General features: G+C 40.5%; 7 protein-coding genes across 9 annotated transcripts; 3 read left to right on the top strand and 4 right to left on the bottom strand.

The window, feature by feature from the left end:
- The first annotated feature begins 9,124 nt into the window (after positions 1–9,124).
- hopx (HOP homeobox) lies at positions 9,125–15,685 on the top strand. Its single transcript, XM_079351635.1, has 2 exons — positions 9,125–9,485; positions 15,418–15,685. Exons 1-2 carry the CDS (start codon positions 9,339–9,341, stop codon positions 15,493–15,495), a joined length of 225 nt encoding a protein of 74 aa, XP_079207761.1. The 5' UTR covers positions 9,125–9,338; the 3' UTR covers positions 15,496–15,685.
- Positions 15,686–22,012: 6,327 nt separating this feature from the next.
- On the bottom strand, positions 22,013–29,729 carry spmap2l (sperm microtubule associated protein 2 like). 2 transcript variants are annotated; one of them, XM_079352871.1, is made up of 8 exons: positions 28,423–29,729; positions 28,310–28,334; positions 27,365–27,421; positions 26,826–26,960; positions 25,257–25,382; positions 23,445–23,586; positions 22,567–22,701; positions 22,013–22,252 (listed from the first exon to the last, which is right to left on the bottom strand). In XM_079352871.1, the coding sequence occupies exons 1-8, from the start codon at positions 28,439–28,441 to the stop codon at positions 22,121–22,123; spliced, it is 771 nt and encodes a 256-aa protein (XP_079208997.1). In that variant the 5' UTR covers positions 28,442–29,729; the 3' UTR covers positions 22,013–22,120. The 2 variants fall into 2 exon arrangements, with proteins under 2 accessions (XP_079208997.1, XP_079208998.1); XM_079352872.1 differs by having other exon boundaries at positions 25,257–25,379.
- A 148-nt stretch (positions 29,730–29,877) lies between these two features.
- arl9 (ADP-ribosylation factor-like 9) lies at positions 29,878–32,491 on the bottom strand. Its single transcript, XM_079352870.1, has 4 exons — positions 31,983–32,491; positions 30,996–31,173; positions 30,680–30,855; positions 29,878–30,133 (listed from the first exon to the last, which is right to left on the bottom strand). Exons 1-4 carry the CDS (start codon positions 32,238–32,240, stop codon positions 29,957–29,959), a joined length of 789 nt encoding a protein of 262 aa, XP_079208996.1. The 5' UTR covers positions 32,241–32,491; the 3' UTR covers positions 29,878–29,956.
- A 443-nt stretch (positions 32,492–32,934) lies between these two features.
- LOC306829723 (snRNA-activating protein complex subunit 1-like) lies at positions 32,935–34,279 on the bottom strand. The gene has a single exon (XM_079352869.1). The coding sequence runs from the start codon at positions 34,165–34,167 to the stop codon at positions 33,085–33,087; it is 1,083 nt and encodes a 360-aa protein (XP_079208995.1). The 5' UTR covers positions 34,168–34,279; the 3' UTR covers positions 32,935–33,084.
- Positions 34,280–35,236: 957 nt separating this feature from the next.
- srp72 (signal recognition particle 72) lies at positions 35,237–42,909 on the bottom strand. The gene is made up of 19 exons (XM_079352972.1): positions 42,766–42,909; positions 42,229–42,349; positions 42,005–42,125; positions 41,491–41,634; positions 41,119–41,230; positions 41,007–41,038; positions 40,508–40,632; positions 40,345–40,402; positions 40,085–40,216; positions 39,853–39,981; positions 39,516–39,588; positions 39,340–39,404; positions 39,130–39,225; positions 38,475–38,578; positions 38,098–38,175; positions 37,469–37,606; positions 37,331–37,368; positions 36,778–36,937; positions 35,237–36,202 (listed from the first exon to the last, which is right to left on the bottom strand). The coding sequence occupies exons 1-19, from the start codon at positions 42,863–42,865 to the stop codon at positions 36,022–36,024; spliced, it is 2,007 nt and encodes a 668-aa protein (XP_079209098.1). The 5' UTR covers positions 42,866–42,909; the 3' UTR covers positions 35,237–36,021.
- A 1,604-nt stretch (positions 42,910–44,513) lies between these two features.
- Positions 44,514–50,792, top strand: LOC306828933 (leptin receptor overlapping transcript-like 1). Its single transcript, XM_079351684.1, has 4 exons — positions 44,514–44,645; positions 45,321–45,396; positions 46,463–46,649; positions 48,380–50,792. Exons 1-4 carry the CDS (start codon positions 44,630–44,632, stop codon positions 48,494–48,496), a joined length of 396 nt encoding a protein of 131 aa, XP_079207810.1. The 5' UTR covers positions 44,514–44,629; the 3' UTR covers positions 48,497–50,792.
- Positions 50,793–52,471: 1,679 nt separating this feature from the next.
- On the top strand, positions 52,472–63,350 carry LOC306828932 (uncharacterized protein). Of its 2 annotated transcripts, none has more exons than XM_079351682.1 (8): positions 52,472–53,183; positions 54,444–54,601; positions 55,999–56,255; positions 56,382–56,469; positions 57,966–58,078; positions 58,514–58,666; positions 58,774–58,864; positions 63,061–63,350. In XM_079351682.1, the coding sequence occupies exons 1-8, from the start codon at positions 53,093–53,095 to the stop codon at positions 63,097–63,099; spliced, it is 990 nt and encodes a 329-aa protein (XP_079207808.1). In that variant the 5' UTR covers positions 52,472–53,092; the 3' UTR covers positions 63,100–63,350. The 2 variants fall into 2 exon arrangements, with proteins under 2 accessions (XP_079207808.1, XP_079207809.1); XM_079351683.1 differs by having other exon boundaries at positions 52,476–53,183; positions 58,777–58,864.
- Positions 63,351–69,470: the final 6,120 nt, after the last annotated feature.

The raw sequence follows: 69,470 nt of genomic DNA, 5'->3' as shown, positions 1-69,470 counted from the left end.
TGTCTGAAAGGCTTCAAGGTGTGTTAATAAACAGAATATATTTATGTTTCTGAGGTTGCTGGATCTTCTTGTAGAAAGTAGCCAGATGAGTTCAATGAGGCGTCTAATTTCACACTGTAAGAAATGTCCAGCTTTAAGAGAACCCCAATGCAGAGCCAGCGCATACTGGAGCAAACACAAATCCCACTTGGATTGGGAATGCAACAGGGTTGTTAGTTGAGATAAATGTTAAAGTTAAAGCTTTGAATGTCCTTCTCCAGTAAACTGGCTTAATGTAGACTTCATTCTGACTAATGTGCAGAAAATGACCATGGCTACCATTCCAATGGTTTTTCTCTCTATTGAAAGTACAAAAACATCCTTTTCAATACATGCATGCCATTGTTGGTGTTGGTGTATAATGGCCTTTTGATCTTTGGTTTGTGTATGTTGCCCTGCACTTCACTTCTCCTGTCAAGGAACAATAAACATGTGACGCATTCCTCCAACCGTTGGATTTTAACCCCACCTTGAAGTTTGATTGTTACAACAATTTGAGCAGTAAGAACTTATCATTGAGTCAAAAAAAACCCCTCATGAGTAATACAGTCGTTGTTCCTTGTATCAGTTACAACTGTGCCATGTTGAGGCCCCTGATAAGCTTTTACACATTTCCTGTCCTAGTTTTTTCTCCAGCACAAACGGATGGCTGAATCTGAAATACTCAAACGTTTTTCACCACAGACTGCACAAGCATTCCCAGCTCCCCTTTTCCGGATGTTTCTGTCATGATATGATATTTCTCCCAGAAGTGCTCCTATGATGAAGGTCTGCGATGAAAATAAATGTTGCTTTTGGCTAAATTTTATGCGCTTCAGATTATTATCTAATGTCATTTACTTGTTTTTAGTCTTTTTGGTTTTGGTTTCTCCTGGTTCTGAATCCCAGTATTTAAATCTGAAAAGCAAAAGTTTTAGTCCTATTTTCTTAGATTTCATTCATCCACAGGAGTATTTGCCGCCAATATCCTCCAGACTGCACATGTCAGTGTCTTTCAGCGGTCTATTGTAGGTCCTTAATAAAGCAGCAGCCTTGTTTCCGCCTCTCCCAGGCCAATGTGAATTAGAATCTTTATTGCCAGATGTTTTTGTTTGAAGAAGGAGTGGGTGGGCAGCTGGGAGCTCAGCCTTATGTAACGGCCATGTGCCGACCTCGAACCCCGGCCAGTAATGAATTCTGTCTTCCAGGCGTTTGTATCTGACTCGCTGCCTCTCTTTAATGAAAACAAGCCTCTGTGAATTACGAGGGTTAAACGGTTAAAATGGAGGACGTGGCCGGTGAGACGACCAGAAATGTGTTTTCTCAGTTTCCCACAGGAGCCACAGTTTTATTAATAGTAACCTCCTGTGCGTATCTGATTCTCCATGGATTGACTGTCTCATGAGGAGGATCAGGCTCCTTTTCTGAACACTGAACCTCAGTGTTTGTCTTGGATTTCCTCTCCTTACAGTGGTTAGGACGTAGCTTAAACCTCCCCCTGTACTCTGTGGCCTTATTTTGTCAAAGAGAACAATTCAGATGATTAACTGTGCAGATATTTTGCCAAAACAGATTTTCAAAACTTTAACAATGAAACACTTTTACCCCCTCAAAATATTCTCAGCACGGTTGCATTTATTATAAAGCAAAGTGGCACGAACATGGCTTTCCTGCTCTCCTGAAGTAATTATCATTAATGTTTTGTTTTGTTTGTTTCATTATTTCACATTAAATTAAACAAGTGCTAACGTCAATAAGTTAAAATCAGAGACGTCTGGTTGTTTCAGTGTAATATTACTCTGTCTTTATTTGTGTTTAAAGTTATTTTGTCTTTGTTTTTCTGGTGAGTTGTATACTTGTTTATAGGTCGATCTACACTAACGTGTTGCTTAAATTGTGTTCACACATCATCTCCCCCTGATTTGACATGAGGGGATGATGATGAGGCTTGTAAAAAAAAAAACCCTGGGTAAAGTTTAGGAACAAAAATCCTCTGTGCACCCTCAAAAATGCAGCTTTCAAATGATGTACAGATGAAGCATTAGTGAAAACAATCATTGGCTGTGATAAGTTTAACCTCAAATATATGAATGTGAATGTTGAAAGAAATACAGTTCTGTGTAGCTTTATGAACTTTCAGGCAAACATGCATGTGGATTGGTGTTTCTACAGAGCTCAGAGAAAAGTAAGACAAGACCTTATCTTGTAGGATCATACACATGTACATGTTCTTGACTTTAGCTGATGAACTTACAGCATGAGTGTACTTACATCATGATCTCAGCGTGTGACTCAGCAGTCACAGCTGGATAAGTGACTGAGCTTCTGCACTCATGTCGCTCTGTGAGAAGTCACAGGAGCTTGAGACGTGAGAAGCGTTCGTGACGAGACTTTGACACTTGTACCTGTAATTATGTGTAAAAACAACACTTCGCTACATGCTCGTATGGTGCAATAATCCCACCTCTGGTGCAGCCGTGTGAGGAGGTGATCCCGTGTCTCGCTGCAGGAACGACACATCATGAGTCAGACTCTATCACGAGCGTGATTACCTCAGGGTGGTTTTGTCTTCCCGACAGATTCACATCCTGAGGGGCTGCTTTGATTTAGATCACCACACTCACAGTCAGGTCTTTTATGTTTTTATACAAGGTGGCTAATGTTGGTCTTATGAGCGCATGAACGGGACAGTGTCCCATCGCTATTTTTATAAAAAGCACTAAACAATTTTTCTTCTTCATGTAATCCAATCTACACTATATAGATAAAGTCAACGTTGGAAAAACAACGTTTTTTAGGCAACATTTCAGTTTTTGGAATGATGAAAATGAAGGTTTCTTGTATTTTGAATGAATTCTGTTTTTAAAAAAACGTTACAGAAACAAGTAATATGTTGTTAAAAAATCAAGTAGCAAGAATAAACAAACAGAACAGGTCAGATAAAGCACCAGGAATGAATAAAAATTCCTTTGTGATGTGTGCTCACATTTCGTCCCACATCATAAAAGTTTTTTTTGTACTTTCTGTAGATGTTTTACCATCAACATTTTATTTACAGTTTTCTGACACGTGAACAGCACCTTGATTTCCTTAATGAGTTTAATTTAATTTTTTAAGAAGACGTCATAGTGAAAACTGCCAGACTGCCTTCTGTTCTGTCCCTGTTACTGTCACTGTCATTTCCCACACGTCGACTATCTTTACTCACTTCACTTGTTATGACAAAACATGTACTGAATAGGTGGGACACAGCTGATGTCTCCAATGAACAGAAAATAGAGGCGACGTGAGGAGAAGAAATCTCTTATTACCCCTCAGAGTCAGAGGAGTCAAGTGTAGAAAAGTGTAGAGTTGTAGTTGAGAAAGATGCAGATAAAAAAGAATAAAACACACTCAAACTACCAAGTGTTTCTTATCTTCAGCAGAGTGAGTGGAGATGGACTGGAGTAAAAACAGTACTGAGGGTTTCATTCTTATCTGGACACTTTGTGAATGACAGTTCTTGCTCTGAACTCGTCAGGCAGAAAGAGATTTTGTTGAAAAGATTCACAGAGACACTGTAATGTTTCATACGTTTATTTATTATGTAATTGTATTATTCCATTGCTGTCAATAATTTCCCCACCTCTTGTTATCCATTAAAGTAGCTATATATATATATATATATATACATAACCCTAACCCTATATATATGTGTGTAAAGGAAAGGTTTAAAAGTGTTTCTGCCACGTCTTTAATTAATTTATTAATGAAACTGTTTTGTTTTTTTAATTTAGAAAATTATAAATTGTAAGCTTTTGGTAATTTTTCAGTAAATTTAATAGGTTTCTTTTTCTCTCCTTGTTACATCTGTTTTGTAATCTATGTGTCATAATTGATGTCGGTCTTGTTGGCTGCAAATAAATCTACTACGGGTACGAATAAACTCCCCGAAATCCAACTGTATTATTGGCTATTTGGCTAATGAGAGGCGGGACTGAAGATTATATCAACTGTTCTGGTTGATTTGAACAGACGTAAAAATAACTAATTTTAAGTATTTTAAATTGTGGATTTGCAAATAAATGTTTTCAAGTCCCTGAAGAATCATGCTGAGAAGATTTATATTTTTATTCAAGATAAATTATCATTAGTTTGGATAGAGAAGGTAAAGGGTAAATACTTGGATTAACTTGCTTGTATGTCCTCAAACTCCATGCCTTCCCTACAAACGTCCGTACCATGTGGGCCTCAAATAAAAGTCTAAACACAGCCTTGGCTCTGATTAAAACATGACTTGCTGGAGTTGAAATGTAACATTCAGAATCCCAACATTAAGATAGCTTATCTCACTCGTCAGCATGTTTTTCCACTGGCGTACGTGTCGCAGGTCTTTGTAATGACTTCATGTTGAAGCATAATTACAGCCTGACACATGCAGAGAAGCGCGACTCATGAAATGCTCTGATAAATTCACGGATGTTTCTCGAACATATCTCGAGGTTGTTGACCGTCAGCACGGAGAAACATGGCTCCAAGCTGATAATACTATCATGTCCTGCAGTGGATGGAAACACAGGGTCGTGACCTGGGATATTCTCGCTCTCATATCCAGACCCGTTGTCAGACCTTAGTCTTAGGGGGGGCATATGAAATGCATGGGGGGGGCACAATTATTAATAATAATTATTTTAATAATCCTATACTGTAATATAGCAATATGAATAAATGATTCTGTAGTCATGTACACTTAACTTAATGTACCTGATAAAATGTATTCAGTATAAATGCCTCCTTGATTTTGTGGCTATCTATCTATCTATCTATCTATCTATCTATCTATCTATCTATCTATCTATCTATCTATCTATCTATCTATCTATCTATCTATCTATCTATCTATCTATCAATATTCTTAAATAGGTACAATATAAACATTAAGACTTAAAGAGATAAAGACAACCTAAGCTTAGAGCGATGAATTATTATAAATTAATATAACTGATGTGCTTAAGTGAAGCCTATTGTAACAGTCCTCCCTACGTGTTTAATATACATAGTTTGATAGTCAGCCAACATTCATTCAATAGTGAGTGATTCAGGTGGTTAGTTGTTCTTTGATTTATTCACCAGATTGAATAAGGAGCGAAAACTACAAGACAAAAGAAAATGCACAGATTACTGTCATAAAAAAAGGTTGATATAAAAAATATTAGAGGTGGGACTTGATTAAAAAAAAATGTAACTAATTAACTCAGGGATTTCTAATTAATTAATCGAAATGAATCGCATTTTAAGTGCATCACAATATTTGCCCTAAAAAGCATTTATGCGGGCGGGCCCGGCCCCCTATGGCCCGCCAATAGCGTGTGCTCATATCCAACATGGACTCTCAGACACTCAGTGTTATCTGTCTCTCTATTTCAGGCTCTTTTTAGATCTGTTATTCCCACCTGCAGAACAAGGACCTGTTCCCTGAGTCAGCAGTATATCAGATAACTGTTTATTTATCACAACATTCAGAGTTTTTGCACAAAACATGAACCCTCTGTAGCTGGAGGAGGCTGAGCCATGGACATATAAACCTCTCCTGATTGGTTTAAAGGGCTAAAATTCTTGTTTTTCTTATTTTTGGTTTAAGAGAAAGTGATGGAATATGTACACGAACAAAGCAGCTTTTCTAAGCTTGTTTTTGCAAATCCAAATGTATTTTTAAAATGATTTATTGTACAAGTACTCCACATGATTGTTAAATAATAAGACTGAAACATATCCAACTGTAGCTTTCGGGAAAAAAAAAAAACCTTTGTACAGTTAAATGAATTAGTTATATCTTACTTGGTATTTTATTGATATTTAATTTCTTCATTTAAAATTAAACCAATAAAATAATGGTCATAAAATCAGGGAGAGAGAGAGGAGAAAGGAGAAAGAGGTTGGATTTGAACCCTGTCCTGTGTTTAGATGTTTAAGCAGTGGCGGTTGAAGAGTGTGGTGGGGCCGAGGTAAAAATCAATTGGGCGCCCCTTCAACCGGCGTACATCACCAACATGTCTGTCAGTGGTTCGACGCATACTCTTTTTTTCCCTCCTATAGACGGATCATTCCTCGTCATTTTTCTTTGTTCCCATCATGAACACTTTTTTGTTTTTCACAGCAATGATGCATGCAACGCTGAGCGGGACAGTGAGAGTGAGTGTTGTCAGATGGTGCACCCTTTAGGGAGCTTTCCTGCGTCGTTACTGCTTTGGTTTAAGTTCGTGAGCATGAAGGGGCCCCCTATACTGGTCTGGGGCCCCAACCAGTCGCCTGCCATGCCAGCACTTAATTTTTAAGTTTAGTTTCTTATATTCCAGCTTTTAGCTGAAATAGAATCACATTTAATCTTTTTCAGTATTATGTTTTTAAACATGCACCGTAAAAAAGCAGCTTTCTGTGCAGTGTAATTCTAGTACTTGATACAGCAGGCAGTACAGACTAGTGTGATCTGCTCAGACTGCACTTTGGATCTCTCAGATAGGATTTACCTTTCTTATCATTACAGCATAACCTAAAGGATCTGCAGCATCCAATCAGCTGTGGCAGCTGCAGTCGTGTAATATATAGGATGTTTTACAGTGTGCTCCTCTGAACTGTTAAACGTTTGTTAGTCATAAACCGACAGCTTGTTATCAACAAAGGCAGCAGATGTTTTTTTATGGTCCTCTGCTTTTAAAAACTGCTAACACACGTCTGTGAAGCTAAATGCTTGATGGAACCTTTCCGAACCACAATGCAATCAATCGATTTGTTTCTGAGGTTAAACCAGAAGTGGTGGTTGGAAAAGCATCAGCTGGTATCATCTGTGTCAATTTTTAGGTGCACCTTAAGAATACATTTAAGTCAGTGTTAAAAGTCCAACATCTCATGCACCTTCTTGCTACAACACAGCTTTTGTTTATGTATTAAAAATACGAGCGATACATACAGATCGATAATCAGGCATGAGGACTGTGGCATGCTAGTTTTCTCTTCCTGTTGTATTTGTACCTTGTTTGTATTTTTGGAAACAGACACTTGAGGTTTATTTTGTCAGAAATATGAATGTAAAAACCGACTGATCTTTGTGGAGCAATTAGTTAAACTTGGTGCATTTAACAAAGAAAAAGTTGTCTGACATTGTGTATGTTCCACTTTCTGCCAAACATCGCATCACAAAAATGTTTGGAATTTTTTAGCTCCCTAAAACATGACTTCATATGTCGTTATTGTTAACTTTTCATTTTTTTTCTAAGCACTGTGTTTGTTAACATACGTCTCACTGAACTCAGTCAATTCAGCTCAGCTCTCTTCTTCTGTGGTGTCCACTCTATTTGGTTTGTCTGGAAGTTCTCGGACTGGAGGTCTGTTATCAGATAGCAACATCCGTCTTTTATTTTTACCCACAACACTTTGTATTTTGGGGTCATTTCCTCAAGTTGGCTCGAGTTACGTTTTCGCTGCAAATGAAAAAACGCCGCCATCCTGTTGAGAGGAGCATTTTTGCTAATTCTTAAGGGATTTCTTTCATGTGAAGTCAAGAAAAATTAAAGGGAAAACTGCTGAGTATAGAGCAGATATTTGTAAAAGTCAGAGCTTGCATGTCAAAGCTCACATCCTGAACAATACTGAAAATATGACTGCATAAAAGATTAATAAAACATCAGAAAAGGGTTGTCTTGTTCGGACTAGTTTAAGCTTAGAGATTTCTGTGGGGATTTGTGTAGGCGTGACATTATTTGCCACCAAAATCCAGGCAAGAGGAAATCGCCAAGAAAGCTTTGCAGGCGATTAAGTTGAACTTTGAGTGAGAGTGCCACATAATTACAGTATGGGTCTAATCACAACCTAAAGATAGCATCAAAAGGAGCTCAGAGAAGAAGCCATGGCAGCATTCATCAGTCTGTATTTACTGTGAAATCCAACAAAGCTTGGTCAGGGTGTTTCCATTAGTGCAGAGTCACCACCACATTCGGATCCTATCTGATCAAAGTGTAGGAGTACTGTAAATAATCCACTCACTACTGCACGGCGCAAATTGCATAATGGCGTTCAGCCAGGAGAAAAGCATTTCAAGGGTGGAGTGTGTATGAACAGGTGCCTATAGCTTTGTGCTCTCCATTAGTCAGTCAGTTATTCAGAAATGATTAAAGAACATAAAGAGAGGCAGATTAGGGTCGGTGTAAGACTTTTCTTTCTTTCAGTCCTGGAGACATTAAGGTAGATCTGATCATCCTGATCTGTCACAACAAGACCATCTGTGCAATCTAAAATATCAGCTCTATAAATTGTACTTTTACAAAGCTTTTTATTGACATGGCCAGAAAGGTGATGATCCTGCTTTATAGTTAGTATTTATGGTTAGTGGGATGATTTTGATCGCAATGATTTTGTGGTCGCCCACCTGAGACGAGACAAACGAAGACAATAAAGGACTGCTGTTAATTGCTCACTACAACTTATGTTCACATTTACGATGGTTAAACTGAAAAACTCCAGGCTAAAATGATAAAGTTTGCAGTCCCGGTTCACCCTGTATATTTTATGTTCAACTCGTACACAACTACAAGAGTTTCCATCAAGTGATGCAACCAGCCAGCAGGAGGTGCTCCAAGTATTTTAGCTTCACTTCTATAAGCAGCCGTCTCTCTGTCCATCATTGTAATGTAGTTGAAATTTAATGATTCATCCAGAATACACTGTGTGGATTATCTGAGGTCATTAACACCGTTTGATGGGTCGCATCCATTTAAATACACTTTCCTTCGAAATATAAAACAACAAAAAGATAAAAATCAAATTGTATCCACAAAGTCAATAAAACACTTGACACTCCAAGGTAGCAGTAAAAAATAAAACTATAGCTGTTCAGTTTTATTTTTTGTCTAGAGATTTTTTGTATTTTTTATTGACTGTAAAGTTGGCCCATGATGTCTCTTGTACGTGTATGCTTTGTATATCACTACAAGCAGATTTGTTCCAGAGTGTTTTCTTGATGTGCCATGATGATCACCCTTTAATTCCCACATTGTGCCTTTTAGGGGGGCGTGTTTGGAGGAGGGGTTTACTGATGGGAACGGCCTCGTGACGTTTCCTCTGTTGACAGTAGTAAAAGCTCCACACGCAAACACACACATCATCTACTTTGTTCACACGCTCCCTCCGAGCTGCCAGAGAGTCTCCACCTCCCGCTCTGCGCTTCTCCATCACCGCGTCTCTGCTCCGCGCGTCCGCCGCCTGTGCGCACTTCCACCCCTGCCCGATCCGGACCTGAATTTGAACTGAAGCAACCATTTGGACTTGACACAAGGATAAAGTACGACATGTCTTGTAAAAGCATGGAGAGTATGAAGCTGTCGGACGATCAGGTCCAAGTACTGGAGGAGAGTTTTAAAGTCCAAAGGTATCCGGACGGGACATCGCTCATGTTGATCGCTGCGGAGTGCGGACTGACAGAGGAGGAAACACTAGTGAGTAATGTCAAAGAAATGTCTTTAAATGTCTCTGTGGGAGAAGAAACTGACCCTTATTCTCTTTAGTTTTGCTTAATATTGTGTTGTAATAACTTTGCAGCCTGTTCAGAAATAATGACATATATATATCATCCATATGTCCCTGAGATATTATTACATTTGTTTGGTAACTGATAGTTACATGTAATGTAATTTTGTAGTGAACTGTGATTTCCAATGGAAATTTTTTGGGGCCATTTAAGAACTCAAAGTGGTTATTATTTTAGTTGATATTTGAGGATTATTTTTTTGCTCCTAAGGAATTGAACATAAAGGATCCTTTTTCTATTTATTCTGTGTGCCATCTGTGCTTCATTAAGCACACGCCCATTTGATAAATGACATATTCCCTATCAATCATGACCCTAAAATAGTTAGAATAGTCCTTAGAATTAAAGACATGCCTGTCAATGTGTTAAATCATTGATTAATAGGACATCTGAAAAGTGCATTTTCATCTTTAATGGAGAATACTGCTCTGAGCTCTGGCTATAAGAGCCAAAAGTGTTTTGAACTGCTATTCTCAAGCACATTTACTTGATAAATGAGGACACTAAACGTGGAGACTTTATCACACAAGTCATCAAAGGAATTGACAAATCATCATTGATGTTTGACTTCTTCTGGGACATAAATATGTAAATGTTCACTCAGGTCTGCAGGAGAAGGGGATTCTAAAACCAAAACAAGACTTTAAATCTGTCAATCCTGGTCCTCCTCCACTGCCAGTGAAAAGACTCAAACGAGCCCGGCTCTGGAGTGATCCTGCACAATCGATCAATCTTTTAAATTGTCACAGTGTGATGAAATAATCCTCATTAAAGTGTAAACTCTGACCGCAGAGGAGTCACATTGATCGTGACTGGAGCAGGTCCTGGACGGTTTGTCACTTTAACAGTGAGGGTGTTGTCTCTACTGCTGCTTGTGTCCTCTTGAACGTGGTTGGATGTGTTTTACCTGACGGAGTGCCACAAACTCAACGTCATCGCTTGACTTGTTATTGTTTTGATTGAGAGCCCGCTATCGGCGGATTTATGTAGGCTACTGTGTTTAAAAAAAACATTGCTTTTCCTATCTGTTCACTTTTTTTCTTTAAACTATCTCAGCATGAACATAATCTGCCATGTTTAATTGAAATCACTTCAGAGTTTCAAGAAAACAAAACACAAAATAATTGATGAGTTATTTATTTATTTATGGCAATAAAAGACGAAGAACCGAACATCAGGGGTCATAATTTATTATTTTCTCAACTAACTCCACAACTAAAATACCTGATAGACATGTCATTGGTGACTACATTGCATCTCCAATTAAGTTTGAGAGAAGTCAGAAATCAAAAATATGTGTTCACACAAAAAGCGGCAGATTTTACCGAGCTTTACACTGTTGGATGTTTCCCTCCAAAAATAACTAAACAATTAGAGATTCATGCACATTCTCTCTCTCTATTAACTAATTTGATGGTTGCAGCTATAGAGCTCCTGAATGAACATATCGTTGTTCAAACCAGAAACTCAACTTGTGCTCCAGCAGGAAAGAGCCAGCAGGCAGCGGTTGTGTATCAAAGCCTAGTTAAGCCCGTGGATATAGTGGTGAAGTGAAGCAGAAAAACTGCCAATTACATGAAACATCACATTAGTACTTAGGTATTTAATCTCTAGCAGCCCCCTCTCCCACATGTAAACACTCCCACCATGCCGCTATCTGAGGAATGTCTTCGTCTTACTGTAAGGTCTGAGCATCCGTCACATCAGGAGCCAGATGTGGAGCTTCAGAGCAACGATAATAACCGGCATGTTGAGAGCGCTCTGAAGTTCTGCGGGCATCTCTGGAAGCATAAATCTTTATAAAAGCACTCAGCCTACATCCATAATGACACCAAATGTCAGTTGGCATTCCTCTTCAGGATATGGCAGGCGAACAACAAACCTATTTGCTCAGCTGTACACACAAGAAGGTAAAACCCTACATGTAAATTCTGCCCTTGAGTTGACGTAACATCAGGTTCCTCGCATAGGCAAATTTCTGCTCCCGTTTGTGCTCATGGGGCGGACACGTTGGAGGGGAGAAAGAGTTCTCACGTGGCGTGGAAAATGTGTGTCCTTTTCATAATTAGCTCAACGTTTCAGCAGTTATCAAGCCATGAATGTCACGCACAAACTTGTCGCTGGTTTTTCCACTTCTTGGACTCCACAAACCAGTTACTCTGGATTTTTCAGAGCTGAAGTAACACGGGCATAAAACAAACGTGCACATCCTCAGGTGTGAACAGGTTCCATAAACAGAGTACTTGGTGTATTTTTAAGTGGAGGTGAGGCTTCTATTGACGCCTTGATGACGCCAGTTGTCTAGCAAGATGGTTTGGTGGTGCGGCAGCGCTCACGGTTCAAAACAATCACTGTTGTCACGCATGTTGGAGGAAAATAGTTGAAAACTAAAAAACATACTTTGTGTTGCAGACACTTGCATAACGACTGAGTGAAACACAAGCTGCTCTGTGTACTCAGATGTTCTGATTTCAAGAAGAATTTTACAACACAGACATGATTTCACATTTTTTTTAACAGTTAAATAAGTGAACAGTCAAAGGAGTTTCTGATTTCTCTGAAAGATTGCTTTGACTTTGAAACAGACTTTAAGAGCCGTGCTTTAGGGCAGATGTTTTCAATTAAAGCATCTCCAGTTAAAAACATTTTTCACAGACATGCTCACATTGATATTTTTACTACATCAGGGATAGACTTTTAGTCAAGATAAGATGCTATTTTTCAAAACCACCAGACTCTGTTCACAAAGTCATTTTACCTTGCATTACACAGACGTTTCTGACCTACAGCAGCCTAGATTTGATATTTACTGTATTAGTGTTCTGCGACGGCAGTGTTTAAAAAGCAAGCTCGGATTAAACCCAACACTTTAACACAAAGAAAGTAAATGTGTGAACACAGGATTAACAAGGTAGGATTCGTTGCGAGGGAACAAATTATTATGAAAAATCTGAAAAAGACCAGCAGACCAGCGTGACGACCTGAACTGATTATTACTTTGATCTCTTAAAATATCTGTTACCCTTCCAAAATGCCTCAAACCCTCACGAGTGTTCATCCATGTGCAACCTCCCCCAGAAAAAACTTGTTTAGTTTTGAAGCTTTAATGTACAATAAGCACCTTTCAGAGTAGTCTTTAGCATCAGTCTCTAAAACCAAAACAAAGCTGTCCCTTCAGCGCACCACCTTTTCTCCACCCTCACTGCTCCCTCTGAGTGCAGCCATTCAGTATTCAAATGCTTTTACAGATGCTGTAGTTTTCATCATGACATTGGATATCTATGTGCAATATTTCGAGTGTATAAAGGACTAAAAAAATAAAAACCCGCTAAACCTGCGACTCACATTCCCAGTGTACGCCTCATGGGCGCCTTCATGAAAGAACAGGCTCTGCTTAGACTAAACACACATTGTTCCTGTGTTTCTTCCAGATGAAAAACCTACATTTAACTTTCCGGATGGATCCCACCGCTGTGGTTCCTTTTTGAAAACGTGTGAATGTAATACAAGACGAGACTTTTAAAGATACTTTTGATTTCGTTAGCTATCACTTCCATAAAGCCCCGTAAGCAGCTTCACTGAAAAAGCAAATGTGCTTCATTATTTTGCTCCATAAATTTTTTGCGTCCAGAGAGGCGATGAAAACCTCCTAACTCCTCTTGCAGCATTAGTGACTGTTTCCATTCATTGTATACAAAAGGCGGGAGAAGCCGATCCAGGGTGAGGTAAAGGTCTGGCCGACAATCAAAAGACCTGACTTCATTTCCAACTGATGTGGATTTTCTTCCTGCTACTCCTCCTTTCAAGCGTGTTGCTTTTCTTAACAAAGCTCTCATTGGAGGAGGTGTCACCACTCCCCGTTTCACATTAACAACATTTACAATGTGCTCCGGCCTCTGCGTACGCGGCATGTTTGAGCTCCTTTCATTGACTGTTTTATTTGTTTTCAAGGCTGCAAAGTCACTGGCAGAAAGGTAAAGTCAAGTTTCAAAGACCTCGTTATGTAATCCGGTGCTGGTCAAAGGGAACAAATGACACAAGCCCCATTGTACGGGTCAGCAGGATTATAAATCTTAACACTTCTGCTCTGAAGTGGCATGTGTGCAATGCTTAAGAGATATTCAAACAAATGTTAGACTCTGAAAAAGAACCAGGAACAAGAACAAGTAAAACAAGTATAAGACTACTCCTTCCATTCAAAACCTCAGAGAGAGAAAAAACATTTTTAAGACTAGACGTTTACAATCTTTTTCAGCTGAGAAATATCTGACTTTTCCCCTGTTTTTTGTCCCAAATCCCAAAACACAGTGCGTCACGAGCAGCCAATTCTTGATTTGATTAGGTCTCTGCAATTTTTTTTTTTGTTCAAACCCAGACGACTCCAAATGGAAATCTCATGTGTTTCCAGTATAAAATGTTGAAACCATCCGGGCGTATGTCTTGTTTTTTAAGGCCAGTGTTCCCTCTCTCTCATCAGCGTTATCGAGATGATGTCAGCATTGTTGTGAAACCCATGACAACATAAAAACAGCAGTGCGACGGGTCACGGGTGTGTGTCAGGGCGCTCAGCGCGCAGTCGTCATCTGGTCAGAGTTTCAGCAGCATAGTTGTTGGTGTGGCGTTCACGGTGCAGAGAACCGGATCGAGAGAAAAAAAAAAAAGACCAATTTCGGGTCTGCACTCTCTGTTATAATTGGATGGAAACATTCTTCTTCTGCGGTTTCTTTAATACAACGTAGCCTCAGGGTCACTGCGGTGTCTGTGTGAGTCAGTGACCACATTTACATGCACTGAGAAATGACCGTAATGTGATTATAAAAGTCAGGAAGGACCAAAGTCTCTCTTTGGATCATAGATTTCATGTTTGGGACTTTTTTTGACGACAGTTACAGAAAGAAACTTCAGAACAAAATTTAAACAGCTGGTATGAAGATTTGTACAAGATCTGTATCAACCCATCCATCAAATATGTTGTAAGTTGAAAGCTTTGGTCAGTCGTTGCTCTTTAGGCGATATTAGAGGAGCAGCCAGCTGTCGTCAAAAAAAACCACAAACTATTCAAAGTGTCTCAAAAGTAATCAATCAAACATCATTAAGAACTTGACAGGATGCTCCACGCTCCTCGTTCGGACACACAGGTGGCGGGCTGCTCTTCAGGCAACACTCTCCAAAATAACACAAAGGAAAAACACATTCAAAAATGATGACTTTATCTTCCTACAACTTTATGTGTATATGTTCAACATCCTCAAAGCTTATAACAGACAATCACTGCTGTTCTGTATGTCAATGCAGACTTGTATTTATTTTGTTATGTTAAATGTATGCTTTAAGTTCCTGCAGGAGACGCTGTTATGAAAAGAGATTTCTGAAAACAAGCGAGCCAATTAGTGACGTTAAAATGCTCAAATCACAGCAAAGTAAACTCTTTATACTGCTCACAGGTGTTTAAGTTGCACAGTCTAGTACCACTGATAGTTCTTTTCATGTATTGGGTGTTTTGCCCGCATAATCACATAAACCCGACACAGCAGTACGAGGTTAGTTCGCAGTGTGGAGACAATTGTTGTGTAGGTAAATATGACCAGTGCCCTGAGGATGAGGAAAGACTGACAAAGAATCTGGAGAGCTGAGTTATTTGTACAAATCATTCTTGACGATACAAAAACTCCACCTGTGTATCTCCTCAGGATTATTCATGTCAGCCAGACGCATCACGTCACCGCTCTCCTGTTTCACTCTCTGGATCCCATTGTGCCAGCTGTTCTTCTTAATTCCAAACGAGAAAAAACTGCTGCTCATTTTTAACACCTCCCTCTGTTTTTCTCCCCCATCCTCAGAAATGGTTTAAGCTGCGAAACGCCCTGTGGAGGCAGGCGGAGGGTCTGCCAGCCGACCTGGGGAAGGTGTTCGACTGAAGAATCTGCTGGATCCCTCCTGACGCTCTGCCCTCACGTCGCTTTCTCTCTTGGACAAGCTGCCCCTTCCTCATCTGTCTTTTTGTATCTATAAAGCTATTTTAACTTACTGTACGTAATGTGAAGGTGTTTGTGTGTTGTTGCCAATATAACCGCCATGTTTACAGAAATAAAGATATAATTATTATGAGTTGAGTGACCTTGAGTCTTCTTTAAAGGTAAGGTAAGGTAAGAATTTCAGGCGGCTGAATTCAGTGAGGGAGCAGAGTTAGCCAATGGTTGTTGAAGTGTAACAGGGCTGGGTGGGTGTTCTGGTGGGGGTTTGGGGACAGTGTGCTTTTGTTTTCAGGCTTTGTTTACATGTGTGTCAGTCAGCAGGGAGCAGAGAGCTGGACGCCCGAGCTGCTCGCGGGACATAAAAGATGTCAGGAAGCGTCGAGAGTACAATAGATGCTCCTGGAATCAGCTGAGGCTGTTCACGGACAAATCTGGAACATTTCCACGGCACAGGGTGGAGGGAGAGAGGGAGGGGGAGGGGGGGGGGTCGGACATGTGAGCCGGCTGAGCTGAATGGCATCATGGGCTAAACAAATGACAGGTGATGTCATGTCATTGTCCCATGTTGACCCTAAATGTGAAGAGGATGTGATCTCAGCCGGTTCAAAAAGGCTCTGTTTTTTTTTCTTTACCATTCAATAAAGACATAAACATTGATTAACTGACCTCACAAGCAGGTGTCGCTTTTTATTTTATCCATCATTTTACATGGATGCGTTCAAAAACTAATCAATCCCATCCATACAGTCCTGCCTCCTCATATAGTCCATAAAACAAGAGACACGAAAGAGAACAGAAAGTGCCAGTCTCATTTTACAGGACAGAATAGAAATCCTGACCCCTCTGTTTGTGTTTGAGACTGAAGGAGGAGAGAGAGAGAGAGAGAGAGAGAGAGAGAGAGAGGATGAGGTTTCCTGCCAAACAGCAGGGAGTGAAAACGCTCTGATTGTGGGAACCGTCTGCACAACGAGCTCAACAGAAACCGACACCTACCCAACTCAGGTAGTTCAAGCGCTCATAAAACACACGGCTGCTTTTTACAGGCTGCAGGGACATACTGTTTACACTGGCATCACACACACACACACACACACACACACACACACACACACACACACACACACACACACACACACCATACACATACACTTTCAAGTTTACCTCTGAATCCTGAATCTGAATGTAATTATACTTCAAATCTTCACTATGGAGAAGGAAATTTGTCTAATGGATTATTCAGAAAAACAAATCCACATTAATAACAAAAAAACAGAATACGCACAAACACACACGTACACACATACACGCACACACAAGCACACGCACACACATACACGCACACACAAGCACACGCACACACTGTGGTGTCTGTTTCCTGAGCCCGGGGGTGTTTTCCCATGTTCGGCTTAAAAAACAGGCGTATTTGTTTATAGTGTGCACACACAGCACACACTGTCTGTCAAGCTGAAAACACACATTATATACCAGACCCTGCTCATAAATCACCACTTTATCTCACATGTTGGTTCATTTTTCTTTAACTGCCATATCACAGTGTAGAAGACAAATACAACTAACTAAACTATTGAAATATTTATTTGTTGTGTATCATTTCAGCTACCCAGGATTGAAGTTTCTCATGCAGTTCAGGTTTGGTTACAAAACAAAAAACCTACGTAACTGAAAATCAGAGTCAAAAAGAAATACATAAATTTGATTGAATCTGTTGAGCCTAAAACACCAAGCAGTCTTCTTTGTAAATACTATTGTTTGGTATTGTAATAAACGTACATGGTCCACTGTTTGTCTGCTTTCCAGACCTTAAAGCTCCTGTGATGAAGTTTTAAGTGGTTATGAAACAGACAGAAATTATCACTGCCATTTTATGAGCTGCAAAAGTAAACAAGACCACCAGCAAAAGCACCGAATATTTATATATCCTAACATGAATGCCTGTAGGCCGTGCTGCCACAGGGTAGCCGTCAGATGTACAAGTAAAAAGTAAGTGCTCTTTAAGTATTTAGAAAAGTGCTATATAAAACTAATGAATTATTATTATTATTATTATTATTATTAACATGCTGAATTTTTCAATGCAGTAATTTATCGTCAGTGGTAGTTTAGTTTAAAGATTTTGGTTTTCAGAAAACACTACTTACACAAACATAGATGGAAACTCTTGCGCTTCAGCCCTACGGTTCAATGGACACCTTGACACAGGCAGAATCCAAGAACAAAACTGGAGCACACATCAGGTCTGGCAATTAATTAGGGTGCAAAGGACTAACATTTTGAGGTACTGATTTGAGAAAGGTAAATACCCTCCTTCTCAGAGAGCCATCACGTAACCCACTAATAAAACCACCATCAGGTTTATTAGTTAACTGTTTGCTCAGCTTCCAATTTTTAGCAAACAGTGACAATGTGTTATCTGCTGCAGCTTCTCTCACAGAGAACTAAAGGAACATTTGCAGACGTGGCTGCTGATCACCGTCATACGCAAACAGGTACGAACAATACCTGTAATATGGCAAATAGATCCACAATGCACTCTGGCCAATGCAAACATTGTGCGTCAACTGAAGAAGACTGATAGGAGGGTATTTAACTTTTTCAGATCTGAGGATGATAGATATAAAACAAGGAAACAGACTGTTACCTAAATATTTGTATTGACGTAATATTTGGCTAAATAAGTTTGAGATTTTTAGCTGATGACTTGAACTGAAGGGGAAGAAACTTCAACTGACTGCTTGAAAGCAGCACTCACAAACATGGAGCTGAAAGATCAGAGGTAATAAAAACAAAATCTATATTTATAATATCGGGTTAGTTCTTGGTCATGAAGCCCTGATGGTGATGAATTGATCCTGCTCTTCTGAACTGATCAGCAGAAAAGTGCCTCGTCTGGCCTTTTGTCCTCAAGTCACTCCAGTAAAAGGAAGATCAGCGTGTCCGATGCTTTGTTTTTAGAGTGTGTGCAGAATTTGAATGGAGGCTGGTTTTGTTTGTTGCTAAGAGGACTCTGCAGAGCTCAGAGGAATCTGCCATTTAAAAAGCTGCCAGACTCCGTCTGCGTCACTTTCTGCACCCTGACTTCGTGTTCCCCTGAAAGTGTCAACGATCGAACCGTATCATCACCAATCGTTCACCACGAGTTCTTGTAGTTCCTCACACACAGTCATTCATCCTTGATTTGTTCATGTATTTCTTTCAAACATTATTCCCACTCATGATCATACATACACAAAACACAGAGTCTATCACGCTCCTCCCGAGGCGAGCCTTTCTGCACCTCATTGCTCTTTACTTGAAGCAACACTTCGGACAAACTCTGACATACAGGTGGTCCTCTAAGGTGCTTTTAACAGAAATGTTAATCCCTTTAAGAAACCTTTGGATACACTCTGACATCCTGGCTATCCACTCAGCATCTTTCCATCCCTTCAGACTAATTGACCCTTTTAAGATTCTCATTTTTCACATTTCTTTTGTTTCAGACCTTTTACTCAGAGCGAACCAACCTGAGTAAAACCATATGGATGGTTCTGGTTTTACCTCAGTCCACACAGCACAAATGGTGGTGAATTACTTTGAGTTTTCTCTGTGCAGTCCAGTAGATGTATCACTCCAACTGGTTCTGGCTCAAAACCACAGCCACCGCAGCAGCAGACGGAGAGCCACTGTTGCCAGCTTCTCACAGCTAGAAGAGTATTTACCAGAGAGATTTCCTGTAACTCCACCCTAACACGGTTGTTTGCAAAGTAAAAGAGTCAATACGGATAAATGAATGTGAGTTTCAGTCAAATACAAAGCAAGGTGTCAAAAAAGGACAGCTCTTTAAATATACCTGCCTGCATCGTGCTAAATATAATAAACAAAGGCAGAAGATTTGAATGTGAAGGGAGGGAGCCTGGTAAGAGATTGTCTTGTTTTAACCACTTCCTGTGTTTAGCAGAAGGTGTGGGCTGAATGTACACAACATCCTGAGTGATTGCTTGTGGTTGACACACGCCATGTGACACACCGGTGTAAACCCAGACAGCAGGGAGGTGTGGAACTTGACTGCTGAGTGCAAACAAAGTGACAAGACCTGAAAGTGACAGAGCTTCTTTACTTGTTTGTGTAATTAACGATCTACAAATGGGAAACGATGCCCTTTTAATGACCTTCAAAATCAAACAAGACCAACAGAACAAGACTGGTTGTTTCTATATTGTCATTTTTAAAACAAATGTAATCACAGATGCAGCTACAGCACGCTCTAGAAACTGTACACATCAATTATTCTCACTAATTAATAAATTTCAACCGCTAACAGACAGCATGGTGAGCTGTTTTTGGTTACAAAACTGCCAATGCATGTACAAGGCAACATCAGCTAAGAAATAGAAGCACTGATTTGTTGACAGGGGGCGCCAAAATCAACACAAACCAAAGATTCCTTACAGGAGCTTTCTGAATGTTTACTGACCCGGAGGAAGAGGTTTCATGTTTCAAAAAATATGTATACAGTTATAATCAATCATCTTCCTGTACGCTTTTACAGTTTAAATAGAGGCATCAGTATTCATTTTAGCCTGTTTCATAACAACCTAACAACCAACCTGACATGCAACAGCAAGGGGCCAAGGTTGGATTCAAACCTAAGGCTGCTGCGTCAAGGACGATAGCCTCTGTACGTGTGGCAACATAACTGCTAGGCTATCCGGTACTAACATGCGATGAAATTCCACATAAGGGTTTCTCTTTTTTGGCCACAAATTGGGATGTAGAGCAATGTTTAATAAATTTGTTATAATTTGTGCTCACACTTTTTCTTTGACAAACTGTTTTGACTCGATATTTCTATCTTCAGAGAAATTTGTCTGTCCTCACCTTTCCCTCTTTACCTTTAGGTCTCATGTCATGCTCCCAGCCGGCTAATCCCAGATTAGCCTCCCAGCAGGGTGTAGGTTCAATCTTCTTTGATGTCTGGTCGAGTTGAGCCAAAAACCTTCACCAGGACGCTGCCCGCAGTGCTTTTAGTGCTTTAAATCAAATTACAGTAGAGGACCAACCACTTCTAAACACATCAACAGAGTAGAGAGTCTTTCGTGTGAAATTTCAGCCCCGACAGAGTCAGTGGGATTTCAGTGGATTTCACCCAGCAGCCTCTGTAAACTCAACTGTGGTCAGATTGTGGTCATGACCTCTGGAAAGTGAAAAGGGGAGCTTCTGAGAGGTTTCTGCTAAAAAGTCTCAGACTGCACATGTGCTCAAACAATAGCCCTTACATTACACTGTTTAAATATCCAGGCTGAGAAAATCTGTCAAGAGGCGAGGAACGACACATGCACATTTCCAGCTCAGAGGAAAATCCTTTAATGTTTAAAAAACTTACCAGATAGAAATCAGTGATCTGATGCTGTGTTTGTGTGTGTGTGTGTGTGTGTGTGTGTGTGTGTGTGAGTGTGTGAGTGTGTGTGAGAGAGAGGGACGAGTCATACACACATGGTTGCGATAAATGCAGAATCCAGCTCAAATGGAAAAACCATGTGGATGACCGTGTCAAACCGAGGCTCAGACACAGGCGGCAGATCTGATAACCAAGATGTTTTTTTTTATTCCAAACATTCTTCTTCTTAGATTTATAATCTTTTACAGACTCAAACATCACTATCCAAAAGTTTTATTTTAGGATTTATGTTCATGGTATTAACAGGCATCTGAACTGCAGGCCCTTCTTCACTCACCTTAAACCTTAAACAAGTCTTAAACTGTGTTTGAAAAGTAAAGTATTTCACACTTATATAATCACGCAGCCTGGTTTTCTACTATGTCATTTTAAAAGTTATTCAGATACACTTTTATATTAGTGTTTTGCAACTCAAAATCAGTTTTGATCTCCAAACCACTCGGCCTCTTCTCGGAATCAAAAGCATTTTTCCTCGGCCTTGTCTCCGACTCAGACTGGGTGGATTCCAGATTTTAAATGAAGACCAGTAAAGACCACCACCGACAGGCTAGTTTTCTACATCATCACTGGGATTAGAATGAAAACTTCCTTTTCTAAAAGAACAAATAACTTCAGTTAATTTGAATTGATATCCCCTTGTTACGTCTGCAACCTTCCCGCTGTTACGGTCTAAGTGAGTGACACGCCGTCTGCACACAAGAGGATGTTTTTTTTAGAGACATTAATGGTCTTGGTCTCGCCCTGTGTTGGTGTTTGTCTTGACTCGATTTCTAAATGTCTTGGTCTCTGAGCTTTCTGGTCTCGGGTATGTCTTGGTTACTGTGGTCAACAGTACAATTCTTTTTATCATGTAGATCCCATATATTGTCTTTCTTCATCTAGAAAAATCTTCATTTTAAGGCTGTTTATCTTAAGACACAGTAGAAACACTAAGTGTAGAGCATCTATTTTAATGAGTTCAGGGTGTTTTTTTTCCTGTATAGCGAATAATGTATGTTTAAACTCTGAAGCAAACAAATGTATTTATTGTGACTGTTGGCTCTCCATGCAGCTACAAAAAGGTACTGACAAGGTCAACACGGACTTGATAATAATGTTGAGGGATGAAGCTCAGGCGGAAAGGAGGCTTTTTGGTCTCCACACAGGTTCTCGTGGAGCGATGTAGTCTTTGGAAAGTTGTTTTGGTGTCGCCAGAGCCTCAACATGAGCACTTGCTGTGGCTTTCTTGGCTGCCCTTGATACCTGGTTTCAGATGAAAAGTTAGCGATAACATAGGCTTCAACAAGAAAACTCAAACTGATGACCCAAGAACTCAAAATGTTAAAAATGTGCTGCTGTTTCAGTATGTGTTTTTCATGATAACAATCGGTATTTGTCCATCCCAGTGTTGATTGTTTTTGAATAAATACAAAATGCTTGTATCCCAAAGAGAGCTCGTGTAATCTGCTGAGTAATGTCAAACGTTTAGCCGGGCTTTTTTTAAGACATCCGTTTTTATCAAAGACAGTTTTTTCCTTCACATTGAAATAGTGCGTGATGTCAGTCGGTGCTCTTACAGTCCAGATAGATTCCTCGGGGCGTCGGAGCTCTCTGCAGATGTTGCTCTCCTTCAGTTGGGGCAGTGAAAGCTGAGCGAGCCTCTGAGAGATATCAGCAGTCTTAGAAGCGAATGAAACCGTGGATTGAACACTCTGAAACACAAACAGAGACATAGTCAGACTGTACAAACCTTTGTTGTTTTCATCTTCAAGTACAGACAGATTTAAAATGGTCTGAGAAAGATGTAGAAAACCACATTTCATTATTGGAAGGGATTATTAACCTGAACATAAAGTGATGTATGAAGTTCAATAAAACACACCGATGTATGAAAGTTATGATTCTAAAGAAATTGCCAAAGATAAGTTTGGCTAACGTGAACAAAGTCATGCCATCTTTTCCTGCACTCAGACATGTTGTCTTGTGTTTCTCATGTTTACCCTGCAGACAGGCTCTCCATTTAGGAATATCTTCTACTTAAACTGAGTCTAGTTGATTGAGGAAATACCATTTAAATACCAAGCAACAGTGTTGTCCTTTTTGTTTTGTTTTTCCTGCAAATTCTGCTTGAATTGGCTTTTTAATGGTGTTGTCAGGGTATAAGATATATGCACTTTAGAATAATTCCAATACCTGTGTTGATACTGCAGCAATTAAAAGAAGTCCTGTAAGAGTTGAATATTGGGTAGTTTCTAGTTATTCATTTCCAAAAAAATGCAGAAAACTCCTTTACACATGTCTAAATTGCACATTGGCAACATAACTTTAGACTTTACTTTCTCTCACTTGCAGCAACTTTCGGTCAAATTATTTGAATGATTCTGAATGAACTTGCATTACCAGGGACGTGAGCCTTTGTGGAGGTTTCCGTGAGCATAAGAGACTTGGATCTGACCTCTCTGTTGCTTTGGAAGTCTGGATGGTTCAGTTTGGGGTTCGAGAGCTGCAGCAGTCGCAGTGTGATCCCAGCCGTTTTCACTCTGGGCTCAATGTGCCAAATAGGACAGCTCTCCTCACAGTGAGGTGTGTGAGGAGGCCTGGGAAGGGTAAAAAACACACCTCTTAATATACTACTATAATCATCTGTGTGAAAGAGAAGGGGTTACTTCTTTAGCTTTTTGTCCTCTGACCAAATTTTGAATGACAGTGTTTCTTTATAATCACTATCTTTAATGTCTACTTTCTCATCCTTCAGCTTTTAACCATTTCCCACAATCAAGAGTAAGAAGCTTTGCTGTATATAATCAAACTAACTTGTAATACAATTGAGGGTTGTCAAGTAATTAAATAAATAAAGGAAAAGGACATATGGACAGCACATACTGTATGTGTTACAGAGATTTAGATAAACCTTAAAGCTGAGGTTTTCATAGGATGCTTTTGAGATAATATTTGATACAAGAGGTAACACCTTTCCAAGATGTCATTTCAATAAATACTCAGACGATATAACAAATATCAGGTCAAACATTTTGTTCTTTAGGTCAGCTGCTGACCCAGGATGTGACTGTCTTTTGTGTTTATTATTTTACTAACACACACATTATTCCCAATAAGGAGGACACCACTCGTGTAGTGATCATAATTTTTGCAGTATTTCACTCCAGCCCTCGTTTTTATTTTTTATCAGAGTAGACACTGTTATCTGTGATTTGTTATTCCCAGAGGGCACGCGTCTTATTTTGAAGGGGAAAGTGTTTGATTTGAATCTGCCACAAACATCTTGTGGAGCCTCGTGCTCCTTCTGGTTTATTTATCTTTCAGGATGAGAGGATTAAGATTCAACAAATGGTGATTATTTTTGTCTGTGAAGGGTATTAAAAGAGCAATCAGTGTAATATGTTGTGCTTTAATCACAGAAACAAATATTCATTTTGTATATTGACTTCGGTAATCCCCATATGAATCTGTCTTGTAGCCTCATTTCATGTTGTTCTGCTGTGTTCAGGATATATAAAAAGACTTCCGCGGCTGCCTGCGAGCGTCCCAGGGGTCCCGAACTGAGGACAATAAGCTCTATTGTCTCCGCTGCTCGCTCTCCCACAGTCTGACACTGAAATAACAGATGTCCAAACGCTGTCTTCCTCACACAGCGTGGAGACGTTAGTGTTGGACCGAAGCCTCCTCTCTGCCTTCTCAGAGTTACAGTAACTCTATCATATGTAAGATTCAAATTTAATCCTAGACTTTGGTTGTATGTGGAAACCCCCCCCTGAGGACAATAAAAGCTATGAATGTCTGAGTCACAAATCTGCCAAAAAGCAGGGACTTTGAGACTGACTGGAGAGCTGGATCAGGCAATCATTTCTTAAACAGAAATGTTAAGGGTCTCATGATGCTGCTGTGCATACTCATGTACACATGTTTTAATATTCAGGACAAGATATATATCATAGACAGGAAGTTCAATATGTTCAAGATGGCTCCAAACTGTAAATAAATCACAATGACAAAAACTAAAAAAGAAACATATTCAGAAACAGTTAGTTTAAGATTGTCTTCTAGATCAGTTTCTGAATCAGACGGGTTTATCTTCTGCAGTGGCAGTGATTGTGTTCTGTTTCTGCCATCAGAGATAAGCGACACTGTAATGGGCCTCTAAGACACCATAAACATCAAAACAGTCATTCGACCTGCAAATGTTTGGTTCAGTGCCACTTGTCCTCACTGTTCTCTCTGTGTTTGATGTCTAATGGGGCTTTCGCACCGTGCTTCCTGGGTCCTGCAGCTCCTGGTTTTGGGCGTTGACAAGTGCACAATGTGCTCGTACTGGGATGCCCTGGAGGAAGGACGCCGAGTCTTCCTGAAGAAGCTCGCCTCCTCCTCCTTCCTGCTGGAAAATGGAAGCCATTAACATCCATTATATGTTGTGTTGTGTGTCCTGGACAAAAGAATGTCTTGAGCCAGAAGGAAGGAGGAGGAGGGGGAGGAGGGGGGAAAGGGGTGAGAGCAAAACAATGGATTAAGTGTCAGTGAACAGATGAGGGCAGAGTTACAAGTGGAATATCATCTGAAACCACAAAAACATTTGAATTCTTCAGCACTTAGTCAAGCTGGTGGGATAACCATCGCCTGGTTTTAAGAAGTGGACTGTAAACATTGGGCTTTAGACGTGAAGCTGAACTTCCTTTGTATACTTTCTCATGGTCAGCAGAAGAGAAGTGTTTCTGTTGTCAATCACAAGTTTCAAGTTTTCCTCAATACGGCATGAAGTTCATTTAGTACATTTTGGATCTTTCTTCTGTTTGTGCTCTTAAAGAGGCATATTTGTAGTTTAAGTAAGCGATCAAGTTGTAAAAGATCGGGCTGGTAATGTTTTTCGGTTATATTTCATCGCGCACAGTGAAAAGACAAAGATCGACTATCACATGATAATGCTTGAATAATGGTTTCATTGACTTTATTGAAATAGTCTACTTACTCTTCTTTAACAAATCTGGGTGTTAAACTACAGTGTGTAGCAATCACTGCTTTTCCTATGCCTGTCTCTATGACCTTGATTCCTTGATATTTGATTTTGTGCTCAGAAATGAGTGGATCAGGAGCCGACAGTCAGACAATCAGATCATGAGATTACTCTTTAACGAAGTGGACCAGACTTCTGAACTGCACGCTGAGGCGACAAGACGTGGAGCACACGTGTGATCATCAGGCGTTATAAAGCATTTCTACAAACTCCATTAAATATTCAACTATCAATGAAAAAACAACAAGATACTAGTTTCACATTATATGAGCACAGCAGACTGTACTTACAGCTCGGTTTTATTTGCGGATGCGACGCTATGAAGCTAACCAGGAGGTGATTACTGTCATCTTTACTTACAGTAAATGAACATTATTTGTTCTGGGAGCTGCACTTCCTGTGTGGGATTTTGATTGAATTACACTACATATTACTGCGCTTTTAATGGGGCAGCCCAGGAAGAGAAACAACAAACAATACCAAAATAAAAGACTGTGGAGCTGTAACTCCACTCGCAGCTTCTCCCTCACTAATTGAGCCTGGCAGCTCTCAGGGATGGCCACCTCTGATCAGGAAGCACCTGGCATCAGTCCTGAACATCACTTTGCACTCTGTATTTCCTGAATCAACCCTGTGACTGAGCACAAAGTCATTTCCCTACAGCTTTGCAAAAAATAAAAAATAAATGTCTCGAATATGTGGATGCAGCAAAACATGAAAAGCTTGTGTACAGTTCTCTGGAGACAAACAACAACCCTCCCTCTCATGCTTTTTTGATAGAGTCATCAATAATGTTCAGAGTGCAGTTACCTCCGGTGGTCCTCCCTTGCTGAGAAGTCTCTTTTGTGCCTGGCTAGGTATTGGATTCTTGCACTTGGAGTGGCTCCGAGTGCTGCAGAGGAGATGGGCCATATTGGCTCCTGGTTGCCCCAGCTCAGCTTTTCACTGATCAATGAAAAGTTACCAATAATGAGCTGTGATGATGAAAATGTCAAATAAGCAGCCAAGTAGATATTTTTCATGAAAGGCAATTCTCAAATGAAAAGACGATACTTGTGACCATTGTTTGTTTTTTTCTTTATTCTATCCTTTGCCTACACATCCAGAGTGTTCCAGACATCTGTGTTAACTTTTGGAGTTTAGAGAAATTACATATAAGGAAGGAAGCACTGACCACAGGCTCCTGAATTCTTGGAGTAAATGTCACACCAGATCAATGAACAACCATGCAATTTCAAATGACGTTACAGCTGGAACAGAGCTGTGATATTTCTTGTGGTATCTTGTGTTTGTCTGCTAGAATCCGATTTTAATCAAAAGGATAAACTTAGTTTGACTGGGCTACTCACCAAGGAGTCGTTGCCCAAACACATTTTGAGGTTTTGTGCTGCGCCAGCTCCAAGATTCTGCCGTAAAAACACAAATCAGCATTAAATATGAGAGGAAGACGGAGACTCTAGGCCCCGGGGGAACATGCAATCATTCAATGGGTTTCCCGTTTCTGTTAAGGGATTTCATTATTTCTGGCAGAGCCTGGAAATCCAAAATCTGGTCTGACTTCAGTGAAAAAGTTGGCTTCAAACTCAAAACCTTATTGTGACCACTAATCAAACTCAAAGACACAAAATGTCGAAATGCATCACATGATTTTTTTAATGGAGGTTTTTTGTTTTGCAGACGGACTGAAAGGGAGAAAGGTTGTTTGCTTCTAGGCTTTCCACTTTGACCACTTCAGTCATGTATATGAATATAGATACCCAAAAAAGTTTACTCTTCATTTTTCAAAAACCTCAGTCATAATACTTAAAATAACAGTTGAAACGGTTAAATCCAACATTTTAACTAATTCTTCTATAAGCACATTAAACACTTCTGCTACTTTTGAATAGTTAATTTCATATGGCCACCCTTCTGCGCCTCAGTAAGGTCGAGAAGCACGTGATCCTCACTCAGCCAATCAGAAGAGATCACCCTACATCGCTGATCCTGCTATTGTGGCAATTGAACCAAATATGGTAACTTTGTCAATGTTTATTATTCTATATGAAATTAAAACAAACAAAAAAAAAAATGTTTTTTTTACAGAAGTAAAGTCCTGTTTTGTCCCCCAATAACACTTTGAGGTTGAATGTTTCAATGTCAAAGTATTTCAATGAGTGCCCTATAAAGGGTTAAAGTAGTAATATGCTCTTTGAGACAAACTCCTTCAGGTTGGTAATATCGTTTGATAAAGCAGGAAAGTTGAATAAATAAAAAAAAACACATTTATTCTATAACATTATGTCTCACATCACCTGTTTGATGGACCAAATCTGGACCCTGTAAGAATCAACACAAACAGTTAGACTGTCAGTAGAGTAAAAAGTAGCCTTGTATTTGTGCTGTGTATCAAAACCAATAAAATTACCTTGTCCTGCAGACACCATCTCTCCCCACAGCAGCAGGAGCGGCAGTCTATCGTGTCAGCCTGCTGATGGCGTCACACTTATCTCCTGCTGTTGCTATGGAGCTCGGAGTCCCTAGCAACCAACTCCACACCTGAGGACCCTTGAAACTGGAGTCTCCACACCCAACCCTTCTGCTCTGTTGTCTTAAGATCTCAAAGGCGGGATGTTAAAAGGAAAACGATACCTTGAGGTCAGCGGTAAGGCCGGCTGCTGTCGCATGTATCTCTGCAGGTGTATTTGTAGTTTAAGAGTTTGACACCTGAGTAAATGTCAGGAGCTACTGTATGTTAGGAAAAGGCCCTTTTCATCCACACGTTTGTGGTGCTGCAGGAGGTCCTAAAGGCACGGAGGCTGTCGTGGAGGTTACATTCTCTCAATTACAATTAAAGGACAACAAGGCACATACATATATCTAGTGGAAAGTCTTTATTTAAACAAACAAAAAAAAAACATTTCTCAGGATGATATCAAACAGAAAACAAACTAAGAACAAAATACTGTAGCTTGGACATGTTTTTTTGTTACACTATTCAGACATAAGAAGCAAGTAGCTGTGTGAGGACTTCTCAGTGAACAGCAAGAATTCAAACATCGAAAAGTAGATGCAAAAAATGTGCTTATGTTTCCTTTTAAGAAAACCTAAAACCCCCTTTTTGAAGATCCAGAGGTTAGTGTAAAGGTGTTTAATATAACAAGGTGTTTATTGACCTGATCCACTCTGCCTGCTTCATTCAACAACTCTTTATTTAGGACATTATATAATAGTAGTAGTGCACTAAGATATTCTATTGTTTAAGGGCAGGTTAAAGCTTTTCAACGAATCACACAATCTTTGTCGTAAAGCTGTGAAAAACAGTTGAGCCTGTTGTTGGCCTCATATGGCAGAAAGAGGTCACTGTGTGAAAACGTCAACAACCTGAAATCATGTCACGTACTTTACTGACCCGTGTGCAGGTAAGTGTCTTTACGATTCTGAGAGATCAGCTTCAGTGTGCTGCACAGAGCGGACAACTACTGAGTGAACTGAACATCTCTTTTTACCATAAAAAAAAAACAAAACAGAATTGATGGGTTAATCAAAATCGTACCCATTACAGTTCAAGGTCGTCATTTTGAGGTATACTTTTTTTTTGATAATGACACGTTTGTATGCCGACACACACACACACACACACACACACACGCACACGCTAAGCTAACAGCTGGTGTCACAGTGCTAAATGATATTTGGAGAAAGGAGGTCTGTCTTGTTTAATAACATATATTTTGTTGACTACCTGCTTTGGGGAAACAAAAATTAATCTTCGGTCAAAATAAAAGTTGGAGTCATCAAGAATTTTCACCAACTGCAATAAACCAAAAGAAGAAAAACATGTTTCTTTCATAAACAAAGAAAAGACTTGCAACCAACCTGGTGTAGTTAAACAATATGTATTTCTCATAAAAAACTAGATGACGTAACATCTACCAGTCTGTAGCAGAGTCCGGTGGGTTTTATTTGCCGTTACAGACCATCTGGAAGATGAGGTCCCGAGCATCCTGCACACCTGAGCTGAGCTCTGCGTCTCCCTTCCTGACGTGTGTGCCGATGAGAAACAACCTGCGGTCTCCAAGCTCTGACAGAGCCAGGTGCTCATGGAGGTCAGTGATGCTGGCTGCTCCTGGAAGGTCCTGGAACGAGAAGAAAACACAAGGAGGCATGTTTATAGATATGGGAAGTCAACTGTTTAGTTTTTTTATGTAAGGAAGGATTCTTGCTCGGGGGTTTTGATGTCAGATTCTGGACAGGAAAGACTCCAAACCGGCTAATTGATGCCGATTGATTTTTTTTTTTAAATCAATTTCTTACAAACCAAACTCTGCAGAGGTTTATAAATCCCCTGCCTGCTTCTGGTGTGTCTGTCTGTCACACACACATGCAACTGTCCTCCCTCTCTTCCCTGTACTAACAACTCTCTCACCTTTTAAAAGGTTTCACTTACACAGTCTTAAACAGATAAAATGTTACATTGATATTAATTGGCCTCAGCTATTTTTGAGATGTATCTTCAGTATGATTGGTCACAGCAGCTGTGAGTGAAAGCCTCATTCATGCACCTAGTTGCCACAAACTGAAGCTAATTATAGACAGATAGATTCCTTGAGTGGCTTAGTTCTTTACATAAGTACTTTTTTTTTTGTTCACAAGAGTCTGGAGTGTTTGTCTGTCATCCTCACCTGTTTGTGGGCCAGTATCATTACAGGAAGTCTTGGGTGACTTGCAAGCAGCTCGTGTAAATGCTCCTTGGCGATCGGAAAGAGCTGTGGTGTCGAGGAGTCAACCACAAAGACCAGCATGAGAGCCTTGGGCATGTACCTCTGCCAGTACTGCCTCAGGTTCTCTGTACCTCCAACTGTCGGACACACACACACACACACACACACACACACACACACACACACACACACACAGACAGACAGACAGAGAGTTAGTTACAGCACATCCTCAGAGCTCAAAGTCAACGCTCTTTGTTTTTACAGAGTTTAGACTTACTCTCTAAAAACTCAATGTGCAGGTCTTCTCTGTTAATGGAGACAGCGTTGAAGCCTTGTGTCGGCTCCATGTCCTGCTCAAGGGACCCCGATGCCAGACAGTGCAGCAGGCTGGTCTTACCGGCTCCATCCAGACCCAGAACCAGCACCTGTGTTCCCGCTGACTCCTCCGGCCTTGACTGCATCACACACACACAGACAAGAAGTGTATCATATTTTCTCCACACAAACGTCCTTCTCTAAGGATACGTTTATTTTGTCCAAATTGAATAAAACAGGTTTGTCAGCATTGAGTGTCTTAAAAGCTCATTTTAATGTTTTATCTCATTCGCTCTCGAGTTTATGTCTATATTTTTATAGTATCACCGTCTCTGTATTTTCTAATGTTCCTGTTTTACTGATTAAGAGTCTTAAAAAGGGCTTGCAAATTAGACACTTTTAGAAACCTGAATGCATGGAATCTATTATGTACATCTTGTGTCCCTGCTAAATTAATAAGTAATAAATAAATAATAGGCTACAAGTGAGATCTCTGAATCGGTCAAAACATTCAATGTAGTCTAATAATGTGGAAGTGTAAAGTTATCAAACATTCACACTTGGTGGTTTGAATGATAAATTGGATAACAAAATATATCGCAGATTAACTTCCAGTAACTCGACACTCCAATTACTACAATTCCCAGAATGCAACACTTCACGCAGAGACCCTTCTTCAACTTGTTGCCAGTGATACCAAACAGTTTGCCAACTGAGGTTTTGGTTTAAAAAAAAACACACACACACACACGATAATCATAATATCATTCAAGATAAAAACTCTAATTAAAAGTGTTTATAAATAAATAACGGGAGAATTGTGTCATCGCTTTTTTTTAACGGCTTTAACAATACCAGAAATATCTGTCTTTTATAAACACTGACAACGAATATGTTTAAAAAGAGAAATGTCTAATTTATGTTAAGTACTGTAGTTTAACTCTTTTACCTCGGATGTTTTAGGAGCTGCAGCAGCTGCGACACTTTCTTCTGCCTCCTTTAATATCTCCTCTTCTTCCTTTCCTCTCTCCTTCCTTTCATCCCCTGCTCCCCTCTCCTCTGTGATACCGAGTCCATCTTGGCTCGGCCGTGTTTCAGGCTTCTTGTTCTTCCTGGAGGCGGACGCGTAAGTCCAGATAAGATAGGCGACCCCTCCCGCCAGGGCCACGGAGACTCCGAGAACCCCGGTGTCCCTCAGGCCGACCATGGCGCTCGCTCGCTGGGTAACGTTTTCCAAACGGCTGCTGTTTGAATTTTTAAACGACCGTTTCCGCCATTGTTTGACTTATGAAGTTTGTTTGCAGCGTCCTCGTCGTTCTCTTCTCTGCAACAAGTGGATTATAAAACAGACAGGAAGCTCGAGACGGACTCCTCACAACGATGTTTCCGGGCTGTTTTTGTGTTGATGCAGTGTCAAAGTCTCACCACTAGATGGCGACTCCAGACCAAGCAATCTGATTGGACACGAGGTGTGTAGCGTACGCCAGTGCCATTTAAATAGTATTATTTTTATTTCTTAAATGTTTTCCTTGTGTTGTAAAGTTATTTGTCGTGTTTAATATAGTCGACTGTACAGGAGAACTTTATTAAATTAAATTACCCGTACTTTGGTTCAATTGTTTTGGTTTGTTTTTCATTGATTTACCAATTCTTAGTTTCACTGCATTTTAACCTAAACTTGTATAAATCTAGTCACAGATAGAATGACAAGAGATTCATTTAAATACTGCCAGAAAGCATGAACGATTGCTGTAAACAGTGGTGATGAATGTGCACTTGATGTAATCCCTGCAACTGTTTAGAGTAGTAACCTTTAAAAAAAAAAAAAAAAAAAAAAAAAAAAAAAGACTGGGAAGCCAAAACTTTTTTTTCCTTTAAAAAAAAAGGTAAATGTTTTATTAATTGAATGTCAAAGGAGTGTAGGACTTTGTGTGAAGTACATTTATTGATTACTGAATGCAACAAATTAAAGCTTCCTTTCTCCACTTGAGTCCCTGGAAGAACTATAACAATAACAGAAGTGCTATTTTATGTAGCTTTAAATTCCTCTTTCACGGTCTACAAGCAGCTAAGCGGTTGGTCCTTTTCACCGGCACCCTCTCACTTTCAGCAGGAGCACTGAGGAGCCACGCCTGGAGCCGGCTCTCATCCTTCGTCATTCCCAGATTCTTCCAGGTCCGAGCGCGCAGAGAGGGAGGCTTCCTGTGGTGCACAGCTTCTGCAGCCTCCTTGATGTGCTCGGCTCCTGAGCCTGAGGAGTCCACCGTCTCGGCCTGTCGGTGCCTCCTTGATTTAGATGCCTGCTGGAAGTTAGTGTAGCTCTTCTGCTTGATGGAGGACAGGATGCTGGCTCTGCTCTTGCCAGACTTCCCATCTACCTTCTCCTCCTCCTCATCTTCAGAGTCCATGTCTTTGTCACCCTGGGAGAAAGTCTTCTGCTGCCATTTGAGGAACTCTGACATGCAATCTTTCAGTCGTACGGTTAAGTCGCGGTGAGTCATGGTCACCTGGCTTCTGACCTCCACTGTGCCCTCCTTCAGCTTCCCATACTGGTTCTGGATGTTGGTCAACTCCTCCATGATATCTGCAGAGAGGAGATCATCTACTGCCGTTGTCCTCCCGAGAAACTCTGCACACACTGGCTCCTTTTTTGGTTTCCTCTGCTTTTGGAAGGTGAGAAAATGTGGCATAGCGGTGTAGGCAATAGCTTTGGTTTCAAAAAGTTTCCGGTATATGTAAACAACGTCAAGATGCCCAGAATCTACAGAGTTCTTCAGAAACTTTTCAACCTGAGCCCAGTCCCTCAGAGCGAGTCTAATCTGCACAGGTGGGACTGCCAGCTGTGTGTGGTAGAAAGCAAACAGCAGATACAAGCCTCCAACTCGAATCTGGTAGCTGTAAGGAGGCAGGAAGTACTTCATCGCTGTTGCTAAAGTTATCCTCGAGAATCTCTTCAGTTCACCTTCACGGCTTATACCCAGAAAGACATCGGAGAAGCACATCTCCCTCCAGATGGCTGAAAAGTCCTGATACCTGACTGAATCAGTCTGCTGGAAACGAGCGAGAAGTTCCTCCACATCTTCTGTCAGAGGAGCGTAGAAGAAATCCGAGTAGAACGGCACCACATGAGGCATCCTGACGACTGAACGAAGAGCTCTGATGCTAGACAGTGACACCTGAAAGTCTGAAAGAGCTCTGGGCAGCCTCAAAGCACATGGAGCTTTTCATTGTATTACCTAAAAGACACGCCCACAGGTGGTAGTGTTCATTTAAGGTAATTAACCAATCAGAGCAGCTGCACTGAGGAGAGCGATAGCCTGAATGTATATTGTCTGTTCGTGTTTGTGTTTTCATATAGCATCAATAAAGTAAAAACAAATGCATATATTTTCCTGTTTTTGTTTATCTGAAAGTGTTCAGAAAACGTGCCCAGAGCTGAAACGGTCCGTAAAGTGTTGTTCCGTATTGTGTGGCAAAACATTTGACTTGTGGTCTAATCTGGGACAGCACTGGTTGAGAACTGGGATACTAGTTTCTAGGCTTAGAAACACACTGATTCATTTGTCTCAAGTAAACGTGCTTACATTTCATCGTGTAGGCCTACGATGTCTTCACTGTTTATCAGGTAGACTCCAAAAATGAGTTGCATTGAACTGACACTGAAACCATGTATAATGTGAAATGCAACATAATGAACATTTTTATTTCAGGCAATGACAAAGATACTTAACACTAAGAACTCACAGGAAAGTTCCAGGTGATGTAGAAGAGTTTTGGTTGTTTGCATTCACACATGCAGCTCAACAATCCCAAAATTAGATTTTGTGCTTGTGTGAAATCGGCATGATTGTATGACTCTTGAATGACTACATTAGTAGATATTTTTGTACTGTGTTTAAACTCTCAACCTCTCGTTTGAAGTCTTCTTCAGCAAAAGTTTTTCACAAAGTTTGAGATCCAATTGTAAAAGTCAATACAAGCATCTCATGTCGGAGGGACACACAGATACGAGGCTTTGAAAAATATGTGGATGCTCAAACTGAGGAAGTGGCTATGGCCACTTTTTACTCAAATAAAACTACAACGATCAAAATACAAAGACTAACTGTCGTGCATCCAGCAGTGGATGACCTCACAGATGCAGTCTTCAAGAGTTGTACAAAAACACCTCCAGATGAAAATGTGACACAAAACACAGAGGTCTCATGTTGCTGCTGAGAGTTTTATTAAGACTTAACAAAATGGGACACCAGTTTGATCTCTTTGTCTTTTTTTTTTTCCTGACACATGCACCTGACAAATCAAAAGAATTAAAATGATTCCGCTTGAATTCACACCAACACAGGGATTTAAAAATAAATACCTCTGTAACATTGCATGTTTGCAGCTAAATTAAAGTAAGGGGACAATTTAAGAAAACGTGATGCAAAAAATGATGTCATGATACTCAGACCTAAGACATATTAAAGGACAATTCCCCCTAAAGTTGAACTCCAAGTAAGCCTGCAAAAGGAGTTGAAAGGAGTTTGTATTCTCAGATATTATTGTGGATATGTACAGATGTTTCTGAACTTCATGTTTATACCCAGATAAACTAAACATGTGTCAAATGATGATAGCACAAGTCAGCCAGGAACGTAGGTGAACAGTACAGAAAGAAAACTCATATCCATCATCCCGACCTTATATGAAGAAATATGTACTTTCTTTATCTAAACTTTGTTTTGTGTTATTTCACTGAGATCAAAACGTGAATTTAAGCGGAAGTCTCCTTTAAATATGCTCTTGTGTGTCCTTTAATAAAAACACACCACAGAAAAATGACAAAGAGGAGCAAAGGGGAGCTTTTGGTTTCACATAATTTAAACAAACGGCCAAAGTAAAAACATGAAATGAAAACTTGAAATGTGAAAAAGAGAAAAAGCTTATGATTTGCTTGTTGTCTCATCCACAGACAGTGGATCCCCCGGCCCCCCCGCCCTCTCTGACTACCAGCCTCCTTTTCCTCCCTTCTTCTTCTTCTGTGGTGCCTTCTTGCGTGTAGCCCCCGAGGCTGCAGGTTTCTGCTGTCGTGGAGGGACCACGTTGCTGGCCGGCGCTGCAGTGGAGCCGGACGCTGAACCTGGTCTCGGGGAGGTAGGAGGGCTGCTGGCTGTCTTACTTGCATCGCTGGAATAGAGATGAAAACATCATATTAGGGACAAGTCTCAAGGAAACGATTGATTCCAGAAACTTTTTGCATGGAAAGCATCTGCAATAGTCTCAAGCCAGGAGCATTAGTTTTTGTTTCCCTTTGGAAAACATGTGACTGGGATGTTCAGCACACACTGCATGTTAAAGAGAGATGACTATATAATAAATCTCTTGACTTGGCCACATTTGCAAAACATTACTCTGCACCTTTAAAGACATGTATTAGCTGGGATCAATACTGGAATAAAAGTCATAAATATGGAAATTTTCAAAAGTCAATATTTTGTTTAATGTTACTACAGATGGCTCTGCTTTCCTTCCTCTAGTTTACAAGCATTCGTGATTATACTAGCATGTTTATGTTAGACTAAATAACAAATCAGCAGCTTCTTCCACAAAGCAGAAAAACATCTGCACCCAGGAGTCATTGGCAGGACAACAGAGGGACGAGTCGAGGTATTTTGCTTCCATTAGTAGAGCTGATTAGTGCGTGTCAATGAGAGGAAATTGCACCCAGACTTCTCCACTCGCATTTGATGTGCGTTACTCACAGCTCGGCTGAAGCTCCGGCTGTCGCTCCCTGCGTGCCTTTTCCGATCTGCTCCTTCTTCTTCCCCTTCTTCTTGCCTCTGTAGTATGAACGCTCCCTCATGGGCAGCCACCTCTCCGGGTCAGGAGTCGCTTTTGGGTCGCAGTTCTTGGGCAGTTTGCCTAAACAGGAGATGAGGAGGAAACCGTTCAGGGTAGCACAGTGCAGAGTCAGAAAAGAAATCAGACTAGTGGCAAACAACTATTTCACATTAACTTGAAGATGTCAGTTATGCGTCTCTTATCACAGGAAACAACCTTCATCATATCTGTGCACTTCCTACTGCAGGCCTGTAGGGGTCAACAGTTTTCACAGACTGCTTCTGATTTTGCAGAAAACTTCTTGCTGCCACCGTTCCACAGAGGTTATTAAACCATTTCAACAAAACATCTTTTCAGTTTGTATTTGTCTATCTAAATCCTAGTAGTAGTAGAAGTGAGAGCAAGTACTTTTGTGCAGATAGCAGAAACTTTGTTTTTAAAACATCATTCTCACAAACAATATTTAAAGCATACCTTTCTTTTTCTTCTTCTTCTTCTTTAGCTCGACTTGGCTGGAGAGAAGATAAGAGAGTAATGTGAATTAAATAGTTTCAAGTATAGCTCAAATTTTTCAGCTTTGATACAATCTTACAGACAGTAATGAAAGTTTACCCGGATTCTTTGGGAAGATTTTCTCCGGTAACCTTGGCTGCCTTTTTCCTAACGTAGGTCGCCCCGTGAGAGTTCTCCAGCTCGTCCACGTCCACTTTCAAGGCCATCGTGTCTGCAGAGGGAAGGTGCTTGCTGAGGCTGGAGAGGAACGTTCAGGACAACGTGACTTTATTTTCTTCATGTTTGTATGTGAAATGTACGATGACGTGTGCACCATTAAAGGTCTCTGTAGAGTCGTGACCACACAGCCCGCTCTGGGATGTGATCTCTTTTTCTGTGGTTCAAACTTTTATTTAAACACGTTGAAGTCAATTAAAAAAAAAACAGCTAAGCTAAATCATGCTTCGTCTTCAAAAAGTGAAGAAAAAAAAAAAAAAAGGTGATGCTATTTAACATTTCCCAAAGAGCAAAGACATGTCTTCATTCTTTGGTGTTCTCTGAGCCAACGTAACAGAGTAGCTCTTTACATTGCAGGAAAAAAAAAACACATTTCACTAGTCTACTCTGAGAATTCAGGTTGTTTGTGCTGCCTAACATAAGTAACGAAGAAACACATACATTGTTAATGACTACAAAAAGATGAAGAATTTCAAGTCTGCTGTTTTCCATTTTGTTTGATTCAAGGATACGATTTGGCTTTTTCCGTGTCCACCAGAGAATACGCAGAGATGAGCTGAGCGAGTGTGTGGATGTCGTTGGTGTTCTGCCTGTTTCAAAAAAAGACAGAAAGAAAATGAAGCATTAGTGTTTTCAAAAAGAACCTGCCAAAAAGACTAACAGCATCGTTTTCAGGTTGCACACATACTCCAGTATTCTGCTCATCAAGCACATGACGTGATGTTTCTGTTGAACCAGATACACCTTTAAGCTACTTGATATGAGGCCAGCAGGACGACTGAACTCAGAGTAATCTTAAAGGCTGTGATCTCGACAGATTGGTGTTTTTTTTCACATAAATAGTCAACACATGTTGAACTCCTGAGGGTGTACGAGACCTAAAACTCACTTCCACAGCTGCTCCAGATCACTAATGGCTTCCTTTTTCCGTCCGTACTTCAGTTTGAAATTGGCAGCTTCTCGTACGAGAGCCAAGTGTGCAGCAGACCCGGGCTGCAGATGGAGGAGGACAGGTGGATTACACACAGGAAAACATAGACAAGATATCACACACTTGTAAGTTTGCACGTCTCTTATAAGGCCCCATGTTCTTTTTTGTTTGTAATGGGTGAAGGGCGTTCGCAGCAGAAAGAAGCGTCTTTTTTACAAGCTGCTCAGAGCGCTCAAATTGAAAATCTTTCAACACGTCCTGCTGTTCCTGATGTGTGACATTCTTGTATTTGCCTCCTCCTCGTACTTAAATCCTCTTTGCTCCGTGTCTGATCAGGTAAAAAAAAACGACCTCTGGTATAAAACATGGAGTGAAAAGTAACAGAGCAGTGTCGGCCATCATCAGAAGACTGTTGTCATAGAGACGGGATGGACCAGCAGCTCTTTTCTTCTCAGTGCACAGCCATTTTTTGAAACCGTGTGGTTTAAATCTTTATAATCTATCTTGAGTATTACACACTGAAGAACAGCTGTCTGTGTAAAGTGTTCATCTTGTGGTCACAGGAGGAGTCACTGTTCTGTTAGAAATGTTTGAGGGATCATTGGAAACAAACCTGCTCAGACTGGTAATGCTCTATAGCTTGTTTGAAAACGTCGATGGCACTGTCGATGTCTTCTTCGTGGGAGTACATTGTTACCAGAGCTGAAATCTGCAGGTTAAACGACACACGTTAGATAAACGGAGTGAGAGTGAATAAAAGCTCAATCTAGAGAGTGCATCATTTAGGAAACTCAAGAGTTGTGAGATTTTAACTCAGACTTACCATCCCTGACTTGTGCTTGAACTCTTCGATGGAACGTAGAACGTCACAAGCTTTCGTCACATGACCTGAGAGCCACAAGAAACGTTTTTTTTTAAATTTGAGTATTATGACACAAATGCAAGCGTTATGACAATAAAAGAGCTCGTAGTGTATGATCCAACTCATGACTGCTGTACCTTGTACTAAGTAGAGTTGTGCCATCGTCAGTTTGATGCCTGAAGCACTCTCTGGATGTTTGTCTGAGAATTGCTGGAGGACAAAACAGCAGTCAGTTCACTTAGTCAGACGTCCCAATGAGGAGACCAAAAACATCTAGTTTGATGTAAAAACACAGCAAACGCTAAGTGGCCACTGCATATGTGTGTGTTAAAACTGGTTTGTTACACTGGATAGCCTAGATTTTAATAAGACTACAGTAAAATAATCAGTGTTATAATTTTCATTTCACTGACACAACTCAGATTTCTTCTTCTGTGAATCTGGCTGCCAGCACACAGCGTTGTTCATGTGTACCTGTAGCAGCTCTATAGCCCTGCCATGCTGCTTCTCTCTGCACAGCTGAGCGACCTGGATGAGGACCGGCCGAGGGTGACCCGGATTCTGAGACTGAAGACTGGAGGACAGTTTCCTGCACTGGTCGGCCTGTTATGGGCAAACAGGAATGCATTAACAAATTGGGATGTGTGTTGGGATAACATTTTCTGGAACACCGGCATCCTCTACAACTGAATCCCGACAGCTGTACCTGGTTAGTGTACATGGCCAGCAGGGCTTTGTTGAGGTCGATGGCCTGCAGCTGCTTCTTCGCCAGCTTGTATTCGACACCCTCAGCGTTTGTCAGCTTTACCTTCTTCTTTGAATCAAACACGTTTTGGTCCTTTGGGAATAGAGACAGAGCATTTATGACAAAATAACAAGTGGCTGTAACATATGAGGTTTACTCTGAGATCACAAATATACATTTATGATTAAGTATTCCTCCTGGTTTTAAAGTCCAACACCCACCTTGTTTATAGTTATGATATTGTTGGCAGTCACAGCGAGCAGCCCGACATCTGACGGCCTGAAACATCGAGCACGTCACATGTATTGTTAAATATCTGAACTGTTCACACACAGAAAAGATAGCAGAACAACTTTAAGCCGCCGTCGCGACATCTGCACTCACTTGAGCTTGATGACCTGGTTGTAGAGCTGCAGCGCCTCGTCTGTCCGACCTTGTAACTGCATGATGTACGCCATCTGAGAGTGGATGACCGCCAGCTCGGACTCGATGTCCTCCTCTGTCACATCCTGGGGTGATGCAAGAATGTCAACGTCTTATGATGTCAATATATAAGGTATATAATTTATTTATTTATTTTTTAATGGGGGGAATTTTTGGCCTTCAATGAAGAGGAAATGTTGGTAGGAGAGAGTGGTTGACACGCAGCAGCCCTTGTGATGAAGACCATTGCCTCCTTACATGGGGAGCTCGCCATACCAGGAAACATTTCAGAGTTATCCTTTATATAGTAACCCTTTCTCTACCTTGGAAACATCTTCAGTCAAAAATAAATTTGGAAATATTCTGTTGTGACCTTTCCTGGTCACTTTTGGACAAACTCTACAAAAGGACAGGACTCAAACGGTGAGGCTTAAAAGAATCAAAACGCAGCAACACTCACCGAATCATCCGCCAAAGACACTCTGCAAAGCTCTGTGAAGGAAAAAAATCCATTTAGACACAGAACAAATAAACACCTCAGACAGGAAGTAGAACATGGTGTCAGGACTGACCCTCAGCTTGTTGGAGTTTATTCAGGGCCTCTGTTAGCTGTCCTTGGCCAATCAGAGCGCAGGCAGCGTTGTAGCACAGCTCGTATGTGGACTCAGGAAGACCAAGATCTTCCTGCAGGAGAAAATGTCACACGTTGTCTTCATAATTATACAAAATAATTAAACTCAGTTATATCAACATTAGGAAGAAAACACAAAACACAAATCTGGATGATAAAAAAAAGTCTGAAAATATTTAATGTTTAAATCAGGTAAATAGATCTCACTTAATTGACATTTATATACTATACATTTTAAGACTGACTGGACTGAATATCGTTAAACTACAGCAACGCTGAAAGGGAAACAACGTTTAAGCTTTGAGGGGCTTACCAGTGGAGCTTTCTCCCACTGACTCATAGAGGCCACCACAGCAGCAAGGTTCGTCTTCCTCTCCTCCTCGTACTCGTCCTGAGAGTTCCTGATCAAATCTGTGTAGACCGACTTGCATTCGTCGTAGCGCTCCAGTCTGTACAGCTGGACGACGAAAACAAAGACAGTTCCTGTCAGTAAAGAATAAAGATACAGCAACTCGCCACAACACATCCAAAACTTTAGTGAGTGAAAGTATGAAAGGGAAGAAAAAAAAGGAATGCTGAAGTTTGTGTGTCGAGTTGGTGTTGTTTCACAACTGTTTTCACAACTGACAAACCATTAAATGAACCCCCCCTCAAACCAGCTTAGGATCACCTAAGCTGCTCCCTCACTCTGAGTGTAAACACCAAATTTCCCTTCTAGATCAATAAAGTAAAATCTTCCTCTTCTCTTGAACGACGTCTAAAATACCTGCCAATCAAAAGACAAGCAGCTGTAATGTTTTTATGTTTTACCACACAGACTCGCTCACCACTTGACCGTAGAGCTCCTTCAGCTTGTCTGATTGTTCAGGAGCTCCTTCGATGGTTTTCAGGGCGCTCTCCACTCTGTTGAGTCTGTACTCACAGTACGCCTTCTCGAACAAGGCCTCACTGAGGAAAAACAAAGAGACAAGGAGGTCATTTAAAGTCACAAAAACTTTGACTCATTGAACATTTTATACACAAACAAACAAGCAGAGAGTGAGTGGATTACCTGCCGAGGGTCTTTGAGTGGATGTTCATGACATTCAGAGCCTCTTTGAAGCTGCCAATCTGAATGAGACAAGCGACCTTACACTGAACGGCCGTCACATCATCCCTGTTTTCGTGCAGGACTGCAACAGAAGAGAAGAGAAAAAACTCAGATTTAACCTGAGTACAACAGACCTGTCTTTATTTAACCCTTTCTGACAGCTCATCAGCTGCCACAGTGAGTTAGCTTTGAGGCTAACTAGGGACACGTCACTCATCAGGACAGGACTCAGGTTAATTGATCATTTCATTTAGACGCTGTAAAACACGCTGACTTTGAACCTGCATGACTTAAGTTAACGATTAAGATCAGACGTGCCGCATTCACCACTGAAAGAGTGTTTGTGAGTCCTGGAAAGAAGCTGTCCTCGCAGGAGTCACATGCTAACAGCTGGCCCCGAGCTTAGCTTAGCTTAGCTTGGGAGAAACGGATCGTCTGAGCGCTGTCTGACACTTTAAGCTCCGTTTGAGGCATTTAACACAAGTTATGATTTCATACTTTTAGTCAGAGCTTTCAGCGCTCTCGTATAGTCTCCATTCTGTCCGCAGCGGTTGACTTCAGTCCACAGAGAAGCCACGGACACCCCTCCGCTCGCCATCTTTGCTGAATGGGCTCGCCAAGCACCGGAAGCGCATGTTGTTTACATCCGGGTCCAATGAATTATAGTTACAAATTAATAATGATAATAAACACACAAACGCTTAATAAAGGAATGCGGCGTTATTTCAGTGTGAATTATTATTTTTTACTCTAAAGATGATTTTTTTTTTTTTTTACTTTGAGTAACGTAGCCTGGTGATGCCTTCAAAAACCCTCAGAAACCCGAGATTATCATGCTCACACTGTGATGCACATTTAAATGACTTAAGACTTAATTCTTTTTTTTTTTTACAGTTTGAGTCATTGGACTTTATCATTATAAAACACACACCGTTGTTCAAAGAAACATTAAAAACACGCTGTTTGTCACTGATCACTGTCACTTATGAATTATGATTAAAAATGCATTATACAATCCAAAACAGAAGCTTTTTCATTTAGGCTTTTCTGTAATGTAAGCAGTACAGACTAAATCATCTATAGGACAATGGTGTGAAAGAGATTACTCTATCCTGGTTTATTAACATCATCTCAAACACATATACAGGCCAGAATATTGGCTTGTGTGTACAGTTTATGACACTTCATCATTACTACATCATTACTTTACACATCATTATAATTAAAATTGTTCTGTTGAAATTTTAGGTTATTGTGAATATTTTTGTCCTTAATTGAAGAAATACAGAAATGTGCTATATCACATAATCTTGCAAGTGTAAAATGACAAAAGAAAAAGTTGAAGATTAACATATTTAAATGTACTTTAAAGACTGTATGTACATACACACGTGGACATATACACCTGTAAACAGTATGCAGTTGGTGGATAAGGAAAATCAGACACATACACAAAAACACTTCAGAGATGAAATAGCCTATAAAGTCAATGTAACTTGCATTACATCTTTTATATGCAAATCTGAGCCAATCTTAGTCCAGGAACGTTTTTGAAAAGATGATAATTGTGTGACTGTTTCAAGTAGAGCTGAAAGTGGAACAGTGGTGCATTGCATAATTATGTTATTGTAATATGTAGCAAGGTTTTCACATTGTGTCTGACAAATTAAAGAATCATACTTAACTTACAATTCAAAATGTTTGTCACTCCAAGTGTTGGTACAAAGGTGTGCATCGTTTGTGGGTATAGGCGTCATTGAAAAGGTTAAATATTACTGTACATATACAAGAGATGTACAAACATAATCAGTAAAACATTTTTTTAAAGCAGAGCATCAGTTAATATAATAGCAATAACATTATCCTAGATTAAAAAAAAATAATAGAAGTTACAGGCTATATTATAAATTAAAAAAAATACCTAAACTACAAGTAGGTGATGCCTTAAATTACAAAAACATCAGAGGGAAATAATATACATTTCTTTTTTGCAATATTTTACAAATGTGGATTATAGTGTCAACATTGTGTGAAATAGTCCTCTTATGGCTTACAATATTAAATCATAGACTAATTTACGAGATTATACAGTCTTATAGCTTTATTACTATGTAATAACAAACATATTATACCAGTTGTTCTAAACTTCACTACCTCAGGATAATTTTTTTGATAATTTCATTTTTCACAACTGTTAAATATTTCAGGGTGATCATAATTCTGACATTTCCGGCTGCATATGAACGCAGCACATGAAAGCAGGGTGGGTTGGAGGCTGGACTGGAGGAGCAGCAGCAGCAGGAGGAGGGGGGGCACTGTTGTCATCCGTCAGGGCTGTGAGTCGAGCTTTTGTCCAGAAGAAATGGCTGGGATCAAAGGTAAGACATTTCTTCTTCTCATTCCCTTCGTGAAGCCTTGTTGTTTTAAAATTGTGCCTGACTTTAATCACATCAAATATCCCGGAGAAGGATGGGCGCGATCTCCATGGTTACGTGAAGAAGCAGTTAGCGGATGGGCCAGCACAGTCTTTAGCATTAGCTGAATAGCCTTCATCCCCCTTTTTGCTGGAAGAAGCCTCGACTTAGTCAGCACAATAACATGAATATTAACCTGAGCTTGTTAACACACTGCCATAAAATGTAATGTCCGTTTATATTGATGTATTAATGTTCCGTCCTCTCAATACGCAGTCGTCACCGTTATGCCGCTCATGCTAACTGCACCTTGACTTTAGTCTTTGCACAGTCTGTGCTGGTTGAGACTGAGCTGTCTGGATTAATTGCTGCCAACGAGCAACCTCTCGGACTGTATTGCCTTTAGCATGTAGCATGCTCCGTTAAAGCCATGGTTCTGATCACTCATGTAGCTTGTTAACACGTGAAATCAGCTGATTCATCACATGAGAGCTACAGTAGAGCAGCCACGGGCCCTGCTGCTGCTGCGATGAAGAAAAAAAACCCCCACATGTTGGAGGGATTCGAACGTGCAATTTTTGTGTGTAAATCTTTGTGAAAACGTCCATGCTGATATCCTCCCCTCTGTCTGTCTTGTAGCTCTCATTAGTCTATCCTTCGGAGGGGCCATTGGCCTCATGTTCCTGATGCTAGGATGTGCCCTCCCTGTGTACGAGTAAGTATAACCATCACACACCGTGTGGGTGTGTGTGTGCGTGCGTGTGAGTGGACACTGTTCACACTTGGCACTCGGATACATGCACCTCAGGTGATCCCATCAGAGGTTAACAGCTTTAAATCCAGGTGTGAAAGCATGGCCGGATTAAATTGCTCGGAGGGAGAAATGAGCTTCATACTTACCTGCTACATCAGACTAATGTATACCTCAGTGGAGAGTTAGGTTTGGTTATGTTATACAATCAAAATGTTGTGTTTCTACAACCCTATGTCCTAAAAAACGTGGGACATTGTGTACAATTTAAATATAAACAGAAAGCAATGATTTGCAAATCAATGAAAGCGTGTGTTTGTTTGAAATCAGCACAGTGACACCACATGAACTTGTGAATACATCACTGCATGGGCTCTGGGCCACTATTAAAAAACATTTTATTCAATCATGGAGCCAGTTCAGCTGTCTTTAAGAAAAAGGAGAATGTGACAGAGGAAGAAGCAGAGTGTACATCCGTGCATATATTATTCATCACAGATTTAGAGGTACAGCGTTAAGCTGTCATGTCATCAGTGTCTCATGTTCAGCAGCAACTAATTAACTAACCCTAAAAGTAAGTAAGTAACTAACTAACTAAAGGTAACTAACCCTTTAAACTAATTAACCCTAAAAGTTACAGCTCAGACATAAATATAAATAGTTACATTTATGAATCTATCTCACACCAAATAGTTTTCTCTCTCCATTTCAATCATCAAGTTAGTCTAATACGTTTTGAACCTTACAAAGCTAGCTGAATTAGCATTACATAAAAGTAGAAGACACTAACTCTACGAATAAACGGTTTGCAGGCGACAGGCTGAAGACGCTTGCAGAGTGACATTTGCATAAAATCTAAATCTGGTAATATCACTGAACCTTGTCGGTCGACATGGTTCTCTGGCTTCTTACAACATCTTTGTCGGCCTCTGCTTCTAAACACATTGCCTTTCAATGATTTCTCACAGAGAAATACTCTCTCACAGAAAACACATGGTCGTTCACCTCTTCTTTTCCCCTTCCTCTGCAGCAAATACTGGCCTTTGTTCCTCCTTTTCTTCTACATCCTATCTCCCATCCCGTACTGCATCTCACGGAGGGTGGCTGATGACACAGACTCCGCCAGTAACGCCTGCAAAGAGCTGGCCATCTTTCTCACGACGGGCATCGTCATTTCAGCCTTTGGACTGCCCATTGTCTTCGCAAGAGCTGATGTAGTAAGTAGCAGAAGCAGTCTTTCCCTTGAAGGTTGATTACACCACATGTTTGAGAAGAGTCCACCCTCTGAAGTTAACCCTTGCTGTCACTTTCATACCTTATTATTTTGACATCAATTTTAAGAACAGTATTCTTAACCCTCGCTGTGATTAAAACTATACTAAGAACTTAATGCTTTAAGCGACCTCAGGCTGGGAACCCCGGGGTGCCTGAAGGGTGTCTGGGCCTCCAGCTGAGCTAAGCTCCTGTCAAAAGATGCCACCAGGACTTAAAACAAACTATTCTGTGCAAACGCTGTGTAACATTTTCATGAAAAGTATGTTTATTTCAAGAACTAATGAATTTATATGGCCTAAAGCTCAACACTTAGACGTCACAGTTTGGACCTGAGAGCCTCAGACGGTGTAGGGCAGGGAGGAAATGATCCTGACAGTAATGTACATTTGAATTGTTTCCCTACTTCATCAACAATCTCATACGAAGTTAAGTTATCTCATGAAACCTGTGCAAAGAGCAGATTCAGACCATACTCCTTAAAATGTTCCTTCGTGTCCCAGGCAAGCACTGGAGACATGAAAGCATGTAGGTGGAGAGGAGCTCAGTGAATTATGGGAAGCCCCCGGATAGTCTCCGCTTACAGCAGCATAACTAGAGCTGGTCGAAGCCTCGCCTGCAGCAGCTCGAGCCTTCATCTAAAAAGGAATATTTAAGTCTGTAATATAAGTAGAGAGGAATATGAACCCGGACTAGAACAAATGTTCCACAGGAAAGGATCCAAATATGACTGAAGGCTCTGCCTCCTGCACGACTTCTGAAAACTCCGGGCTTAAGCCTCCATTATGTTAGCACAATGCTGTTGTGAAGTCAAAGGGAACTATGTGCTCAGGTTTATGCCAATTATATTGTCTCAAAGCTTACATAAGGAGAAAGGGATTTGAGACATAACCAGAGCTGGATCAAGGCGGGTCCTGCTGCATTTGTAAAAGCTTTATTTAAATCGGAGGACAAACGAGAGTAGGGTAACGGGGGCCAGTACTTGAATGGTCTGCCTCCCATGATACTTTTCAACCCTCGAGGGTTAATCTTGCAGAATGTAAACGTAACGTGGTCGTAGGTCAACAGCGAACTTCATTAACTTATAATAGGAGCTGATCATTTCAGGCTCTGTAGGTGAGAAGAGGGACTTTTTTTATTTTTGTTGGGGTTCCAAGTTGCCTTTTTTATAGCCTTTTCGTATATATATATTTTTTCTGCTTCTTCCATGCATATTTTTTGTATATTTTTTCCAATGGAAGAGTGTTCTATTATTTATTCTATCTTATTCTTTATATTGTTACTTTTGTGTTACCTGCAACATTTTATTTCATTGTATATGCTGCTGGAACCTAAATTTCCTTGAAGGAGTCATCAATCATCAATCAATAAAGTTCAGTCTAAGTCTAAGATTCATAAAATAAACTGCTTTTTAAAATGACGTCTGGCTCCAGAGCGGTGACGCTAACAGCTGACTGATGCACCAGCTGCAGCCAAGGACATGAGTAGTGTTTAGCTGCTGGTTAATGTCCCATCCCGCTGTGTGCCCTGAATTTACAACTGCAGAGTGTGGAAGTGACTCTGTAAACTGTTGCCGCTGACACCCACACTTTGGTTCTGGCCTAAATATGCTGTGCAGCCTGGCAGCACGCGGCAGCATTTGTTTAACTGAATTATTCATGTGTTTGGTTTACAGATTGCCTGGGGGGCGTGTGCACTCGTGCTAACGGGTAACGTAGTGATCTTCGCAACCATCCTGGGCTTCTTCGTGGTCTTTGGATCCAACGATGACTTCAGTTGGCAGCAGTGGTAATCAGCAGGGGGAGGGGGGGGACCTTAGTCGAAACTGTTTTTATTAGCATTATGGTTATTATTATGGTATTACTGTTTGGTTCTTGTTGTTGTTATTTATATGATGACTACCCATCCATAGACTCACACCAAACCAGTGCAATACTTTATTTTTCTCTTGTTTTTTATTCTACCGCCTGCATCATACTGAACTGACACAAGTGGGATGGAAAATGCTGACTTAAAGTTGGATTTGAACTCATTTAAGTTAAGCTGTCTGACTTCTGTATTTGTGAGTTTTCTCCATGTTTGTCGCCGCTTTTATATCCAGCGTAGTGAGCTGATTCACTGCTTGGGAAAAAAATCTCCAACTGAATGTCCAAGTATGACTTAACCTGACTGAAAAGGCACGGCCAAGTGCTGAGACGTACGTAAATCAGCAGAAAACCGATGGCAGATCTGCACGAAACGAGCTCAGGTTTTACCTGACACCGGTCGTATTGATTGAACCTGTGTCTATTTTAGGTTCGTCACAGTGGCAGGTGAAAAGTCAGCTGAGGTATTGCAGATTTTCTGTTTAACACCTCCATCCATAAGCAGTGAGTCTAGAAGAATTAGCCACCAACCCTTGGGTCTTTTGAAGCCTGTTACATTCTACATCTATTTATTTTCCAGTGTCTGTTTGGGACTTTTACTTTAAATAAACTTTTATTTTAATTTCTCATTTCACAAATATTAAGAAGACACATGGAGGAAATGTCACTTTTGTCCCTGATCTTAGAGAAAACCACTCCTACAGACCTGCTCACCTTCACTACACAGATCAAATTCAAATGACTTGGGGATTTCCCAGGTGCCAACTGGATGCAGGCTGCTTGTTCGCCATGTTCTTTTGCACACGATAGCTTTTACCTCACTCTTAGTATTCGTAAGCTTTACTTTGTCAGGTCAAAAAAAAAGCATGAATAGCACATGGTAGCTGCAAGCTAGCGTAGGATTAGCTTAAGGACAGCAGACTCGTGTGAAAGTCAGCCAAGATAAGAACTGGGCCGCTTCTAATCAAGTGCTGGTCAGTCACTTATAGCCCTTAAGCTTTTAAATGTGACCCCTCCTACATCGAAGCACCCAGCTGCATTAAGGTTGTATTTCTCTCTAGAAGCACATTTTGGCGTCACATTTCCTCACACCAGCATTTTCATGATGAAAGCGCAGATCAGTTTTTTTTTTTTTTCAACTGTTTTATATTCTCTGGCCTGTGTGGAGGAAAGTCGTTCCTTTGGTTTGTTTAGTCTGTCGGCAGCTTTGGGATCAGCGCAGCCTTCAGACCGCCAGGTGGAGCTCTCCTGTTTGCTGTTTAACTGCAGCAGTGGAGGCTAAACACGCTAATTAGCATCTGCTGCCTCACCAAAGCCCTGGCGTGTCAAACTCTCTCTGCAAGATTTCAAAAAGTTTTGTAATGACACTGAAGTATTATAATAAATTAAATAATTTGCTCCCCCCATGATTCATCCTGAAGTAAATCAAAAAATATCCACTCTTCAGAAATCCCCATTGTAACTGTTTGGACCACACATACAGTCATGAAAAGAGTTTAAAGGAATTAATTCAACTACAGTCGTAGTGCAATTAGCCTAGCTTAGCATTAAGACTGTAAGCAGCTAGCCTGTAAGAGTTGAATAAACTTCCTACAAACGCGTTTTAAGCTCATTATTGAAATCAACATTGTTTTACCAAAAAAAAAGTCAGCCTACAAAAGGATTTTGTATTTTCTCTGCGTGTGTTTAACAAACAAGAAAGAAACCTCGACCCTGAGAGGTTTTGATTCGACTCAAAGCACCACAACAATGGCAGCTTTTTGCTTTCCTTAAAAAGAAATATAAGAAATAAAATATTGAATACTACTGACATGTTATTGTGTAACACCTTGTTGAATCTGATTGAATATGTTCTTTATAGTAAATTCACATCCACTGGTTGTAATGTGTAGACCAGTCTGTGGTTGGACGAGCAGGGTAACTCCATGTTGTGAACTCTCATACTTCACTTGATGCTTTTTGAGCCCAGTTTCTCAAATGTTCTTCTTTCTCTGTTCTGTGTCACACTCTGCTGTGTAGCTGTCCTCCGTCTTTTTGTTTTAACAGATGTTACGCTTTTTGTTCGTCACGCATTTGGGAGGAAGTTGTATTTATTTATTTTGATTGGACGCTTTGTGTCAATGTCCAATGACATTTTCTATCTACAAGGTTTGTGTTAACGAGGCAGAAGTCAGCATGGTGGAGTTCCTTTTTTGTTTTTTATTATTAAAAGCCATTTTTGAACATCCTCTTCTTTGATTGACTACACGTGCACCACATGAGCTCACTGATTGGATGAGACTTCACTCTGAGCCTGATGCTGCATTCATGAGGTGTCAGACACATCGGAAAGTTTCTGAGTTGTAAAATGCTCATGAACACCTGCTCAAGTCAGAACAACAACTTGGAAACTCAAAAGGACGAAGTGCCCGACTTCCCAACTTGTCGTCAGAAACGTCCTCACATGAGGGGCAAAATATGTCTTGTCAATGTTAACATACTTTTTATTAAGTCACATATCTCAAATTGACTTTTTTTAACATAGATATTTTACACGTACTCTTTACAGCATCAACACTGTTATTTTTTAATGTTACAATATTCATACTTTCAAGACTAAAATCATGTGAACACAGAAGTCAGAAGAACAACCACCTGAGTAACACATGAATGCAGCATTATACAGATCTGTGTACGGCCTCCTGACTTGACCGTGTTAGCGATTTGCACTCAGCATCTTCAGACTGTTAAAATTAAGAGATCAGATCTATCAGAAGTGTTTTTATTAACTAAATTCAGACAGAACAGAATGTTCTCCCTCGTAAAACAAAATCTGACAGATCACAGAAGTGGGCCTCACGTTTTTTTCAGGTGGAAGAAGAACATAACCCTTCAAACCATCCACTCGTTTGATCAAAGTGATAGACAAGCATCCAAAACAGGAGATGTGTGGGAGTCAAAGAAAAGAGTCACATAGTTGACCAAAGAAACAGACACAACTGCACAGTAAGCCAATGATGGTCTCTCTGAAGACACATGACCAACTAAGCAGGGAAACCTCCACCACCTTGTAAAGCCTCCCAGCCCAGCTGACTGTCTTCAGCCAATCAGCTGAGAGAGAACATCACAGGTGCAGCCAATAGGTCATGACCTTGTTTCCTCTAGGAATCTATCTATAACACCCCACGACTGAAAAAAAAAATCAATGTTTTTAAGTCTCTACAACAGCCTTAATTAAGAAGTGTAGATCTGTGATATGAAACTTCTGTTACCCCAGCAACACAACTAAAAAAATTGGGTTGAAAATACAACAATTAAAAAAAAAGATTAATAAAGTGTTGCTGTTAAGAACGAAGAGATAAGGTTGTTTTGACAGGATACTGATATATGGTGTTTTTTAATCCTTATTTTTTTTAAATCCATTAAAGATTGATTTAAGAGGACATGCTATGTCGCCCTCTGCTGGCAGAATATTTGACAGCGAGTTCATTCTGAAGAATATCACCTTTTTAAGAGAGAGGAGCGCTCAAAGTGTCATTTATTGACACACTTATGAACAATGACTTCACCGTTAGCAGTGATGATGTTTTGAACATGTTTATTCTCTTTAACAGATTATTTGTTGTTGGTTTATTAATACAAGAGCAAATTCTCTGTGCACGTTATATTGATTTATTTTCAAAATAAATCTCCTTTGATCTAACAGAAAATAAAGAAGTGTCAGGGATACATCGGGATCATCTTTAAGGAAAAGTAAAGTAGAAAATGTCATGAAAGGAAAACTTGAGTACGACACTGAAGAAAAAGTGCTGAAATACCTTCAGCAGTGGAGATGACAATCCAAAGCTTCATAAATCAGATCTCTTTCAAGTCAAAATCTCTGCATTTTTCTGCAGTTTTAGACAGAATATTCTACAAACAAGTTAACAATACAAAACTCCAACACATGCACGCAACATCACCATGCTCAGAATACATGAGTTCTTAAATGCTGACAGTATTTTTCCTAAGCAAGCAGTTATATAATCCTATAAAATGAAAGATCTAACCTCAGGCTGCTGTAGTAAAGACGCCCACCTGCTAGATGTAACATGCCCGTCTTACTGCAGCTCTCTCCTGCAGCTCTCTCCGCCTTGGGGAGGAATTTAACCAAATTTGCGTCAGATCAAACTGTTAATTTGTGCACAAAAACAAGTCATAGTTTTCCTATTGATCCTAGCACGGAGCCAGATGGCAACAAAAGACATCCGGCCTTAACACACACACACACACATCTACACACACACACACACACACACACCTACACACACACACCTGCAGCAGGCCTCGCCTCTGTGTTGTGAAAACAGCAGCTTGGTTTAATGCTTAAACTTGCCCTCAGATACAGACTGCTTCATGCACAGTATGGGAGTCAGACACTGTGGCAAAACATGCACGCCGTGTTCCTGATCGCTTGAGACGCCCTGCCGAGCCCTGAGGATCATGAGAAGTTGGGAAGGAGCTTCAGATTGAATGAAGGGAGAAGTTCACACACACACACGAGAATGAGGAGGTTTTTCCAAGCACACAGGGACGAGGACCACAGTCAGATCCAGTACCTGACGGCGAAGTGCACCCGGCTGACTCATGACAAAGGTAAGACAGGAAGGACAAGACTTTGAGCTCTGATAACACATTTACACTTTTCAGCCGTTCCGTTTGTGGAGTGTCGTTCTCTATAGTGTCTGTCATGTTGTGCATGTCTCTCCTAACTTGAAATGTTTCTAACAATGCTCAAGTCATCTCTGTATGAGTCACAGAAGCAAGTAAAAGTAAATATCCTGTGTAATATAGCACTCATCGTACTTTCGTATTATAAACCTCTTACCTTCTGTTACTTCATTATTGCCTCCCTCATACTTGTGTAGGTGTATTCATGTGAAAAGTGCTGGAAGCCACAGTCACAACACTTGTTTTCTGTTCCCATAGTGAGTCTTCAAATGGGGAAAAGGAGTTTCAAGTTGAGTGTTTCTGCGGCCAGGAATCTCTCTGATTTATGTCTGGGGAAGCTCGTCTCTTTAAGTCATTTTAAAAGTTAAAAAAATAAAATAAATAAAACTGCCACCTAATGCTATATATGGTTTGCATTAAGCTTCCCGGTCAGAAGTTGCACACTGCCCAGTGTTTGGAGGGAGGTCTGCATGCAGCCTCGTGCAGGACATGTACAGCAGCACTGAATAATCAATTGTAGCTCTGTACATGATAAATTAATTTCTGCAGTATAAAGTTTTCCATCTGACTTTGTGTCTGATGATCATTAAACCACACCGCACAGTTTCCACAGAAGTCCATAATCAAGGCCCGGTGTAATGTGTACACATGACACATGAAGGAGTGGTTTTCCATTTGTGAGGATCAGGGACAACTTTACAATGTTTGTGTTATTGTCGAGAGTTTAGATGAAAACTGAACATACCATAAATGTGTATATGATAAATACTAGATTCTATCAGAAGAGAGGGGATAAGGACATGAAAAAAGACTGCAAAGAATAGTCTTCAGCAGGAGCTTGGTCAGCTGTAAGAGACAAAAATTACTCGAGCTACATCCAGTGTGTTCATGATGCGGTGACATCTTTACGCAAGAAAAAAGAAATGTGCATCAAAAAGTATATTGAGGATGTTTTGCTCCCACAAGAGAGCAGCAGTGATGAGGTGATGTGGAGCTAAAGCTTTAAAACCTTTTGCCAGCAATGCCAGAATCCTATTTAACGTTTTATAGTTTAAAACATTGTGGATGTTTTAAACTGTGGGCAGTAAAAAACATGTTCATGACCTTTTATGAAAACACGTCGCAGAGTAGAGCTGCTGTTTTAGTGAACATCACCCACTTGTTTCTGTTTCTCTGTGGCTGCAGCGGTGCTCGAAAGGGAGTTCCTGGTGACCAAAGACAGAGAGAGGAAGCTGCAGAATGATCTGGAAGCTGCGAACGCCCGACTTCTTTACCAGGAGCAGCTGAACATGGAGCTCAGGATGAAACAGGACCAACTCTTCGGCAAGATCCACCAGCAGCAGGTGAACTGAGGGATCACAAAGACGTCAAAGTGAAACCACAGTGCGATGAAATGATTGAAGGCTTCTGTTGGAAGTTGAGTTACTGTGAGCATGAGACACTGAACCATGCAGAAAATGAGCCGATAAAACCAAACCAAAAGCCTAAGAGCTGCCAGTTTTATGCATTTTCTCATTGAATGGGTTACTTTGAGCAACTCCATTTAAACAAACACAACAACAGCATACTCAGCTTTATTTTAACATGAATGCTTTTGCACTCTTATTAGAACACACTTACCTTCTATCACTTCACCTTGCAGTGTTCAACCTCCTAAACGTTCCCATAATTTAAGAGCACATAGCCGTGACTGTAGCATTAAGCCACCGCTGCTGTAATGACCGTGATTGTCCAGGAATTCGGCTTCCAGTAAGAGCCGGTGTTAACGTACTTTCATACAGAGGGTTTGGCAGTGGTTCATGGTACATGTGGCTAAATTATGAGCTGTTAGCCATTTAAGGACATTTTAAACGTTTGACCAAACCTGCCACCATAGAGCCTATCAGCCTATTGGGGTTGACATGTAGCTATATGGGTGTGCCCCCCCTTCATTGTCCTAAAAAATGTTCACCTGAAGAAGACCTCTAGTCGAAACTTTTTTATTATTATTATTTTTTTTTTCATTTGAGCGAGTGTGTGAAGCTATCTTCTGCCACAGTCTGAGGATTTTGCATGCACTGCCCTGCACCTATGCATGATGTGTGTATAACTAACTTCTTTTTTCTCTGTTAGCAGTTTAAAACATTTCTTTCTGTCGGGCTGTTTGAATATCAAGACATTATTTGAAAAGATACTTGTATCATAAAATTCAAAGGTCAGAGGAATTTATTGTTAAAAAGTTGATTGTATGAAGAAAAAAAAAAGAAGATTTTCCCTCCACGAGCAAGGCTATTTATTTATCTACATTAAACTCCTGTTGCACACTGTGATTTCTCTTCAGCTCAATGGTATCTGTTAGAGATTTGGAAAGTGTGACTCATTCACTTCACCCACAAAGATATGATTTATCATCAAGCTTGGGCTTGTCCCAAACTGTCTGACCTATAGGTGTGTGAGATATCATCTGTGCCGTCTGTACAAGAAAATAACTCTGTGATCAGGATGTCTCTGAGGAACTCTTTCAACGTCTGAGAGAAGGAATTACTGAGAGAATGATCCATGTTTGAATCATTAAACTTCATGTTAGTATCTGAATCTGATTGGACAGCTCAAGCATGAAGGAACATTAAAAAAAACATGAAAAAAGGCCAATGAAGGTGCTTTTGGGTTTTACATAAAGTACGCATTAGTGTGGATTGCTTGCATGCAGGTACTTTAGATATATATTTAATGTGTGTCTCTCTGTGTGTCTCCGCTGGAGGACCTGGTAGACATGCTGCAGCAGCGGTTTGTCCTGCTGGCGGAGGAGAGCTTCCGGGACGCAGAGATGCTGCGTCAGGTCGGCACGGAGCTGCTGTGTCTGCAGAGCTCCGAGGTGAAGCTTCAGGGCCTGGTGGAGGAGCTGCACGCTGAGGCCCAACGCAGAGCAGTGGTTGCAGAGAGCCTCAAGATGGAGCTGCACGTCGAGGCCCAGCACAGGGCCGTGCTGACAGAGAGTCTGCAGGCGGAGCTGAGCAGGTAGGCCTAACACAAACTGTATCTCCACTGTGTAAATAAAGCCGATTTGACAGCTGCACTCCTGTAAATGAAAGAAAAGATATAGTTCCAGACATAGTCCAGAACATTTGTATTTGTCACCAACAGTAAATCAGTGGAGCTGGAGGAGCTACAAGAAAACAACAAAACTCTGAGAGAAGAGCTGCAGGATTTACGCTCCGCTCATGAGAAAGAGGTAAGAAACTGAATTGTCAGAGCAATATTATTTGTGGTATTTTCTCATAAAGTTATGAAAATACAAACCTGGACTTATTAAAGGCATCGAAACAGGATTGTTCTGTTTAGAATGTGCTGACAGAGTCAAAGAAAAACAAAAAAGTATCATAATGGTAAAAACCATCAGTGAAACTAATTTAAAAAATGCTCACATTCATTTGAAGACAGATGTGTGGATGAAATGCAGGATCAGTGTGGTAATCTGTCCAGATGGTCTTTGGACACTCCAGGTTTCATTCATCAAGTGAAGCATTGCTGAAGCTTTTGCACAAAATAAGTCTCCATCAAACTGCAACTGTCCTTCCAAGCTAATACAAGGCACATTGTAGGATTCACATAGAATTAAACTGCCTTTCTTCATATGGTGCAGTTTGTAATTTTTGATTTCATTCCCCCTCCCATGAAACCCCTTCACAAGAGAAATTAGCCATTTCCCATGCCACAGGTTGTTTTTTGTTGGGGGTGCTACTGTTAGCCATGGCTCAGACCAAAAAAAGAATCTTGCAGTTAAATGAAATGAATGTTTACTGACAATACAGAAGACAAACTATGACAAGATTGAAAACAAATTCATTCAGCAAACAGCTGTATGTGCTTTTCAAAGTCTGGGTTCACCAGAGTTTCTTGAAGCAGGAGCTAGACAAAGGCCGGGAACCTCTGCTACTAAATGTCATAATGTCATTTTACAGTGAAAAAACCTACAATGTTGCACGTTTTCCACGTATACTGCAGCTATTGAATGGTTGTAATGCCACTTCAGTCCAGCAGATGTCGTGATCGTACACCTTTTTCAACACTCATTTTGTTGTCTGTAATTAGGCAGACTGGTAAGCAGATGAATTATAATTAAGAATAACGTTTCAATATATGTGCAGCATTTGTCTTTGTCAGCAAACTCTTCCAGAAACGACGAGAACAGCATGACACAGAAAAGGGTGATAATCACTGTTCTCAGTTCAGCGTGCCCGTTTAAAAACTTCTGCTGTGAGACTGTGAATAATTAATGACATGAAACATAAAACTTCAAGGTTCAAAACTACAACCACCCCAGAGAAAACACTAACTCAAGGTTTGCTGGCATTAATGTGTTCAGTCTGGGCACGGGAGAGACATTCCTACACAATGTCAGGATTTTTTATTTACTCTGGCCCTTATTGGCCTCGGTTTCATCCAGTCCATCAGGAAGCAAACAATCCAATTCTACAATTACTATCTTGCCAAAGGGACAGCTGCACAAGTCCAACAGAGAAAACTAAATGAGAAGATTTATTTGTGGTGGATCTCTCTATGAATTACTGCGAACGTTCTGGGAGTCAGGGAATAAGTGTGATGCTATTTCCAGGGAGTTGAAGTCAGTCACGGACCAGTCTGCTCTCATTACGTCCTGCTGTCTTGTTGTTTTCAACACATTGTGCACAAATGGGGAATGAAGTGATGTGCTGTGTTGTCTCTGAGGTGAGGGAGCTGCAGCAGGAGAATCAGAGGAGTCTGGGGAAACTACAGGAGACAGCGGAGCAGTGCGAGTGGCTCTGTCAGCAGCAGAGATACTGGATGTGTTGTGTCAAGAGGTGGGTATTAATTCAAGTGCAGCTCACAAGCACTGAATGTATTAACATTGACAAAAAGTCTGCACAGCACAAGTGATGAGCTGATGTCCGTTTCTGAAGCAACAACGCTTGTGCATGTAAGTGAGGGGCGTGGCTTTTAAAGGAAGCACAGAAGGATTGCTGCTTTTAAAAATCACGCAAAAATGACCAGCCCTGCTTTTAATATTATTAATGAGAGTCAACTCAATCAACTATTCTTCATATGAAGCCTGGCCTCATACTGCTTATTTTTGTTAAGTTAGTCTATTTTATGCTCACGTTTGAAGAAAAACCTGCAGCTAATTCCTAAAAAAGATGCAGAACCATATCCATCACAACATTAGGGTGTTCATTTTCCTCAGCTGTTTTTTTTAATAGCTCTGATGGTCACTGTTTAAAACAAAAGCATTTCTACAGATTCAAACACTGCCTGATGGAGGAGAGAGAAGCTCTGCTGCGACGGGTCAGCGCGCTGGAAAAGAAGGCTGAGAAACTGATGAAGGCGGAACAAGATGAAGGTCACACACAGAGCGTCCTCTGTCCGCTGAAAGAGCCTTCATGCTGTGACAGGTGAGGAAGAATTAACAGAGAGAAAGACACGTACAGTTTACCTGTCATCATTATGAACTCAAGCCAAAAGTCATCTGTGAAGTACCTAAACCTTTCTGTCTTTGAAGCAGTATCTCATCGTGGGAGGCAGATTCAGTGGTCGACCTGGAGTCTCAGGGAGAGAAATCCAACACGCTGTATGAGGAGCTCTTTAAACAGGTATCAGTTAAAAAGGTTTCTAATCACATGCTGCACAACTGACAGAGTAACTTTTCAGAAACACTTGATTGCTCTTTGTATTTCCTATATGTCACAGTTCAGATTTAGCCCCTCCTGAAAATAAAAATAGACATTTTAGACATTAGTTGATAAAGTATTACAAGAGAATGCAGGGAGTGCCTCCTATCTGCATTCTTTTTATTGGCCAGTAGGGGGCAGCAGAAAGTGTCAAATTGTAGAAAAAAGTCAACTCTCAGTTGACTTATTTACTAATCCACCCAATAAATTCATAGAATCAATCACAACTCAACTATTGTGAATAAGCATGATCTTCAATTTGTAAATGCTGGCCTTATTTTCTGAAAAAGTGACGACATAGCAGGTTACTATTTAGGGCGTGATCATTAGCAGGGAAAATACAAATATTCACCCACAAAGAAAATAGTTGCTTTATGTTTTATAAGAATGACTTTCAAGGAAAGTTTTTGCCTCATTTGCTTTTCTTTTGGTCCCATCACATGAACCTTTTTTTTTTTTTTAAATAGCAACAACCTCAGTTTAAAAAAAAAAAAATCATTTTGGAACGAGGTAAAGGACAGATCTGATGACCTAAACAGAAGACCTCTAAAACCACAGCTCTAATATTCATCTGGGTGAGGCTGCCAGTCCTTACAGTGGTTTATGCACAGCCAGTTCTCTGAAACATTAACGCAGCTGGAGTCTCCTCTTTAGTTTTGTCTTTTAAAGGTTGTTAAAAAACCTTTATGCAATCAATGGATTACTGCAGAATCCATAAAAGAAGAAACTAATGATCAAACATGGATGCTATCGTGGCCCAAAGTGGTTAAAATGTAATTAATTCAGATCACGGAAAGAGCAGTTGAAACTCGGTCCAAACGGTTTCCAAATTTTCACCAGTACTGGACCTTTCAGCTTCTGTATCTGTAGAGAAATCTCTGAATTGAGAAGTAGTTCAGATCTTGAAGGGGAATGTCATACGTCCAAAATAAACCCCTGATATTCGTCTGGGCAAAGCTGCCAGTCTGCGGTGGGCTTGCTGTCGTGCCAGATTTTTTTTTTTTTTAAAAAGGTCTGAACTTTGAAATACTCAACAGTCTCATCAGTGTTTTTATTCGCTCCATCTGCTGTCGGTGTTTTTAAAGGACAAAGGAAAAAGTCGCTATGTCTTTGGAAGACATCACTTAAGTCATATAAACAGAGACTAAAGGGCGATATAGGAAAACTAATACCTTTAAAGGAGCAGTATATAACTCAGAAACCTAGTGTTTAAAATGGGTACTGCAGTCCAAAGTCCAAAGGAAAATGCAAAGGCTTTTAAGGTCCGGTACAATCAGTTCTCTTGCTCTCTACCATCACTGCAGCATCTGTTGGTTTGCCATGATAACTGGTCTCATGTCTGGCAAACAGCGGGCGTCAAAAATGGCCGTGCATGTGTGCCTTAAAATCACCTATCTTCTGTTTAACTGCTAGGATTTGGGGATTATTAGGTCGATACTTAATGTGCTCACTGGGGTTTTGCCTTAAATTGCTAGACCCTCAGCAACGGTTTTCAAAACCAAAGTTTTGGCCAAAGCTACAAATACAAGAAAGTTGCAAGGCTGAATAGATGAAAAGGCAGGAGAATTATCTGAATTCATGAGACGCTCCTGATTCAGCAAGTAAACAAGCTTAGAGGGTATTTTTTGGTTTCTTTAAATAATAAAAAGGGATCTTCATCAGAGAGGGATCATACTGTGTCTCTGATCTCCGAGTTTATTCTTTCATCTAAATCTAAAGAACTGAAGCTGTCTCTGGATTTGACAAAAGGTCCTTTACCTTTAGAGAGACCAGTTTAGGTCTTTTTAAACTCCTGGATCAGGGTCAAATGCAAATGTCAGGGGAGAAATAGAAATTCAAAACGGAAAGATATTCATCTGAGAACGGCTGCCAGCCCCCTGTGGACTTGCATTTCTGCCAGGACATTCATAAAACTGATACTTCATGGGCACCAGAGTCTAATCAATGTTTTATTTTTCTTTCTGTCTGTCTGCTCTTGAAAACTGAGAGAGCTTTGATTGCAAAAAGAAAAGCCATTTTGCAATCAAACAGGAACCCTACAGTGTCTCATAAAGAGCTGCTCCAGAGAGCGCTCACAAATCCTGACAGGACCTCAAATGCCTCATCCTCCAGGATTATGTTGATAGTGAAGATCCCTAAAAGGTGCTCTCTGGTCGCTTTTGGGATTTAAAAAAAAAGCTCCCACATCTTTCAGGGTGACAGGTTCAGTGTTTAAGGAATCTGTGGATAAGAGGAAGCCTGACAGACAGAACATAGGGCTGATCCTCGTGTGCTGCCAGTCCCCAGAGGAGCTGCAGCGGCAGCCAAAACCTTGAGAGATTGCTGATACTTTCTGGGCACAGGGAGTCCACATTAGGCCTTTTCCCTGTCTGTCCGTCTGTCTTTCTGTCTGCTGCAAATGGCTTCCTCCCAAGCCGTCCGGGTTCTCTTCCAAGGCAGCAGAGAGATGACTAATAAAGACTGGAGGGAGCTGATTGCCAATAGCCTCTGTGCTTCATTCCCCTCACCTCTCACAGACTCTTCTGTGCATTTCTTCAGATAATTATTCTGATTGAGTGCAGATGATGCTTTTTTCCCCCCTCTTCCCTGAAGTCTCCGCAGAGCTAAGAGAGAGAGAGAGAGGGAGGAAATGTAGCTGGAGGAGCAGGGATCGCCGGAGACAGAGGAAACAATCGACCGTGATAAAACACATAACCAGCTCAGGCAGGATTTCTACACACTGTGGACTCACAGACCAACCTTGAGTGTGATATTGCTGAAAACAGTTATAAAAGTCAAAAATTGTAACGAAAAGTAATGTTAGTGCTAAGCAAAAGATGGGAGTCAAAGTGGACAAGTTGCTGTTTTTTTCACTAATCGCAGTCAAGTTGCAAGAAACTGTCAAATAAGGGACGTTCAAAAGATTGAAAAGAATAATCCAAATATGGTAATGCACTTTTTTTGCTATCCAATGTTCGGTAATTTTGCTTTTAAAGAGAAACTGGATTTGATTAACATTATCCAGTTACATAGTAATAAGGATGACCAAATATGGATTGCCAGTTCTCTAAACTGGGCACCATAGCTTGTAATTGGATTGTTGTTACTGTTCCATATGGATATTTGATTGGTGAAACGTTTCATGGAGAAAATGCTATTTATATGTTTCATATTATTTAAATCTACTAAATCTTCTATGCCATCATCACGAGTCAGTTGTAATAAAAAATAGTGTTTTGTTCAACCTATGTAATAGTTCATTAACATTGTTGTCTTGTAATTCTGCTTTAATTTAGCACTCAGCTTGGATCAAGATAATCTTAAATTCCAACACAAACTAGAATTTTTACCGAGACAAAAACATAATTGGAGTACATAATCTTGTACACTTTTGAATCCCTTTTTCCTCTTTTCTGAACAAACAGATTTTAAAATTTAATCCAATTTGATAGCTTTCCTCTGACCCATTTAACGCCTGAATAACGAGGCCCAGAGAACCTTTGAAGTACAGCTGCCGACCACTGAGTCAATGTAGATAACTTTTTTTTTATTGTGAGCATAAGGAAATTAAATATGAAACAGCAAAAATACCTTATACCACCCTCTGCTACATGTAAAAGGAAAATCTCTCAGCTTTTTCCCATCAGCTTTGCACAGTTAACAGCATGAGATCAAATCCCAACCTGAGGTTATAAATGGGGCTGAAACAGCGTCAGCTCACTCAACAGTTATTACCTCTGATAGCATTCCTTCAGCAGATCAGTTAACGGTTTACAGATGCCAAACCGCTTCCCTCTGCGGAGAACAGAGACGCCTCCTGTACACCTGCAGGAACTATACCTTAAGAGCAAAGATGGATATCGGTCCTGCTCTGTGAGCCTCTCAGATGTTTCAACAGCCTCTTCAGAAACTCCTTAAAAGCTACATCCCAACTACAGTTTCCAAAGTGTAATACAATCCCTGATATGCAGTTGGAACAGACGTTATATGCATTACAGACAACTTAATATCTCAATGTCTTGACCTATAATTACACACTGGGACATTGTTTCCTCAAGATATTCTCCCTCTGATTTGAACACACTTCATGTTTATTGTCTCTGGTCATCTTCACTTACGGTTTATTTTTCTGACCTCAGGCAGGGAGCCCTATCAACGGACACCAGAAACCTCCTTGAGGACAGAAGCTTGGAGCCTGGACTCGTCTCCTCTTTCGCTTCCCACCTTCTGCAGACCAGAAGAGGACTACTAGATGTTTGTGTGCGAGGTCAGATTTGTGGATTACATCCCAGTCTTTGTCAAACAACACTTGGAATAACACAACCTGTGAAACCAGATATTTCAAGTTTTTCTTCCAACATTGTTCAACTGTCTGTAAAAAAAATCTTATGCTTCATGATAGATGAGTGAATTAAACACTTGTACTGCATCCTCCCTGTCCTCGTTTTACTGTCCCACATGCACATCATACGTTACCAAAGACACATCTTCCTGTAGCTGTCAATGATTTAGACCTTGTAATCAAAGCACTGCTAACAAGAGTGAAAGCACCTGAGAATGCTCTCTTGTTGTTTTGCCAGCGAGTCCACACAAAGACGCAGCAGCTGGTCCACAGAGCAAATGAGAAAAGTGGTGTTTAGACCAAAGTCCTACTGAAGGTTCCCCCGCTGAGAATCTCCACTCAGATGATCACATCTCTTCACTTATCTCTTGCCTACACTTGTCAGAAAGAGTCTCAAAAGTGTGTGTTTGAGGTTCTACTGGCTCAGATTAAAGAGGCTTCCTCATATGTGAACCATATGAAGCACACAACAGTTTACAGACAAAGCAAATGTTTGGAGAAAGACATATGAAGCACGGACTAAAGGTGGCCTCTAATCGGCCAGCTTTAATGCACATTTTCAATTTGCAGACAAAAGAAACCTTCAAGAAATGTCGATAATATCAAAATACAAACGTCTTCATGCTTTGGGGAAGGCTTGAATCACTTGTTGTCAGAGTAACAGGAAAAAACCGGACTGAAAAAGGGGCCGCATGAAGTTCTTATTAACGAAAAGCCAAATAATTACAGGAAACAGAAAATAAGCTTCTTTCAAGGAATAAACTATGAATCCAGAAGCAGATATCTCCACAAAATGAAGTTTAAATGAACAACAAAACCACCAGATTTTGGGTCAGTGGTAGAGCCGGTCATTTCCCTTGAGAGCCACAGTTGTCCTTGACCTGGTAAGACACTTAACCCCAAGTTGCTCCCACTGCTTCCTCAACAGCTTGTGGATGTGTATGAATGGGATTAGTTACTTCTGATGGACACTTTACAGAGCAGCCATCGGTGTGATTGAACGGGTAAGTGTGAGCTACTTTTTCCTTTCCTGCTCGTCCTGCTGCAGGACTTTCTCACAAACTTGAAACAGGTGAGCTCGAACATCCGCCGCATAATCAGGGAGAAGAACTTGATTAATGCTTCCTGTTATAATGAGAAGCTGACGATGCACAAGATCTTTTTGTTTTGTGCATTTTAACTCTACACCAGTTGGATGACCAAACTATTAAACATAAAGCTGTGGTGCAATTTCATCTTTCAACTGGAAGAAAACAAATGTAATTAATCCCCTTTAAAGGAGTGTCCTGAATGTTTTTTTTAAAAAATAAGAATATGCCAGTGTTTAAATCTGTGTGGACAAAAAGACAATCCAACATCTGCATACAGCAAGGTAATAGTCCTCATCGCTGTGGATTCAAATAGCCGTTTGCTACATGTCATCTCCAACCCTCTCCTCCATCCTTTTCCTGTTTTTCTTCAGCTGTCCAAAATGATCCATAAATACAACTAGAAAAAAAATGATGTAAAATGTATAAAAATAAAGTTTCTGGGGATCTTGCATAATGTGCAATGTAAGTGTAAATGTTTTCTAAAAAGACAGTCAGTGAAGGAAATGTTTGGCTGTGAAGAAAAAATCAATCCAGTGAGCTTTTCAGTTGGTGTTCATGAAAAATATCAGTTTTTCATCGCCGGTTAAATACTGAAGGGTTTCTGCTGTGTATCAAACGAAAGCTTCCCACACCACTTTGACAGCTGACTTTTCAATCATTTTAAAAATCTCATTGGCTGTTGAGAGTAGATTTCAGCACATTTCCGTCAACATACAGTAACATTGTACAAATTGTTGCTTAGCCTGCAATTGACCGCATGCTTTTATTGAACCCAGTCTTTTTATGAACATTGTCAAGTTGGGGAACGGGTTTTATTGGAATCTCTATATTGTTGAGTTTTCCAGATTCGGGCCAGAACTTGATTCCTGAGACATATTGGTAAGTTTCTGTGCGACATTTCTGCTGACCACAAATCAAACTAGATTCATTTCATGATTTTTTTTTTCATTCAAAGAGTAGAAAAAATGACATTACACAAAGTTTACCAACAACGTTTTATAAGTCTGTATAGGATCAATGCATTTTCTGAAAAGTAGCAAGTAGCGTTAAATCTTGGGCCTAGTTTGAATCTCATATTTGGAAACAGAAACGATTGTTCAGGTCTAAAGCCAACCACTACTGGTGGTCCATGTTCTGTTACCCCTGAAAGAGCATGCACATCAGTTTAAAGGCATATTTGAATACATTTGAGGGTCGTGTAACGCCTTACAGTCTTGGACTGAGGTGGAGCAGGGCGGAGAACACCGGCGAGACGATTCAGTCCCCAGTGCTTCATCTCGTCAGAAAGGCGTGGTCCCAGATTTGCTGTGGCGCCCTCCATCACAAGGGACACCGACGGCAGTGTCGGCTGCAGCCTGCCCTCTGACTGCACAGCGCCAAAACAGTCTGACCTACATGAGCTGTGAATGGCAGAGGTGTAGCCAGAGATTAACAACGTGTGGCAGCTGGAAGCTGGTAGCGTTTGCACACAATAAATACTGTTGCACCCGTCTGCGCAGAACGAGACTCAGACATTATGAGTGTTATTAATAGAACAATTATAGGTGCAGGAAGAATAGCATGTTTATGTCCAGCCAGCGTCACAGCCAGAGAAAACAGGTTACAGATATTTAACACCAGGATATTCCTATTAAAAAAAAGTGAGACTTGTTAAAAAGTGAGACTGGGGGATGTGTATTTCCTCGTGTGATGTTTTTTTTTTTTTTTGTCCATGCACTTGCTTGTAGAACCAGATTATGTGGTAACTATGCACTATAAAGATTTCAAATAGCTCCACATGGCTTTGATTATTTTGAATAGAAAGCAATTATTAAACTGAGAGCTGTGGTCTGTGCAGAGAATATTTCTCTTTCCGTGCTCGCAAAACAAACTTGTAGATGTTTCAGCACATATTTGTTTGTGGTTCAGAGCTTAAATAAAAAGACAACGTGTCCATGAAACATGGAGTCACGTTTTATTTGAGATGAGACTCCAACCCGGTGGAATTAAAAGTTGTCTACTTGTTTGTCCTCTGTGTGTACTGCTGTTTGGTTTCTTCAGATTGATTACTATGGATGTTTTGGGACTCACAAACTGCTAGGGTGCATGCTAATGTAAAACAGAGCGGCATGATGCAGTTTTTCCCTCTGACACTGTTTGGATGAGTATGTAAATGTTTGAACAGTGGCGCGGGTAAACGCATATGAGGGTTAGATGTTGGGATTTCAGGAGAGGCTGGTTTGGTGGCAGACGGTCTTAGCTGTTGACATCCATGATGCTAGCACAATGAGCATCATGTAAACATAAAGTTATTAAAGCACTGACTCCTCCACCACAGAAACAACATGAGCTTAGTATAAAAAAAATGCAAACCTGGCAATTTGCTACAGAGCCAGTTCCTTTAATCTTTTTCACCAGACATGAAGCACAACTAACATAACATAAATGTTTTAGTTTTTTAAAATAGTTTTAACACTGGCAGCATCCCCACACCATACAAGGAAATCATGAAACTGGTAACAAAAATGCAGATTTATTGTGAAATATCTCTAAGCCAAGTGAAATACACAAAAGACAGAAAACAAACAACCGGAATCATTAATTCGTGCTCACACAACTTGTGGTAATGGTGGAGGAATTTGTTTTATTTGTCCTACTGCAGAGTGCATGGTTTTAGTCACGATATTTGTTGTTGTGTTGAGTGATCCAATTGTTAAATCATGATGCAAGACCTTGGGACACTAAATCTGGCAAAGCTCTCAAGTTGGCTTTGTACTGGAAGCCTGTTGTTTATTGGCTTTTAACTTTGGCAGTTTTTTAAGTCAAAGTTAAATTCCTTTGGCGTTTTAATGCACCTTTAAAACCAAGTTAGAATGTGAGCCAGCTGCTCCCTCAGCATCTTCTGACACAAGAACTCAAAAAAACAAATTTGCCCTGCTGCCATTTTTCTTTTTAAATGACTAATTGTGAAATAAGTTCCTAATGCTCACCAATTCATAGGCTTTATATGGAAATGTGGATGAGCCCCAAGCTAAACGTGGAGGAGTGTTGTGGCTTCAGAAGCTTTTCAGATGCCCCTGCTGCAGAAGGGGTTACTCAAACTGGAAAACAGATTCCAAAACCTCGCACCCTGATGCTCCTGCAGGCTTGGATGCTGGCTTGGCTCCAGTTTAGGAACAGTGTGACCCCTCAAGTAAGCAAATCTGTTGGTGTTTTTTTTTATTTATTTCCCTTCCTCTTGTTTTATGCTCATCATGCCCCCCCCCCCCCCCCCCCCCCCCCACACACACACACACACACACACACACACACACACACACACGCATACGGACAAATACCTCACACTTAAAGATGGGGAGCAGCTGTCCCAGTCCACGTGCCATGACATGACCTTATCACAGCATGCTTGGACAATGACACAAGACGTCAAAAAATGTACTCTAGAGGTAGTGTAATGTTGAAAAAAACACCAATCTCCATCCTAGCACTCACTTACACACTCCAGGTGGAGATAAGTTAGGTAAGGTATGTATATACAGTATGTACCTGTAGGAAGTAACAATAGCCTGTAGACTTTTCATTTCAGTCTACATTCAAGTGTCTTGTTGGCGTGGTTGATGTTTTCTACTGCTGTCTCCAAAAACTAATTTCCAACTAATTGAAATAAGAAAGTTGACCCTGAACCTTTTGCCTCTCTACAGATAATTCCTCTCAAACATCGTGACCCTGAGCCACAAAAAATAAAGATGGTCATTGTCAAAATGCCAAACTTGAACAGAAGAAGACAAATGAATGGGTGACATTATAGTGGTGGTGTGTGTTCTTTTTAACAAGACAATTAAGACTGGAGTGAGAAACATTGGATGGTCTCAGCTGTGTGTCAGCTGATATGTTAGATGAAGGTAAGAAGGAGGCCAAAATGTTCATACAAACACTCAAGCTGAGCTTTTATGAGAACTTCTTTGAGGCCCTATTTCTCCAAAAGTGTCACATTGAATATGCATACCCACCTGTTACCTCCTGGCTCGTAGCCTCTTGTTTTACTTTTATATGGATTCAATAGGCTCTCTGCAGACTAAATATGATTAATGGATGCACCATGTGAGTTTGTGTGTGTTCTTGTTTGGCTGTTCAAATGAGAGTCGGCGTGAGTTTTCATTCTTCAGTGAGGTTCATTTGGCCGGTTTTTCGTTTCTATGAGGAGCGTTTATGGGTTTGGACTTTCGTTTAAGGTAAAACTTGCGGTTAAGTACGTAGAGCTGGAAGGAAAGCGGTTTGAGGTTTTGGAGTGAATGTGGATGATAAAGATTCTGCCGGCTGTCATGTGTGTATAGCTGCAGTGTGTTTTTCTGTTTGACAGTGGCAACATGTTGACACAGCAGTGACCCCTGGTTGGCATGTGGTGGTGGCTTATTTTACAGCTTGTGGGGTGACTGCAGGGTGAATGTGTGTGTGGCGACAGCGATGAGCCCCAGACACAGCCTCAGCTGCCTGGACCGTCGAGCGCACAGGTGAAGCACAGCGACGAGGTCGTTCCAGCAACAAACCAGCTGTGAAAAAAAAGCCTCCCTTTGCTTTCGTCCGAAGCAGACGGTCTGGACGACAGATGTGTTTTATGTTGAGAAATATATTTTTGACTCTATGAAGTGTTTACACTGGCTTGACTTTGTGACTGACATTATGGTGGCCATTTCTCATTGTTATGAGATTGTCAATATTGCCAGTGTTTTTTTCTCAATTTTGATAAATGGCTGTTGAGGAGAATGACCAGATGGACAGAGGTGAAAAAGCTGTTGCCTAAATTTTATTTTTGACTATTAAATCCACTACTCATGATCTCACTCATGACAATGTGACACAAAGTTTTTCTCGCAAACTAGAGATGAATAAATGATGAAAGGTGGGTGAAAGTTGAACATTACAGCACTTATACATTTGAGATATACACTTTTTCTTTTTCATAAGATGGGAATTGATCATTACAAGGACTGTCATTTGAAAAGTGAACAAACAGGACCAAGTTTTACATTAAAGGGATACTTCACCCATTTGAAAACTTCCAGGCAAAGAAAAACATATTTTTCTCGTCTCAGGGCAAAATGAGGGTTGGATTCACGACCATTCAACACTACTACCA

Source organism: Symphodus melops (genome assembly GCF_947650265.1).
Source record: "Symphodus melops genome assembly, chromosome: 9".
Lineage (NCBI taxonomy): Eukaryota > Metazoa > Chordata > Actinopteri > Labriformes > Labridae > Symphodus > Symphodus melops.
This window is presented reverse-complemented; position numbering and strand designations above follow the sequence as displayed.

What these genes read in the sequence shown, in the direction of transcription:
- srp72 (XM_079352972.1), bottom strand. Translation starts at nt 42,865, where the DNA reads ATGGCGAGCGGAGGGGTGTCCGTGGCTTCTCTGTGGACTGAAGTCAAC. An exon ending in GCTGAAAGCTCTGACTAAAA is followed by an intron (nt 42,350 to 42,765) that starts GTATGAAATCAT and finishes CTTCTGTTGCAG; the next exon opens with TCCTGCACGAAAACAGGGAT. An exon ending in GGGCTATAGAGCTGCTACAG is followed by an intron (nt 39,589 to 39,852) that starts GTACACATGAAC and finishes TTTGTCCTCCAG; the next exon opens with CAATTCTCAGACAAACATCC.
- spmap2l (XM_079352871.1), bottom strand. An exon ending in AGATTTGGTCCATCAAACAG is followed by an intron (nt 27,422 to 28,309) that starts GTGATGTGAGAC and finishes TTTTTACGGCAG; the next exon opens with AATCTTGGAGCTGGCGCAGC. An exon ending in ACTTCCAAAGCAACAGAGAG is followed by an intron (nt 22,702 to 23,444) that starts GTCAGATCCAAG and finishes TTTGTGTTTCAG; the next exon opens with AGTGTTCAATCCACGGTTTC.
- arl9 (XM_079352870.1), bottom strand. Translation starts at nt 32,240, where the DNA reads ATGGTCGGCCTGAGGGACACCGGGGTTCTCGGAGTCTCCGTGGCCCTG. An exon ending in CAGCTCCTAAAACATCCGAG is followed by an intron (nt 31,174 to 31,982) that starts GTAAAAGAGTTA and finishes TGTGTGATGCAG; the next exon opens with TCAAGGCCGGAGGAGTCAGC. An exon ending in GCACATTGAGTTTTTAGAGA is followed by an intron (nt 30,856 to 30,995) that starts GTAAGTCTAAAC and finishes TGTGTCCGACAG; the next exon opens with TTGGAGGTACAGAGAACCTG.
- LOC306828933 (XM_079351684.1), top strand. An exon ending in TGTGCCCTCCCTGTGTACGA is followed by an intron (nt 45,397 to 46,462) that starts GTAAGTATAACC and finishes CTTCCTCTGCAG; the next exon opens with CAAATACTGGCCTTTGTTCC. An exon ending in TCTTCGCAAGAGCTGATGTA is followed by an intron (nt 46,650 to 48,379) that starts GTAAGTAGCAGA and finishes TTTGGTTTACAG; the next exon opens with ATTGCCTGGGGGGCGTGTGC.
- LOC306828932 (XM_079351682.1), top strand. Translation starts at nt 53,093, where the DNA reads ATGAGGAGGTTTTTCCAAGCACACAGGGACGAGGACCACAGTCAGATC. An exon ending in CCGGCTGACTCATGACAAAG is followed by an intron (nt 53,184 to 54,443) that starts GTAAGACAGGAA and finishes CTGTGGCTGCAG; the next exon opens with CGGTGCTCGAAAGGGAGTTC. An exon ending in GAGCCTTCATGCTGTGACAG is followed by an intron (nt 58,667 to 58,773) that starts GTGAGGAAGAAT and finishes CTGTCTTTGAAG; the next exon opens with CAGTATCTCATCGTGGGAGG.
- hopx (XM_079351635.1), top strand. Translation starts at nt 9,339, where the DNA reads ATGTCTTGTAAAAGCATGGAGAGTATGAAGCTGTCGGACGATCAGGTC. An exon ending in TGACAGAGGAGGAAACACTA is followed by an intron (nt 9,486 to 15,417) that starts GTGAGTAATGTC and finishes CCCCATCCTCAG; the next exon opens with AAATGGTTTAAGCTGCGAAA.
- LOC306829723 (XM_079352869.1), bottom strand. Translation starts at nt 34,167, where the DNA reads ATGCCTCATGTGGTGCCGTTCTACTCGGATTTCTTCTACGCTCCTCTG.